Here is a 62,542-nt window from a genome sequence, read left to right on the forward strand (position 1 = left end):
ACCTAAGTATTACTCACAATAAATCGGATCGATCAGACTACCATAAATTTACTTAACTGCTGCAATTAATGGAATAGTCGAAATACATAGCCTAGATATTGTTCTGTAATCCAACTTCTCCACACGGTGTTTCACTAGACTAAATATTGTTCTGTACTCCAACTTCTCCACACTGTGTTTCACTAGACTAAATATTGTTCTGTACTCCAACTTCTCCACACTGTGTTTCACTAGACTAAATATTGTTCTGTACTCCAACTTCTCCACACTGTGTTTCACTAGACTAAATATTGTTCTGTACTCCAACTTCTCCACACGGTGTTTCACTAGACTAAATATTGTTCTGTACTCCAACTTCTCCACACTGTGTTTCACTAGACTAAATATTGTTCTGTACTCCAACTTCTCCACACGGTGTTTCACTAGACTAAATATTGTTCTGTACTCCAACTTCTCCACACTATGTTTCACTAGACTAAATATTGTTCTGTACTCCAACTTCTCCACACTGTGTTTCACTAGACTAAATATTGTTCTGTACTCCAACTTCTCCACACACACACTAAATATTGTTCTGTACTCCAACTTCTCCACACTGTGTTTCACTAGACTAAATATTGTTCTGTACTCCAACTTCTCCACACTGTGTTTCACTAGACTAAATATTGTTCTGTACTCCAACTTCTCCACACTGTGTTTCACTAGACTAAATATTGTTCTGTACTCCAACTTCTCCACACTGTGTTTCACTAGACTAAATATTGTTCTGTACTCCAACTTCTCCACACGGTGTTTCACTAGACTAAATATTGTTCTGTACTCCAACTTCTCCACACGGTGTTTCACTAGACTAAATATTGTTCTGTACTCCAACTTCTCCACACGGTGTTTCACTAGACTAAATATTGTTCTGTACTCCAACTTCTCCACACTGTGTTTCACTAGACTAAATATTGTTCTGTACTCCAACTTCTCCACACTGTGTTTCACTAGACTAAATATTGTTCTGTACTCCAACTTCTCCACACTGTGTTTCACTAGACTAAATATTGTTCTGTACTCCAACTTCTCCACACGGTGTTTCACACACTCCAACTTCTCCACACTATGTTTCACTAGACTAAATATTGTTCTGTACTCCAACTTCTCCACACTGTGTTTCACTAGACTAAATATTGTTCTGTACTCCAACTTCTCCACACGGTGTTTCACTAGACTAAATATTGTTCTGTACTCCAACTTCTCCACACTGTGTTTCACTAGACTAAATATTGTTCTGTACTCCAACTTCTCCACACTGTGTTTCACTAGACTAAATATTGTTCTGTACTCCAACTTCTCCACACTGTGTTTCACTAGACTAAATATTGTTCTGTACTCCAACTTCTCCACACTGTGTTTCACTAGACTAAATATTGTTCTGTACTCCAACTTCTCCACACGGTGTTTCACTAGACTAAATATTGTTCTGTACTCCAACTTCTCCACACGGTGTTTCACTAGACTAAATATTGTTCTGTACTCCAACTTCTCCACACGGTGTTTCACTAGACTAAATATTGTTCTGTACTCCAACTTCTCCACACGGTGTTTCACTAGACTAAATATTGTTCTGTACTCCAACTTCTCCACACGGTGTTTCACTAGACTAAATATTGTTCTGTACTCCAACTTCTCCACACTGTGTTTCACTAGACTAAATATTGTTCTGTACTCCAACTTCTCCACACTGTGTTTCACTAGACTAAATATTGTTCTGTACTCCAACTTCTCCACACGGTGTTTCACTAGACTAAATATTGTTCTGTACTCCAACTTCTCCACACTGTGTTTCACTAGACTAAATATTGTTCTGTACTCCAACTTCTCCACACGGTGTTTCACTAGACTAAATATTGTTCTGTACTCCAACTTCTCCACACTATGTTTCACTAGACTAAATATTGTTCTGTACTCCAACTTCTCCACACTATGTTTCACTAGACTAAATATTGTTTTGTAGTCAAACTTCTCCACACTGTGCTTCACTAGACTAAATATTGTTTTGTAGTCAAACTTCTCCACATTATGCTTTACTAGGCTAAATACTGTTTTGCGTTATCAAGATAACTTTTGAGAAAGGGTTTTATTTAGATCGAAACTTCCTTTGTATGTGTGTTTTTGCTTTTGTTTTTTGTTTTTGTTTTGTCATTTCGTTATTGTTTGTTTTTTTCATATTTTTGAAATTATTAATGCAGTGCAAAATACACGTTATGTATATTTCATTTACACAGACATGAAATTATTTTCATTCAAAGACAAAGTATTTTTTTTGATTAAAAGCAAATGGAATCAACAGAGATTCAAATCTGAACAAATAGACTCCTTTTTTGATTTCAGAATATTTTATTGTCTTGGTGGTATTGACAATAGGAACAAATAGACTCCTTCACAATCAATGCATGGGCTATGGTTTCACTTTTAGTTTCACATTGAAAACAAAAGGGGATTGAGATCGGAGTTAGTTGTTAAAACGTGTTAATTCTAAATTGAAGCCATTGTAATGTTGTACTGATATTTGCCTCCATTTGTCTTTTTCAGATCAAATATTTCATTCCTTTTTTTACTCTCTTTCAGTAGATATAGAATGGGTTTGAAAAAGTAAATTTAATATCGGAATTTTTTTTTCCTTTTTATGTTTAAGAAACATTTCGAAATTAATTGGGACCTATGGACATCTATATGTAAGTCACGCATTTTGGTATCAAAACCATACTATTCACTTAAAAACGAATTACATACCCGTAACGACATACCGCCTACACACCAGTAACGACACACCTCCTACATACCCGTAACGACACGCCGCCTACATACCCGTAACGACACGCCGCCTACATACCCGTAACGACACGTCGCCTACACACCCGTAACGACACACCGCCTTCAGACCCGTAACGACACACCACTTACACACCCGTAACGACACGCCGCCTACATACCCGAAACGACACGCCGCCTACACACCCGTAACGACATACCTCCTATATACCCGTAACGACACACCGCCTACATACCCGTAACGACATACCTCCTACATACCCGTAACGACACACCGCCTACATGGCCCTAACGACACACCGTCTACATACCCGTAACGACACTAAGGTGCCAGTAATAATGTTTTGAAGGATGGAGATTTGTATAATCTACTATAATTACCCCCACCCGGAGTCCTCACCACGCTGAACTCATACCCGAAAGTATGAATTCTCGAGACTAGTACTGTAAGAGACAGAGCCCGGACAAGAAAGCGGGCGGACGGGAGGATGGTCGAACACAAACTTTAGTCCACCTTCCCAGTTCCCGATGGACGACTGAACAAATACAACAACAAAACAAAAACAACACACATACATTCATCACGCCAGAGGCCTTTTTATTGACGTATGCAGTCGAGTCAATGTAAGCACCTGTTCAGCAATCGAGCAATAAAAAGTGGCATTGCATTATATAGGTGAATTAAATGCCACTAAAAGGAGAGGTACCGTGCGAAGTTTGTATATCGGGTGTTGTACAGTGAAAACAGTCCCATTATTTGCGGCAGGTATCAGGTATGATACTAAGTACATGGACCACATTTTTCATGAATCACGTGTATATAAGCGATACGGTTCACTCAGCTCTCTAGCATCCTAATGATGAAAATGATATTACTACGCGAACTGGCATCAATGACGAAATTTACGAGAATTGAGTTTTTCACATTATTTGGAACTATTATTTTACTGCTGATTTCGCTCACAAATATACATTTTTAATACAAGACGAAATTTTATTTTTATTGTTCTAATTATGATCGTAAATTGTTGCAAATAGTCCATTTTATCTCTCTCAGCCAATAGAATCTCGCGGAAGAGTAAACTCTAATATATACGAGAAAAATATCGAAAGTTTCAAAGGAAGGCATTGAGTGGAGACAGTCAGGGTGTGAATCTGGTGATCTAGCTAGTTTTCAATTTGACCAGTATGAGGGAAATTGTGCACGTGCAGGCCGGACAGTGTGGTAACCAAATCGGTGCCAAGGTAATCGATTAGGGCATACTGATATTTACGATTTAAAATCACTTTCAAATTAACTTATTTATATTTTCACTGAAATATGTGATAACTTAGTACGAATGCACAGCTGATATATACGATTGGTATTGTAAACACATTTTGTCTGTTTAAACCGATGTGATGCCTTAGATATTCAAACAAGAGGACACAACGGTGCCACGGTTGCACACGTGTGTCTCCAGTTTTCACCAAGTGTATGCGTGTCCAACATATCGGAACGAATTTGAATAGGTCAGAAATGTTATAGGATTTTTTTTACATGAAATCTCGATTCATTTAGTTCTAGATATAGGTTGTGTGTTGATCCAAGCAATAAACACGCATGGACATCTGCTGAACAACAGTAGAGAGTCTAACGTGTAAGGAAGGCGAACCCAAAATTTGAGTTCACCTAAGTATAAATCGTCACTAAGAAAAATTAAATGTCGAATGGTGTTGTTTTTTGTCGTTTTTATAAGTTATCAGGATTTGGAGATGGTTGCTAGGACACGTACACTGTATACATGACATATTCTCTGTGTTAGATACACGAATCTATAATTCATGATGTATTTTTGCCGAAAATCAATAATCTGACTCATACATGGAGTCTACATGACGTAATGCTGCGTGTACCGAGAGCAGATATCAATCAGCTTAGGATTATAGTTCACACATAAATGTTACATGCCAGTAGATCGTGTTAAAGCTAACGATATTTGGTAATTAAAGTGTTGTTTTTGTCTTTTAAAAAATCCGGGTAAGCCGGCGCGAAGTCGTCAGTGATTCGTATTTAACACGAGGTCAATGGACATGCGCAGATGTTGTCTTGGTGTGGCGAACTTCTTATGCAAATTAGTTGTGCGATCGATAAACATGGCAAGGCCACCTGTTGAGGGCCCAGGCTCCTGTAATTTAAAGTAGATTTGCCTGGAACTAGAGTTTGAAACATTTATACAAAACACATTCATTATAATTGTTAGTTGTAATATGTATTTAGTATCACTTTTACCTCAATATTCATAATGTAATGTACAGGACTTGAAAATGTGAATACATTTATACTTAATATTTTGAAAATGAAATGGAATACAAGTGGGGGAAACGCTTCAAGTAACTTGCAATCAACTGGAAAATACCTTTTCCTTTTTCTTTTGTGACGAAATACAAAACTGATTAAAGTACCAATTTTAAGATTAATTGATAATAACTTGCCAACCTTCTTATAGCCAGGTAATATATATACTGCAGAATGCATTTTAGTGATGTAGTCTTGTGCATTTTCGTTTTGAGCATTTTTTATGTAAATTTCAGTTCTGGGAGGTTATTTCTGATGAACACGGAATTGACCCCACCGGTACATACCACGGAGATTCTGACCTTCAGTTAGAGAGGATCAACGTGTACTACAATGAAGCCACAGGTAACATTTGTACCATTGCTGTATGTACACGGGAAAAATACTCCCATTTTAAAGTTATACAAATTTTTTATTAAAAGTATTTGAAAGTGAAATCAGCAAAAATAGGAAGTGTAATTTATGTTATTGATTTGATCAGAATAAACCATTGACAATTGTTTATTTTTACGGGTTGTATTTGTACATTATCATGGCAAAATATTTCTGAATGTGCTTTTCAAATTTTTAGTTGTGTTTATCAGAACAGGAGATGAGGAGAAAATTTGGAAAATAATAGGGAAAAAATAGTTTTCTTTGAAATTAAAGTTAAGGTTATATTAAAATGTACATAATTTTACTAATTCAGAATTCTGTATAAGACAATGAAAACACCCTTTCTACACTCTGCTATTATGCAATATAAAATTCCTTATTTAGCTGCTATCTGAGAATAATTGGCAACATGCTGACCTCCTGGTGACCTATTTTATTTCCACCAGATTTAACACATTCTTAGAACTGACCACTTGACCCAAACTAACGCTCGGAAATCTGCTTGTTAGATTCAGTAAAACTTTGTCGGCTAATTAAAATCTGTTTCACGGTGCTGAAAAAAATACAGTATTTTTTAGTCCAGTAAAAGCTGTGTCAATTCTGCATGTTTGGGTTTTCTTCAAAATCAGTAGTGGACAGTAAAGCACAACATATTTCTAACATATTCATTTCATTACAGGAGGCAAATATGTTCCCCGAGCTGTCTTGGTTGATCTGGAGCCAGGAACCATGGATTCTGTCAGATCTGGTCCTTTTGGACAAGTTTTTAGACCAGACAACTTTGTGTTCGGACAGAGTGGTGCTGGAAACAATTGGGCTAAGGGACATTACACAGAAGGTGCTGAGCTCGTAGACTCTGTTCTTGATGTTGTGCGAAAGGAATCAGAAAGTTGTGATTGTCTTCAGGGATTCCAGCTTACACATTCTCTTGGTGGTGGTACCGGCTCTGGAATGGGAACACTCCTTATCTCTAAAGTCCGTGAAGAATACCCCGACAGAATCATGAACACATTCTCCGTAGTACCATCACCTAAGGTACTAATTTGAAGTTTATGATATCACTTCCCCTAGTGGAAAACCCGGTCTATTTTTGGGTTGTAGAATTTGTCGTGGATGGGTTTGGGAATGGAGAGGGGAAACTGTTTTAGGCTGCTCTAAGTCTAATACGCTTTCATTTGAACACAAGTCTTGCTAAAGTTTACATTCCATTATTAACAATGAGATTTTTTTTTTGATCATGAAGTGAAGATGAACATATGGTTATTTGGTGGCATTGTATGAATATTTATCATCATTTTGGACTTGGAAATGTACGTTTTTACTTAGATATTGTAAATATACTCTTCTACAACATTGGAACCTAATTTTACGTCATTATTATCCGATGATCTACTGCTGACATTATAGCATCGCCTGGGTTTTTTTTTACCTAGTTTCCAATAGCAGTTGTAAGCATTTTTATCTATCGGTAGTTTGCATGTTTTCTGTTGGGTTTGTGACCACACATTTTCTGATATAATACATGTCTTTATATGATATATATATATAATATAGAACTAAATAGAAAGTCAATGCAGTGAATTTCCACCTTGATCACAAGATTTACTAAAAGATGTAAATGAGCCATTTTATACCAAGTTTAAAACCCTTAACCTTGTAGGTTTCAGTATCTATGTATAAATACATTGTTAAAGGTCCATTTTCTATACTTTGTAAATATTGCTAACTGGAACTCCTACAGATGTGGATGCCTTGATTACTGCCCGATACCTCTATGGAATTGGTATCAGTGTAGGCTTTATGTTGATAATTTGATACAGTCATTTTGCATTTCCAAAGATATTTATAAAAAAATTATTTTATTTTCCAGGTATCAGACACTGTGGTTGAACCATACAATGCCACTCTCTCAGTCCACCAACTTGTAGAGAACACAGATGAGACCTACTGTATCGACAACGAGGCTCTCTACGACATCTGCTTCCGTACTCTCAAACTAACCACACCCACGTACGGTGACTTGAACCACCTAGTGTCTGCCACCATGTCCGGAGTCACCACCTGTCTCCGATTCCCTGGTCAACTGAACGCCGATCTCCGTAAATTGGCTGTCAACATGGTTCCCTTCCCCCGTCTCCATTTCTTCATGCCTGGTTTCGCTCCTCTTACATCTCGTGGTAGCCAGCAGTACAGGGCTCTTACCGTCCCAGAACTGACCCAACAGATGTTCGATGCCAAGAACATGATGGCTGCCTGTGATCCTCGTCATGGACGTTATCTGACCGTCGCCGCCATGTTCCGTGGACGTATGTCCATGAAGGAAGTTGATGAACAGATGTTGAACGTCCAGAACAAGAACAGCAGCTACTTCGTTGAATGGATTCCCAACAACGTGAAGACCGCTGTCTGTGACATCCCACCACGTGGTCTCAAAATGTCTGGTACCTTCGTTGGTAACAGCACCGCTATCCAGGAGCTCTTCAAGCGTATCTCCGAGCAATTCACCGCTATGTTCCGTCGTAAGGCTTTCTTGCATTGGTACACTGGTGAGGGTATGGACGAGATGGAGTTCACAGAGGCTGAATCCAACATGAACGACTTGGTGTCCGAGTACCAACAGTACCAGGATGCCACCGCCGAGGAGGAGGGAGAGTTCGATGAAGATGAAGAAGAGGAAGATGTTGCATAAGAATAGAGATATTCTGAAAAAAGGCATATGGACCAAATTGTTACCTCAGTGATAATGACATCATCATCCTGTCATGTTTAATAAAGCAACACGCAATAAGATATGAATTCCTGTGGTCAATATATTTAACCAATGAAATAAGGTGATTTGCAGTTTAAATTGCCCTCTGTATATGTAGTCTACTTGTTTTCAGTCCTTTGAACAATTTTTATTAACAGTATTCTCGAGGTATTTAATGAATCTTAAGTTTCATATTTAGGGTTCTCATGATCCAAGATTGTGCCCTCTTTAAGTTTTTGAGCAGGAAAAAAATGACGTCAATCTTGGGTTTTTAGATTGCTTGGGTCTGAAGGGCAAAGTGATTATAAGCTAAGGGCATACCTTTTGTCCGTCTTTGAACTTAGCATACAAATCCCTACAAGTCATGAAAGACTGAATGGATTTTGAATAAATTTGGTCAGAAGCTTCCTTTAGGGAAGGGGACTGAATATTATATAAATAGGTGGTCTGAAACACCCTTAGGAGACGAAACCAGTTTTGAAAATATAATGCATCTCTGTTCCAAGGGATTGGAGGGACTGGACTCGATGGGGTAATAAAGCAAAGAATGCAAAATTCTGCTGTAGGAATGCCTGTATTTTGTCCAGATTTGGTCTTAAGCATCCTTGGGTGAAGGAGATTCAACTTTTATAAATTTCTCACCTTTCATGGGAGGGTGGGGTGAAGCCCAATAGGTGAAATCAGCAAACTGTGACCCCTGCCGCCCCACTCCTTCTCATGGGATGGCAAAACATAATTTAGGAATGGGTATAGACCTTTTAAATGTTGCTCACAACTTTAGATGAAGCAATTTCGGTGAACTAAACCAGCTTGTCGCAATGATCGATTGTTTCTCATCAAATTTTGTCGATTGTCTTCCACTCATTAACTTTATTTCAGAACCATTTTTACCAAATTTGTCTTGAGAAACATTTTCTGGGAAAGGCAACTATTTCTGAAATAACAAAGTTGGGTTTGAACCCAAGACTAAAGGTTGGGCCCAAAAAAGGAAGTTAAATGAAAGTTTGTTTTAAACCTCTTACTAAATGCTCGAGTGGATTTGAAACGCATTAGGTCTGATGCATCACTAGGGAAGGACAATAAATTCCTTGATGAACAATGATGTCTCCTGGGGACAGAGGATCACACCCCAAAAGAGAAAGAGCTAAAATATTGATTTAAAGTGTCCCAAATGGATTTTAACCAAATCTGGTCCGACACATTTTGGAGAGAATATTATTTTTAGGTCCTATCTGACCTAAAGCCTAAATGCCCATATGGATTTTACCAAATTTAGATTGAAACATTTCTTAATTACAGGGGCACAAGTCCTAAAGGGAACAAGACATTCCTCAACAGTTGAATAATTTTTATGTGAAACATCAAAGGGGAAGACATCATTACATAAACGAGGTTAACATCTTTGGTTGTAGAAACGTTCGGACCAAATGATTTTAGTTTTCGTTTCAAATGGATACTTCCATAGCAAGTTCAAACACGGGATGTTTGATGGAAGCCCAATAGTACTGTTGTTGAAAAAGGTAGAATATTGTCATTGTATTTTAGAAAGAGATTCAATTTTATGTCGATGTAATTAACCGGTCAATAAATAACATGATTAAAACTGATGATACAATTTTGGAAGGTGAAGACCTTTTTCTCGCTGAAACTTACCAAAGACTCGGAAAAAAGTTATATTGTCGGCTATTTTAACGGTATCAAATATTGCACCGACAAAGAAGTTCCGGCAAAATGTAAAACATTCCTACGCCACAATGAGATCGAAGTATATCAAGTGTAATTCATATTTGAAGGGATCTTAAAAAAAAAACGCAAAGAAAATACCAAAATGGCAACAACCATAATTCGAACTCAAATTCATAAAACTAGGGCAAAATATGAAGAAAAGAAAGATTTACACGGAAACTGCTGAAAAAGTACAATGAGAATAAGACTAGGTGTTCCGGAAGAGTAAGCGTCTTTTGCTTCATCGACGACACCCGCCATGTAAACCATGGTGAAGTAAGTAATGCCATGTCCTCAAATGAGAACAAGGTATACAACAGCTGAGCCAACAGGCAAACTAACCAGCATCCAAAATGTCCAGCTTCATGTCGCACGAAGAGATATAATAGATTTCAATGAGATCACTATGGCAACCATAAAACTTCCCCATAATTCAACCTGAATTTTGTGGCCCTTGTGTTACGAGTTTGTCAGTCAGTTGACTTCTTGTACGAAAATCATGATAATGGGAACAGGTCCTTGAATATCGAATCCACTGTGACATGTAAATACCATAGGTTGGATATGCAAGGATATTGATATGCAGAAATGGAAAATTTACAATAGGGAATTTGAAATCACGTTTATCATACAACGTGATGGAGAAAGCTGTCCATTTTGGTTTCGTTGTAGGAAAAGATCGAGATAAGCAGCTGATGTAGTAGAGTTTGTCAAATTTCCAGTTCTGGTGGATATATACGATGGACCTAGTCAATAAATTTCTTGATATTTCAAAATAAGACGTGATCAATGTATTTGAATGTGAAATTAAACGACTTTACAAGGTCTTTGTGACCTGTTATGATAAGCTCTTGAACTTATTCAGCCTCGTATGAAAACATTTAGTAATTCTTAATGTGTTTTTGTGTCAAAGAAATTTGACGTTGAACAACGCTTATAAACATCATGACACTAACTAACACATTTTCAACAGGGAAAATTGTGAAATGCGTGAACAGAATTTCAAAAAGCTTCTTCTCGTGATTCAGATATGGTAGATTCAGATAATTTCCATGAATGGAATGGTGAGAGGTGCTCTACAAAATAGTGAATGTCGTTTTATGGTCAAAGGGTAACACATATCCCCTTTAGGTGGAGCATCCTCGATACTCCTGGGGCTACGATCACTTCCGCTCTGTACCCGTTATGTTCGTCTTATACACCAGGTGTCGCACAAGATTTGATGGGCCGGACTAACATAGGTAAATTTGAAATTCAAAAGATTTACTTAATACCCAGCCAGGCTGAAATCAAGTACATATACTCATGGACAGAGAGGCTCCCGGGGGAAGAGATAAAGTTTGATGTTTTATGTAGGCAAGGTTTTCTGTCATATAATCCCTCCTTTTGACCCCACACCCCTTTCCAAATGTCAAACATGCCCTTGACAATAATTATGATATTTTACCTTGTGTGTGTTTATTCCGTATGTGTATTTAACTTTTTCTGACGTGCCTTTTCCAGACACGGATGTCTTCTTAATAAAAATTGGGTGGGTCGCAATTTGTTAACTACTGGTTCGGAGTTTGACCTTATTTGACTGGAGCTAACACAGGTCGTTGGGAATTCAAAATGTCCCAATGTTGGGCTGACATTTTGATTGATATAAATGACTTCTTCAGAACTATGAAATGAATGGCGTTCACATGTCATGTACTTGGTTGGAAGCTTTAAGAGGGCTGAGGAGTGAAAAAAAAAATCAACACGATAGTGATGGGAAATGTGAAACGAGAATCATTGATGGGTTTAAACACATATCGTCTGCAACGTAAGATAAAGGAAATTTCTTTGTTTTTTTTAAATATTTCTACGTTACCCTTTTCTCAGCAAAAAATTAGGTTTTTATTAGCATTTATTAGCATAAATAATGGACGCAAGCTTAAAGCCTCTATGTCCATATCAAATATTACATATTGCATAGCAAGTAAATCCTGTGTAATGGCTTATATTAGTTAATTAATGTACAATCATGTATAGAAACGGATATTTTTCCAATGTTCATCTAACCTTATTTCAAATTTTATTACAGAGTCCACATTGATTACTGTTTGTGGTAAACTATTCCACAAATCCACAACTCGGTAAATGAAAAAGTGCTTTCTAATATCAAGGCGACATCGTTTCTTAAATATTTTCTTGTTATGACCTCTAGTTCTGCTTATATTGTCCATTTCAAAAACGTTCCTTGTTACCCTACTATCACATATGTTGTTTACTATCTTAAAAACGTTAATCATATCTCCTCTGGTCCTTCGGTGTTGAAGTGTCGGAAGATTTAGTTTTTCCAGCCGTTCCGGGTATGAGAGATGTTCAAATCCAGGAAGCAGTTTTGTGGCCCTTCTCTGTATGTTTTCAATAAGTTCTATATCTTTTAATTTTGACGGGCACCATACACTGGTGGCGTCCTCCAGATGTAAACAGCATTTTAAACATTGACTCATCAAGGTAAGAAAAATATCTTCTTGTTAGTCCCACGATACTGTTTGCTTTGTTAACCATTGACTGTATGTGTGCTCGGAAGCTTACATCCTCATCTATGGTGATTGAAGCGATTTCATCAAACTTTATTTATTTTACAACAATTGCGAAACAAGTTATGTCAACTAATACTAATCACTCTTGTTGGCCCGGATGTAAGTGCGCGAGGGGTCTTATTGTGGGAGTATCCGCGGAAAACCCACGTGGTCGGACAGGTGACCCCTTACCTTTTCACGTCCGTTCCGGGAATCGAACCCCCTGTCGGCTAGGTGAATGGCGAGTGCGTTACCACTGCGCCACCCGACAGACAATAATAATTGTATAGTTTAGTTACTCTATAGTACTTTGATATCTCATAGTGTTCGATCTCACCAGCGAAAATAAATTACGTTCACTTTCGTGAATTTCCGAATTTTTTCAGATAGAGATTTTTTTTATAATGGAACTGTTTTAATATAAGTTATCTAGATTGCTGTCTAATAACAAGAACGTGCACTGTAAAGTAACGTATTTCAGGCATGGAAATGCTGAAAAATCCAATGTCGAGAACGAAGTTACGAAAGTCCGGGAAAAGTCCCGTGCTCTAAAGCGTTCCTTCCATTATCTAACCGTTATCAAAATTATTGCGCATTATCGCCGTATTTATTTGAAGAACATATATGGAGTTAAAGATGTAAGGAAAACTATAAAATGGTACACCATGATAAAAGTCTTTTAGAAATCATACATTCACTCAAATTTGCATTGATTTTAAATTTACGCGGCTGTGAAATAGTTCTTTTTCCGGCATTAGCCAATGAAAATACGCGGAGGCGTAAGCAAACCGAATCGTAGTATAAAAGCACGAGCGCGTTCAAATAACTCAAACGAAGACTCACAACTCGAACAGCAGAAGAAAACAGTCAAGATGAGGGAAATTGTACATATGCAGGCTGGTCAGTGCGGCAACCAAATAGGTGCCAAGGTAAGATACGTACATGCCTACTAAACCATATTCCAGCAATCTTGACCACAAGCAGGCTGGTCCAACAACGTTTTATTTGAAATATTCTACAAATTCCATATTGGGAAATGCGTTGTACCATCTAATTTAAGGAAGCAAACAAACGTTGGATGTATATTTTAGGAAACTCGCCAAAGAACACGATTTGTGTTGTTAATTTTCTTCAGTAGGCCTACAGTATTGGGACCGTGATTTTTTGACAGATTTTTCATGTGTATCTCATAAATTTTTAAAATTTTGCATGAATATTTCTGAAATCACCCACTTTATGTTGTATATTTGTGATTTAATGAAAACCAATCAATGCGCAATTAAGAGCCAAAAAATACCAACGGGGTATATCTGCTTATTGCTTACAGAGACCGGACCAGTGTCCGTGAATATCTTGTTTTTGGTTATTTCTGCATTTTTCTCAGAAATTATTTGCAATTTTCATTGGAACAGATAATTTATGATATATTTGGAGTATTTATTCACCTTGATTTAATAAAAGATCTCTTGAAAAATAGGTACGTTGCTGACTAAGATGACCATGTGTTTGTATTACGTTTGTGTTGTCAAAGTAATGGACCACAGAGTACTAATCACAGTACAGGAAAAAGTATAACGACTTTTAACGATTCTGAACGAGTTACCTCCATTAGTAAAATGCAACACGGGAACAAAATGTCAGTTCATACATAAAGAATTTAATAGGATCATATACAGTTGAAACTTGTTTTGAAAATGCTTGCGCCGTTTGAGTCAAAGTAATTTCTAGGTCCCAATGTTTTACCGTCTATATCTTTGTAATTTTAGTTCAGATGACTCAAATTTTGAGTCACAATTTCGTTCGAGTGACTTTTCAAAAATTTTTCAAATTTTCAAAATAAACAGGACTTGGGGAATACTACTTTTCTCTGGCAGTGAAATTTGTCTCGATCAATCCACATATTAACAACCATAGTCTGAATTTTAAAATATCAAAGAATAATGTTGATCTGTCAAAAACTGCATATCAGGAGTTGGGAATCTGCACAAGAAAGAAGCTCTCGAAATTCATGGACACTGGTTGGGTCCCAGTACAGTTACTAGAAGGGCTACTGAAGAGGGCACATTAAAAATCAAGGAAATACCAACATGTTGATATATTCATTATCCAAACTCAAATTCAACAAATCCAGGGCAAAACATGAAAGAAAGATTCCCACACAGACTCCTGAAAAAGTACAAGGAAATTAAGACCAGGCTGTACTGGAAGAGTATTTCTCCTGAAATAATTGGTTACTTACCTCAAACTCAAAAGCAGCAATGCCAACAAAAACATTTAAATTTTCATATTCACCAAAAAGAAAAATTGTAAAACTAGAAAATAGAATATACTAGCTATAGAGTTGCATTAATAATTTCATTACATTGTTTCTTCAATTTCAGTTCTGGGAAGTAATTTCAGATGAGCATGGAATAGACCCTACCGGTACATACCATGGAGATTCTGACCTTCAGTTGGAGAGGATCAACGTGTACTACAATGAAGCCACAGGTATACATGCATTCATTGTATTTATAAATAGTAGTTAAAGTATAAGGTATTCAGCTGTCCCTGGAAACCAATGTAATTACACAGGTTTCTGTGTACTTATTTACTATGATGTACATTAATACACCAGTATTATGAAGTAAGCTTTAAGATATTTAAGCAAAAACCAAGCATTGGCAGAAATGCAACTTCAAAATGTTCATTCCTGCAAAAAATAGTCATTCTGGTGACATGAGCGTACAATTTTGTTAGCCCCAGGAAATTTCGGTCTGCAGTTAATAATCATCAGTGGAGAATTACAAGTATTAATGCCATATTTTACTGTGAAGGAAGTTGTAACAATGAAAGTACAGATGTCATCAACCACCAAAAGTAAATTTTCTGTATTTCAAATCTACTAGATGAAAAACACTTGGATAATCTGTTATAACTGTGTGACTGTATCTTTTTAAATACGTAAGAATTGTTTTTGTTTATCTGTACAGAATAAGCTGGATCTATATTTTATTTGTAAAAAAAAAAAAATGTTTTTATAATCTTGAGTTTAGCAAATATTGTTGATCAAACACACCTATACCAGATGTAGGTAGGGCTAACAAAATTTCCCGTTATTGAAACTAATCACGAATTAAACTCCCAAAATGGCTAACACAAATTATGTGATAAATCATCCAATTCATTTTGGAAATAAACCACTTAGCAAGGGAGAACAGTATTTTCTGACTGAAATAAAGAAAAATATTTTTGGCAAGTGACAACGAATCAATTTTTTTTCAGGAGGAAAATATGTTCCTCGTGCAATTCTTGTTGATTTGGAGCCTGGTACAATGGACTCTGTCAGGTCTGGTCCTTTTGGACAAATCTTCAGACCTGACAACTTTGTGTTCGGCCAGAGCGGTGCTGGAAACAATTGGGCTAAGGGACATTACACAGAAGGTGCTGAGCTTGTAGACTCTGTTCTTGATGTAGTAAGAAAAGAAGCAGAGAGCTGTGATTGTCTCCAAGGATTCCAGCTTACACATTCTCTTGGCGGTGGCACCGGCTCTGGCATGGGAACACTCCTCATCTCCAAAATCCGTGAAGAATACCCTGACAGAATCATGAACACATTTTCTGTTGTACCATCACCAAAGGTAACACTTCAGTATAAGTAGTTTTATGTTCAATAACATTGAATACTCTCATAGGGGATTGATCAAGTTAACATTTGGCATTGGACAATTTATTGATTCTGTAATGAATTTAGGAAAAACTTGTTAAAGTATGAAAATATAGTTTAACAATATACAGTGTTAGAGCTGATATATTGTTTGATACAGAATACTCACCAATTTTTGCTTTAAATTATTGAGGAGGATCCTTGCAACAAAATAAGTATATAAGTATCTGGTTTAGAGGGCTTTTTTGAGAAGAATTTGATAATTTCATTGACACATAAAAAAAAACGAAAAAAAACCCACCAAAGTAAGATTGATGAAATGAGCAATCTTTCAAAAAGTTTAATTTTGAGACCATATTTAATAATTTGATTGCAGAGGTAAAATTACAACAACATACAACTTTGTCAATTCTTTCCATCTTGTATAATGAAAGACTTAGTTATGAATGATTCACGGGAGATAACTCATGACAAACATGCAGTGCAAAACAGACCACTATTATTATAATGGCAGGTCCAGGGTTTTCCATAATTTTGTTAGTAGTAGGCTGTGTAGTGAAAGTAGGAGGCTGGCCGGCCGTGTACGTGTAGTCGTGTACGGAACATTATTACGGAACTGGATTGGTGTAGGCGGCCAAATGATCAAAGTAGCCGGTCAAATTGGCCGGCAACTGGCTCTCATGGAAAACCCTGCAGGTCTGAACGCCTAAGTGGACCCTAAAAACTTAAAATTTTGGGAAACAACCTCCAAATAAACTAAATCTTGTTCCTGCAGTCTCAAGCAGGGTATATGGAGGTACAAATGTATATAAATGGAAGATATTTAAATATGATGTCATTAAAGATCCAGTCTTGGGGTGTACTTCAGGTACACCCACATGACTCTTCTTGACCAAGGTTCCTGGCTGCAGCAGTCCTATGTCTTCAGTATGCTAATGTGTACTCTGACATAATTTGGTAAAGCTCAAAGCATGGGGTGATACTTAGTGTCTACACTGGAAAATTGTGTGACGTCCAGTCCTGTTCTGAAATTTAACGCCTGGGTTCTGTGCCTTGAAAATATCTGCCTCTGCAGGTATACAAACAATGCACTGTCGTTGGGCATGAGACTTTTTTTGTTTGTTGGTGGAAGGTGACGAAGAAAATGCCTTGCACTGAAACGCTGTAGAATTTCTGGGGCTGATCTTCGTGGTCCTGAGGTATATGGGCCAGTCACTCTTGATTCATCCCTCAGCTGGGCCACAAGCTGCCTCCTGAAGATTCGCTGGGGAACAGGATGATCCTCTCTGCACTTGCTGGTATGCATTCAGTACTGCCAATCCAAGTGTATGGAAGAAAACCTTTCAAACAGAGATGAAAATAATGCTTTCATACCTGAATTAAATTGTATGAAGGGTGTTCAGGCCCCGTTATAATCTGTATGCGACTTGGCCTGAACTAATTGATAATAATTGATGCTTCAGTTAACACTTAAACAATACATGAATTAATGACAAAACATCAATGACTTGCCTGTTCGACATATTATTCTAGCGGAGAATTGAAGACCAAATTTTGCCCTTTTCGTTTTGTGGTGATAGCAAGAGCTATATTTGTAACATAGGCAAGTAATAAAGTGATCTTAAATGAAATGTGGAAATTCATAGAGAACTATGGAACAGCTATGAGGAAGTGAAATTAGGTGAAATAGATAAAGAAAATAAGACCATAAACAACACAGTGACTTTAGTGTTTAATGTCTTCAAATGCAACATGTACTTATCTTTGAATATACATTAATGCAGTGCATTTTCTTTTTGTGATTTTCATTATGATGTAAGAAAATTGGTAATCCTTGGTGGCATGTGGTGGGTCAATCCTCAAACAGTTTAGTACTGCCCGCAATACCAAGTGTTCTTGTTCTTAGAAGTATTTTACTTGTGAATGATAGACAGAGAAGGAGGAAGGGAGACAAAGATGTTTTCTGCATTCTTTGCAACCAAATTTTGTTTGGCTGGCATTATCCTGCTGTCCACTTTTGCATCTCATCTAGTAAGCATGTCACCATGACCGCCATGGTAGGGTACTAAATAGACGCCTCTGTTAAAGGCGATCTTCTAAGGTCAGCAGAGATGGTCTTCCTTTCCTGGAAGTAGAGGTGAACCCATCCACCAGTCCATTTATGATGCTGTAAATTGGAGGAAGGATAGTGTTGTTTACCCTGTCCTGGCATGTGGTATGGACTTTGAAGGAAAAGCTAATAGGCATTCAGCTTCCTGATTTCCATGATATGGAAGAACACTTTAGCACTCCATTTTCTGGTCTTGTGGATGAAAGAGTAGTACTGCATGTATTGGTCTGCCTTGTCCACCCCATCCATATAGGAGGCATGCTCAGCAATCATTTGGGTAAAAAAAAATTCTGCTTCGCAAATGTTCCATTTTGCTGTATAACAAGGCATTGGACCTCTAGTTTCATCATGTATGGTAGACAGCACGGTGACACATTTTTTGTCCTTCCACACAACTGCTACAAGTGAGCCGTTTTGCCTGAAGGCCACATCACCCCTCAGCCTGTTGGTTATACCATCTGGCCTTTTCTGCATGATATCCAATGGCAGACCACAGCGGATGGATCTTACAGTACCACAAGCATAAATTTTCTCCATGAAAAGAGATGCAAGTCTGCTGAGGTATAAAAGAAAAAAATCCATATATACATGATAACCTTGACCTTGAATATCAGCCACTTGTAAACATTTGTTTACAGCTCTACTGGCGAGGTCTCCTTCTGCATGATGATATCTTTCTACAATGAAATCGAAATGTTGTATATTGCTCTTAATTGAGCAGTTTAAGATTGTAGTCAATTACTTGTCAATTATACCCTGGACTTTGTTAAAGGGAGGGGATATATTAGTCACTTAGCGTGTCTGGCAATGATAATCATGTATACAAGATCGGAGTTCTTTTCTATTCTCTTGGGGAAAGGGCCTTTTTATCTCATTTTGATCTTGGAAAGAAAATTGATCAGTTGAGAAGGAAATCATCTGGAGTTACGCCCTATATATTTGGTGATTTCGGTCATATCATAAAATAAATATGAATGGGGCAGAGCTGACTTTAGCCTTGGGCAGTAACCATTTTTTGAGTCACACAATAAATACTTCTATATTTTGTTGGTTGATCTGTTCTGTATACCCTGAAATACTAATTCCCTTGCCAAGGTATCATGTCTTCATTGATTACCAACTCCTGGTGTGGTGTATAAACTCTCTAGGAGTTGCTTATGATGTCCAATAGGAAGTACTTCAGGATCTGTTGACCAGTTGTTTTGGATGTTGGCCTGTGTCACTAACCCCATGGCAAGAGTCATTGCAAGAAGCATGCTCATGTTGTCGTTGCAGACAAGAAACTTTTTTCAAATGTAAATGAGCAGGGAGATTTCTGTGATTGTCGAAAATGTCTCCTGCATAGCGGTTAGTTTCAACAATTGTTGAAATGATGGCTTCTGAGACAAACTCTTTGAAATAATCCAGGTGGTTCCTAGGGTTCAAAGTTGACTCCTGCCCGAGATGTGAAAGTAGATGGTGCCTTTGTATCCTGCCTTCAAGTTTTCTTCAACAAAAGCATCAATTTCATCAAGATCATATCTCTCAAACTCATCAATGTTGTTTTCATCTAAAATTTCTTCAAATACATCTTGAAATTCCGGCAAAATATTTGAAAAGTTGTCTGACAAATCCTGACTATCCGCCATGTTGTTTACAATCCGGATATAATTGCAGCAAACCCATGACACATGCAATGTCATTATAACATTTCACTGCTTTTGATGATGTTTTCTTAGCTAAAAATACTGCCCTTTTTGGAGAATGTCATGCAGTCTCACAACATAAACCGAATCTTGAAACAACAACTACGAGATAATTTCTCATTTACTGTGTGTTCCAAGATAAGATTATGCACTGGTTATTAATGCAGGGTTTTATTGCCAACTGTGTGGAATTTTTTACAATAAGTCGCATCAGACAGGAGTTTCAGCATGGGGGATATAACCTGTAATTTTACAGGAAGAGCAATTCATCAGCTCTAGGGTAAATGAAGTCTTATCTTGATATGTAGTTAACTGGATTTTACTTGCTGTTTCCAGGTATCAGACACGGTCGTAGAACCATACAACGCAACACTTTCTGTTCACCAACTTGTAGAAAACACTGATGAGACTTACTGCATTGATAATGAGGCTCTCTACGACATCTGCTTCCGTACTCTTAAACTGACAACACCCACATATGGCGACTTGAACCATCTTGTGTCTGCCACTATGTCCGGAGTCACCACCTGTCTCCGATTCCCTGGTCAACTTAACGCCGATCTCCGTAAATTGGCTGTCAACATGGTTCCCTTCCCCCGTCTCCACTTCTTCATGCCTGGTTTCGCTCCTCTTACATCTCGTGGTAGCCAGCAGTACAGGGCTCTTACCGTCCCAGAACTGACACAACAGATGTTCGATGCCAAGAACATGATGGCTGCCTGTGATCCTCGTCATGGACGTTATCTGACCGTCGCTGCCATGTTCCGTGGACGTATGTCCATGAAGGAAGTTGATGAACAGATGTTGAACGTCCAGAACAAGAACAGCAGTTACTTTGTTGAATGGATCCCCAACAATGTGAAGACCGCTGTCTGTGACATCCCACCACGTGGTCTCAAGATGTCTGCTACCTTCATTGGTAACAGCACTGCCATCCAGGAGCTCTTCAAGCGTATCTCTGAGCAGTTCACCGCTATGTTCCGTCGTAAGGCTTTCTTGCATTGGTACACTGGAGAGGGTATGGACGAGATGGAGTTCACAGAGGCCGAATCCAACATGAACGACTTGGTGTCCGAGTACCAACAGTACCAGGATGCCACCGCCGAGGAGGAGGGAGAGTTTGACGAGGAAGAGGGAGAGGAAGAGACATAAACTTGGAACACTTGACATTGCATTATAAAGGGAGAAAACATTCAGCTGATGGATGAAAAAGGAAACAAAAAAAAGCAAAAAATTAAAATTGTAATGTCATAATATTGGGATTTTTTCATCTTTTAGTTTTTGTTTTTTGTGTTTTTTTTGTTGGAATCTTAAATCTCTTGCTATGTACTTGGAATTTATTGGTGTGAATTAGATGAATGCAAAATCTTGCACACTGCACAGTCACTTAATAAATATGTCAAACAATGAATTTAGGGAAACCCAAGAACAGCAATCAATAACCTCCTAGCTTTCTGACAACTGTCAATCCCAGTGAAGTTGCAGTTTTACTTTTTTCAAACATTAAAAGCTATTTGCAAAAAGTTTTCAATTTGAAAACATGTGTTTAGATTTCAGAATAACATATCTGTAACATCACACAGGGTTTTCCATAAGAGCCGGTCGCCGGCCAATTTGACCGGCTACTTTGATAATTTGGCCGCCTACACCAATCCAGTTCCATAATAATGTTTCATACACGACTTCACGTACATGGCTGGCCAGCCTCCTACTTATACTACACAGCCCACTACTAGCAAAATTACGGAAAACCCTGATCACACATCACTTCTAAACTGGAGATAGTTAGTTTTTTGTTGTTTGTATGCAAAATGCAGCTTTCAGATATGTAATTTCTTTCCTTTTCTCAAAAAATTATCTAGTTCTGCCCACTTGATGTTTGGAGGAGTCAATAGCAACATGCCACATTGTGAAAAGTCTGTTGAAACTTGCATCGCTACAACATCATACCGAAATACCATGTAATGTAAATGTATACAATGAACAAAAAATAGGTTATTCTTTCATACCAGCATGAACTAAAAAATATATATATCACAGCTTGATGTAAAATAACTGGATTGTGTAACATGTACTTTGAATGGATTTATGACCTTTTCACTCCAGAACATAGTAAATTAGGAATCCAAATCATTTCATGAAAGACTCCTTCCTTCAGAAATATGTTGAGAAAAAAGTAAACAAATGTCCACAGGAGCTGCTTGTTTCAAAATGGAACAGTAATTTTCCTGCCTAGAACTAATGATTGTAGGCTGAGAAAACCAAAGATTTTTTTTTTGGTCCATCATTGATGGTTGTCTGGTCAAATTGCACTTTGTCCACAATTGGTTGGTTGTCAGTACTGTGAACTGTTATTGCTACTATTATTTCTGGAAAGTCTTGAATGGATCAATCATCAATTCCATTTATATTTTCCCAATAGTGCATTGTGCATTTTGAAACTGGTGGGGAAAAAAAAAAAAAAATTGCTGCTAGTGCTAGGTGGCCATCTTGGATTTTACTATTACTTGAGAAGTATGGAATGGATTTTACTTTAATGTGGAGGTTTTCCTTTTGTTCCATTGATATGCAAAGGCCATTCTGGGACCAATCTGGAAGCTCACCTGCTTTCTGTTTATCTGAATTTGGATGATCAAAAGGAGTTAAAGATGTATAGTCGAAGCTCATCTCGAAATTCAAGGGACCATGGAAAATATTTTGACTTATACGTATTTTGACTCTAACAAATTGTATAAATAAGTTTGCCTGTTGCAGTTTCCTAAACGAAGTAGGGCTAGGATAGCATGCATACAGTGTAGTTTAATCTTGATATTTGAAATGGTAGTAAATAAACAAACCAATTGATCCTACTTTCTCCTTTTATTGTTTATTCATTCAAATAGGAAAATGTATAATAACTCCATTCAAATGCAATTGTACTTGCATCATTCCGACCAAGCACATACATGATATATTTTACGGAATGGCATAAAATGAAATTAAAATTTGTTTTTGATTTGCTACAAATCATGCAGATATAGTCTATCAATGAAAAATGCTTTCAGCAGTTCATTGTCCAAACACTAAATCTGACAATGTCCCCAATCACAGTCATTTATAAGCATAAAATTTTAGTTTCTTTGTGAATAGTGGGGATCACATTTCTTCAAAAAGTTTGTACTGGTTTGGCGGTTTCATTTTTTTTGTTCCTGAAGATGCATGCAACCAAGCTAAATGTTTCCATGTTTTGCATAAATGTGCTACTTTTTTTAACGAACAGGTAAGTCACTTATACAGGATGGCGACACTTATTAAGATGCCAACCTTTAATTTGAAAATTAAACTGGTAATTAATCCAAAGTGACAAAGTGTTGTGTGTATGATTGACCAATACGTTGTAATTAGCCACGTGTTAAACACATGTGACTTTCTACTTTGTATGTATTGACTGATTTTGTCGGAAGACATGCCAATGTTTTGACAAAAATTAATTTCAAGACAATGAATGACTTCGCTTGCTTTACAATTGAAGGGATTGAAAAATCTCTTGGACAAATGAAATTTTGAGTCGATGAAATTCAAGTCGTCTGAACTAAAAATACAAAGATATAGAAAGGGGAAAAATCGTGACTTGAAAATTATTTCGACTCTAGTGATTTTGAGTCACAACCAATTTACACAAAATTTAGCCTACTTTATGATCTGATGCATCAATCCAAATTTGCAAAAAATCCTGTATTGGGTCATTCTACTTGGTCTTCTGAGGGGTTAGATCTGCCATTTACAGTCCTCTTCATAAACCCAAGGATGCTCGGCCAAATTTAGTTAAAATCGCCTTAGTCAATTATATATGTATGACGGGTCAATTGGTATAAAATTTTCCTTGGAGTTCTCCTTAATAACTACAATGCCCCGAGTACTGATATTAGGCCTGTAGTGTGTTAGGATGAAGGGCTACCAAGATTGTTGTAGTGAATGATCTTGAGCCACTAATTCTTTGTCCAAGATGTCAAAGTGTTAAATCAATTTTTCAGTAACCAAAAGGCACTGGGTACTAATGATGGGTTTGCAGTATTCTGGAATGAAAGGTTAACAAATTTGTCTAAATGAATGACCTTGAACCACTTTCAAGAACACAGAAGTCTTCAAATAACTTCTCAAAAAGAGGCCAAATGGGCCTGCAGTGCTCACCTGGTATATATATATATATATATATATACCAGCAAAATATGCCTCTAGACCTATTAGTTGACGAGTAGAAGTTGATTAAAGATTTTAACAAATTTGGTCCCTGTGACCTTAAATATAAGTGAAGGTCATTTCTTTTTGCAAACTTCGTCAGGTTTCGTCCCAGGAATATACCAGCTGAGTATCATGCCTCTAGACCTATAAGTTCAGGAGAAGTTGCTTAAGGTTTTTAACAAATTTGACCCTTGTGAGTCATCTCATTTCATAAACTTTGTCAGGCTTCATCCTGGGAACATACCAGCCAAATATCAAAACATTTATTCCATTGGTTACTGGGAAGAAGTTGTTTAAAGGAAAAACCTGACACGACAATGTATGCTGCTCCACAGCATAAGCTGTCTTGTCTCTTCAGGCCGTGTGAGCTAATAAGTGAAAGGCCCACGACACTGGGCCTGTGGCATGCTGGGAGGCAAGGAGGCAAGGATACCAGTTGATTCAAACTAATGATCTTGACCATCATTGGGTCAAGTATGTTAAGTAACTGAAACTTGTTTTCAATAACCAATGAGCACCGAGTCATAGTAATTGTGTAAGGTTGTTTCATATAGGTATAAACATAACCAATACAGTAATGGGAGTTTCAGTATTATTTACTCTAGTATATAAATCATTGAACAGTTGATATCACATGTACATAAATACATTTCATTATAATTTACATTTTGTCTATGATACAAATCTATATTTTAATCTTTTTTTTTTTTACAATTACTGTAATTTCCTGTGTATTGCCTGTTCCTCCAGATTGCCTCCACAAGCCATAATGTCTATAGTGGATTTCAGATACAAGCACATTATCAGGGGAATCCCCCACTGTATGTTTACTATGCTATTGTCAGGTGACAGAAAGCTCTCACAGTTAATGAGCTGGTTTAGGTATAGATTGCGACCTATATGTTCAAATGTACGATGTTTGATAACTAAATGATTAGATTTGTGTAATTTTGGTTTTTGTCTATAAATGAGATTGTACAAGCTTAGATTTTAAAAGTATTGTATAGCCCACAGATTTTTTTTTTTTTCAAACATTTTGTCAGATAGCTAGCAGAAGGTATTCCTATATGTTTTAAATTGTATATCCCCAAGGCAATACGCAGGAAGTTACGGTGCATCAGACAACCAACCATTCTTCTTGTAAAAGTAGCATAAAAATAATTTTGAACATAAAACTATTTGCAATATATACCAGTGGCCATTGTTTGTTGTAGTTACATCCGAATCGATACCAGTCCTAACAATACTTAGTTGGTGTCTAAGCTCCATAAGTAAATTGAAGGGCAAGTTTTTCTGAACCACTGAAAAAATGAGCTTCTTGAATTTAATTTTATCACTGAAATATGATGTGAACATATTCTTGATTGAATGGGTCAAAACTATGTTTTGAATTATATTCAAACTATATTGTCTCCATATCAATAGTTAAACAGTTAGTTCAGGGCACAAACAGGGAGTCTGAAAGAGTGGTTAAGATATGTCAAAAAAAAAAAAAAAAAAAATAAAAAATAAAAAAATTTCAAAATCATGCACATAAGGACAAAGTGTTGTAAGAAAGTGCTGTTGGAAGGTCTGTTCTGAAACCAAAGGTCGTGATGACCTTAGTTTGGTATATGTCGCAGCACCTCCTTGCACCAACATACCAATTCTTAAGTTCATGCATCAAACAGCGACTGCATTGTGCACTGGAATCTGTCAGATCGACAAGGCAAATGCCAGATTTGTTGAAGGAGAGGGAAAGGTAATGAATTCATCCTTTTTGGTGAGATAAGGTTATATCAACCCCTGAGAAAAGATTCTACAGTTACCAAACACTTGGTATGCCAGGGGCTTACTACAGTAAAAAGTACTTGGTAGTATAAAGGACTTCTATTTCAGTAATTGGTACAATTCCACTTTTAATATATCTGGAGTTAAAGCAAACTTAACACTCAATATCATCAACACATATCTATTACTAATGCTATGGTTTCCCATAATTCCAACACTGAGCCATCACTGTAGCACATATATTAAAATTATATCTTTAAAACGATTCCTTTCGCCTTTTTTTTTCTTCTCAATATGAAGGTTTTTCTGTCTCAATGACTGTTGAAATCTTCAATTAAAGTCTTAATATCTTCAAGTCCGTCTCGTTCCTCATAACAACATAAAACTTGATTAACTAGGAATAGTTTTCTTTTGTACATAGAGTCCTTCAAATAACGAGTCAAGATTCACATCGGAATAAGAATTCTGTTTCAACCATCGTGATGACACATCCTTCAGCTTGTTATAATTTGAAACAAATTCCTGAGACTTGATGTTCGCAAATTCTGAAACCAGAAAAAAGAAGAAACTTAGAAATCTCAAAATATCAGGAAAAAGCACATACGAATCACACTTTCAGGAAAACCACATTTTTATGCTTGAGCTGAATTTTGTTTGTAACACATTTTTCCATTGGTTTGTTTTTACAAAGGGACAACATTAAACTTATATTAAACAGTATCCCAGAGAGATCTTGGTGCCTACCATGGTTTGATCTCTTTATCTACCATGGTCTGATCTCTATATCTACCATGGTCTGATCTCTATATCTACCATGGTCTGATCTCTATATCTACCATGGTTTGATCTCTATCTACCATGGTTTGATCTCTATATCAGTTCTTTAAGAGTTGGGATATTTTCCCTTCTTTTCTCAGTTTTTGCTTAAAAAGTACAAGAAATTTGAAAATTACGAGAGGACAGCAGTCAAGTACACTAGAATGTCTGCAATTCTTTTTCAGTCCCAAAGTCAAAAGAATACAAAAACCTACACACGTGATTTGAGAAGATCCATCCAGTATTCCTGAAGACAGTGACAACAAACTTTCACAGTGAAAATCCATGACAGCCACCTATCGTCCATTTTGTTATTTTGATTAGTCCCAACATCAAAACAACACAACTAGGAACATATAATTTGAGAACAATCCATCCAATTCTCAAGTTATGATGATGAACAATGTTTCATTGTCCAAATTCACAAAGGCTGCTGATTGGCCCATCTAAACTAACTGAAAAGCATTTAGAAGATTTACCTCTATTTTCCCCTATTAGACCCACGAAGACAAGATGTATTGGTTATACAAAACAAGCCTGCTTCACAACCAACTGGGACAGAATCAAGGCATTCCCACAGACCAACGATTTTAAAGAATTTGCCCTACTTGGCCCCGCACCTCAACTCCCAGCCCAGGGGGTAGAGACCCAAAGTTTATACAAAACAGATTTCCCTTCACCCAAGGAGGAAAAGGACTGAAGAATTTGCTCTCTTTCCACTGTTGGGCCAGGCACCGAGATTTATTATACAAAACTGATTTCACTTTACCAAAGAATGCTCCAGATCAAATTTGGGTGAAATCCAGACTTTTTTACAGAAGTAGGATTTTAAAGAATTCGCTCTATTTTTGCTAATTGCCCCCCGACCAACCACTGATGCAAAATTTGTTTCCTTTCCCTCAATGATGCTTGAGACCAAATTGGTCAAAATCAGCCGAGACATTCATGACAAGCAGTGATTCAAAGGAACCAGTTGAAGGATGTCCGAACAGACACTGCAGTATCCCATAAGTTCACTTGGTCTTAAGGGCCAAGTCAGCTTACTATAAGAACGATTCATCCTATCCTTTTCTAGATATAAAGATGACAAAGTTTCATTGTCAAAATCCAAGATGGTCACCTGTCGACTATTCTGCTTTTCTGTTTTGTCCCAAAATCAAAATGGCACAAGTAGAGATCAAGAGGAACCTCCATATAAAGGATGATTTGAATATCCTGCCATCTTATCATGTTTGGCTAAAAATGTTAATTCTATATGATCTGTTAGGACCCAGCTTTGGATGAGAGTGTGCCCCAGAAACTGAATTCAGACACTACATTGCCCGACCATTGGTAATACAGCAGCTAACTATATCTGAATATGTTAAAGCCCCAGTATACGTAACATTCACCAAAAATTTAGTGTAGAATCACACATAATTATTGAGATATTCTCTAAGATGTAGTTAAAATTAAGTTATTCAAACAATAGTTACCATGACTTTCTGCATAAAGTATTGATATATGAGCAGTTGAAACTCGCTATTTGTAAACACACCTCCATTTTAAACACAGCGCCATTGAAATTACGATTGTTGCCGAACCACGTCGGAAAGTTCGTGACCTGATCTCGCGAGAGTTGAGGTTTCTACTTATAGTGAAAGCACATGCAGATATGTCTACGGTAAGTTTTTGTTTACAAACATTGTTTGCGAAGTCTTGTCGTAGACTTGAGATATTCTTGTGATAAACATTCAGTTTTTGGGAAATTATTAGAAGGAATATTTAGTTTAGAAATGATACGACGCACAATTATAACGTAAGAATTCAGAACTGGCCTGATGTATGATTGGAAAAAAAGTAAGCGACTGGTGAACGTCTGTACTGTGTTTGCCATGTTTACACACACAATGTATGAATTATTGTGGGTCCCACATTGTTTATTTTCCGATTTTTTCAATTTTTATTTAAATTGAAAACAGTCAGTTTTATTTTCTTTAATTAAAGGAAAGTATTTGTTTTGGTACATATATTACGGGGAAAATAAGATAAAGTTTGGTTTTTTTTATAGTGATTTTACGTATATTGGGGCTTTAAGCTGTTCCATTGAAACATCTAGGATTTACCTATTTAGAAAACTTACCTCTCTCTCTATCAGATAGTTGGTTCCTTGCCTTGTCGATGTCAAACACATGCTGGTAGAAACATAACTGGTTGTATAACATGGAGTCTGTATACTGAACATAAAAAAAACACCACGATTTCATATACATCCCAGTAAACAGCAACATACAGTGTTTAGATTTGAATAAAAACTACAATGTCATTCAACAAATAGCTTTACTTAAACAAAAAACTTGAGAGATATTCCTATCACACATGCTTCAACCAGCCCCTCGGGATATTTTGTACACTTACAGTAAATCTTGATATGTAGAACTCCTGTATGATAACAAATTAAATATACTGTATTATGAAGTCAACACAATATGTTTATTTGTATGTTGTAGTAGGTATTGTAACCATCTCATCAACATATATACAAACAACATGATATACATACACATGTATTCAAATGTCCTTTTTGACAAGCAGGACAGACTGGATGGCTTCTCTGGAAGATCAGTGGAAGTCTCCGCGTCACATGACCACATGTTGTGTCATCGCATTTCAACCAACCCTGAAGTCGTGAAACAGCTATTAACATGCATCATGTTGTAGTGATCAACTGATTAAAATATGGTCAACTTTGAAATCAGGGACTAATCATATAAAACAAAGTCTGAAATATATTCTTAATGTAATCTGCACTACCTCAGAAAATTATCTTATTTTGCATGCAACAAAGTCTGCATAAAATGTGTACTCAGAGTACCTAAATAGTTTTTGAAAGCTTTGTTTAATTCTGTTTTTAATTTAGAAAAAATATCACATATTGTCATTTTAATTAGAAATTAATTTCTTAATTTCTAAAGATGGCCTCATAAAACTGATAAAATCTATGATAGTCTGCATTGTATGTAGATCATAAAAAAATGTGAGCTTGGCCTGAGACACAATGTTGTATGTATGAAATGTTACTAAAATGTTTACACTTGAACTGCAAGCCTTTTATAAAGGGAGATAATACATTCAAACAATCATCAATGAAAATGTAAATGAAAATTTAATAGCCATCATGTATCTCTTTACCTCGTAATATTTACGGATGTGTTTGCGTATGGTGTTAACCAGCTGGTTGGCTATCTGTGGCACACTCTCATTTGGCGAGTTTTTACACTGAGGGTTCGGACACTTGGCGAGAGAACAATCAATTTCCTGTTCCTAACAAAACAAAACACCAATATGATTTTATCAGAAGTGATACAAATGACTACTGGAACTAAAATAACTGGCAAATTACTATCTCTCTTTGAAATTTCATCCTACTGGCAAAAGTATTCATGTATACCATATATTCACACTGTGAGTTATGTCCAAACGAATCTGAAAATCCTGTGAAAATTAGATATTGCCTCCATCATAATCAGAGATACAGACACTTAATAATGATGTCGCTGTTGTGATTTAAAATGACCGAGCAACATTTCACAACACCATGACAACAATGTCACTGTTGTGATACAAAATGACCCAGCAACATTTCCCAACACCATGACAACAACAATGATATCACTGTTGTGATTTAAAATGACCCAGCAACATTTCACAACACCATGACAACAATGTCACTGTTGTGATACAAAATGACCCAGCAACATTTCACAACACCATGACAACAACAATAATGTCACTGTTGTGATACAAAATGACCCAGCAACATTTCACAACACCATGACAACAACAATGATATCACTGTTGTGATTTAAAATGACCGAGCAACATTTCCCAACACCATGACAACAACAATGTAATTGTAACGGTTAACGACTCAATATGCATCCTTTTAATCAAGCCATTATGCTGCAGTCATACCTCCCAAATGTTTGGGGTTTCCGAAATAGAACAAGCAATCGCAAACTCTGTTTCTGAATATGCACAATGAATATCTGAGATCAGGAAAATCTACTGACGAAACCAGATAGAATACATGTATATTTTACTGACTTAGTGATGCAGTGCTACAATCTGACTGTAGATGTTTTTGTAAATATCTGCATTGTTCCATTTACACATTATACATGGAAAGATTTTACCTTTAAGTCTTAATGCTTTGAGAGCATCAGACACAAAATTGTCTTTCATATGTGAAAGCATTGGCATATAAGGCCAAAATCTGAGCATGAGCTTTTGTTCTTGTGTATAATGCAAACCACGTTTTTGAAAAAACAAAACTTTCCTTTAAAAAAAGTGTGCATTATACACTTATATTTACAGTAATACTGTATTGAGGACCATGTGTGTGGTGGACAGACAGCACACAAACGTAACACATCCAACTTTACTATGTTGGTGTCATGTCTAAATATTAATGCATTGTAAAACATGTAATGAATTCACTCAAATATGACTTTTTTACCTCCAAAAATATCACTCCTAATGAGGGAGGAGGAAGAAATATTTTACAGCACTTCTGTCCATATGACCCTAAACTAAATCCAACGAGAATACAACAAGTAATGAAGATTCTGTAGTCATTTCTCAACATCTCTTTGTCTATTATAAAACACATCAGAAATAAATTCATGTAATCTATTTGTGTGTTCAGATGCCCATACAATGTTACTATATTTCAGGTGTGATTGAAATCACACTTCTAAATTCCAAGAATTCCAAGTCCAGCTTCTCAACATCAATAATTTTAAGAGTTGCTGGACCATAAAATCAAGCAGATATTTTGTAAATGATGGATGTGTTGAGGTGCTCACTATGTGGTCTAACTATACACAAAGATTAATTAGAGGTGGACATAGACTCTGAAGTGAAATGTTGATGACACTGATGCTAGAAAAGTAATGAAATTTTCTTGCTTCTCCATCTTTTCATCACTGGAGAGACAAAATATCCTAAAGTATCATGGTTATACAAAATCTTTTATCTGAAGTTTAAAACCACAATTTGAGGAAATATGATCCTGGTTCTCAAGCAGAAATCCTAATATCTTACCGCTCCAGTAAACACACTATCAAAGATGATTTCTCGCCCACAGTTTATATTCAGACATTTAAACTTGAAGCGGTCACAATCCTTGAACTTTTCCTCATCGGACACATCTGTACCCCCCAGTAAGGCATCTTCTTCCTCCTCGTCCTGAGTACGACTTGTGTGCTTATATCCTGATGGGTCTAGTCCTACAGTCAGAACAGGATACACAGAATAACGAAGATTTTACAGAAAGAAAACAGGTTTAAACCAACAAAACATCAGCCTTCTCTCCAGCAGCACTCTACACTGAAAGCTATGTACAATTTCTCCTGAAATGTGCCAAGGTTAACATACCTAAACTTTACAGGCACCATGCCTACATGATTGGAGAAAAATGTAATGTTATTCTTCAAGTGAGGAGATATGTAAGGGTTTCCTGTCATTTTGAGAAAATTCACATTTTTGAGGTAAGAAAAACACTCCAGCAATGGAATAGGGCTGAAAAATCACTGTGGGGAGATACACGACTTTTGAACTCGATATTTCATCCTCTAAAAAGTTGCTCACAGAGAAAAGTTTGAGACGACTTACCTAGACATTCAGCCAGATGGGCAGCATCTGTACCCTCTATAGGGTCACAGAGGCGGGATACTACAGGATGAACTTGGTGGGCCAGATAATACTTGGCATCTGAATAGAGACATATAAATAGAATTTTAGCATTTCTTTATACAAATATATACATCAAGTAGACAAGGACTCAAAAAGTTCAAACATGGCTGAGAGAAAACTCAGTATAGACACAACAGAACATCTCAATGTGGTCCTTTATTACAAACGATTAAAGTATGGTATCTTTAAATCAATTGTCTCACTATAATAGAAGTAAGATTTGACTTATATTAATCAACTAACATTCAATTAGAGAAGAAGATATTATAAAATACTTACCAACTGTAAGTGTGTCACTTTTTGCCAGTTCCTCGGGATGATAGGCTCGCTGTGAAGCTGCCAAAGTGGAACCATCCTGTAAATATGAAAGGTGAATAATGGGAAATAACTCTGACCACCAGCACAATGTATAATGTAGAGTGGCAGAGAAAATCTAGGAAGTGAGGGTAGGTACACATTATCCCCTCCTCCACATCAGGTATTATTTTGTTATATAACTTTATAATGGGGGTATAAATTCAGGCTTTACTTTGACAAGTAATATGTTACCTGACAGATGATATATGGTACGGTGTCTCCAGCCCTCATCTTCTTGCCTCCCTTGCTATTGAATCTCATGGCCACCTGCACATGAGGTAGACTTTTCTTGTCTGGATAGTCTTCTGGGTTTTTTGTTAATGCCTGATATCAATAAGGCAAATCATGAGATAAGTTAGCAATGTTTATTTTATTCTTTCCCCTCAACCCCTCAAGATTCCAAAACTAGTTCCCTTGTCCACAAAACACTACCAGGAAGTGTTACATTTTACTTATGACAAATAGTAACTTTAACTCCATTTAAGTAAATCTCTATTTCTTGTAGAAATACAGTAACTCTGAAAAGGCTGTAAGATTTCATCCTAATTCTGTTCTAGAGAACAAGAGAGTATCCCGGATGTGGACTATTAGTAATTATTTCTGAATCATTAACTTGTACCTTTTTTATGTAGAAAAGTATCCCGGAGGTGGACCATTATTTCTGAATCATTAACTAGTACCTTTGTTATGTAGAAAATTATCCTGGAGGTGGACCATTATTTCTGAATCATTAACTTGTACTTTTGTTATGTAGAAAAGTATCCTGGAGGTGGACCATTATTTCTGAATCATTAACTAGTACCTTTGTTATGTAGAAAAGTATCCTGGAGGTGGACCATTATTTCTGAATCATTAACTTGTACTTTTGTTATGTAGAAAAGTATCCTGGAGGTGGACCATTATTTCTGAATCATTAACTTGTACTTTTGTCATGTAGAAAAGTATCCTGGAGGTGGACCATTATTTCTGAATCATTAACTTGTACCTTTGTTATGCAGAAAAGTATCCTGGAGGTGGACCATTATTTCTGAATCATTAACTTGTACTTTTGTTATGTAGAAAAGTATCCTGGAGGTGGACCATTATTTCTGAATCATTAACTAGTACTTTTGTTATGTAGAAAAGTATCCTGGAGTTGGACCATTTTTTCTGAATCATTAACTTGTACCTTTGTTATGTAGAAAAGTCCGACTGGTAACTGGTTGTCCTTCACCTTCTCTCCAACTTCCATCAATTTGTTGTGAATATTCTCCACAACTGTTTCTTTGGACTCGCCAGAAAGGATCTGATCAACAACAAAGCTGAAACACAATATGTATACATATTAAACAATGTATTTATTGTTGAGCATCTGAAAATGAATAATGAAAGCACTAATGCACTCACCTGGTATATATATATATATATCAATCAAATATCATGCCTCTTTTCCCTTTAATTCATAAAATGCCATTTAAATGTTTTTAAAAATTTGACCCCTGTGGCCTTGAACATAGGTCAAGGTCATTGCTCTTAACAAACTTTGTTGGGCTTCATCCTAGGAATATACCAGCCAAATATCTTTCCTTTAAGCCTTTTAGTTCATAAGAAATCATTTAAAGGTTTAACCAAAGGTATTTTCTTTTCGCAAACTTTATCAGACTTCATCCTCGGAACATACCAGCTAATTATCAAAACATTTGTTCCCTTGGTACCTTCGGGCCAGGTAAGCTACAAATGATTATCAACAAAAGTTGGATTTCTTTAAGATACTTCAGACAAACATTAATGCACTAACATATTCACTTTCATGAGAGAATCTTTATCTTTCATTTTTGAAGAGATACTGAAAAATTCTTACAACAAAATTCCTGATATTTCACTCTCAATGCTTTTAGACTCATTCTTCTAAAGACATAAGCTCTACTCACTTTCCCGCTTCCTTCGCCAAGTCTGACCAGTCCCGTCTCACGATATCCAGACCTTTCAGTTCTCGATGTGTTGTATATTTACCGTCTCCACCCTTGGTCACATTTAATGCTGCATATTTTTTCTTTTTGAGGAGAAGCATGGACTGGAAAACGCCATCTATGTCGATTTCTAGAAGCCGGTAAAGTTTGTTTACCTCACCTTTCACCTGTACAAAAGGTCATTAGATAGGTCATTTGATAATTTCCCAACCTCAACTGCATCTAGTTATCAATAAAGACTGGTTTGTCGAGTCTTTTTCCATCATATGTACAAATATTATCACAGTTAGAAAGTCAGTTAAAAAGTAATAAAGCTAGCCCCTGTCAAATAGAAATACCAGCCATAGTCAAGGTCAAACAGAAATATCAGCCATAGTCAAGGTCAAACAGAAATATTGGTCATAGTCAAGGTCAAACAGAAATATTGGTCATAGTCAAGGTCAAACAGAAATATTGGCCATAGTCAAGGTCAAACAAATATTGGCCATAGTCAAGGTCAAACAAATATTGGCCCTAGTCAAGGTAAAACAGAAATACCAGCCATAGTAAAGGCCAAACAGAAATACTGGTCATAGTCAAGGTCAAACAGAAATATTGGCCAGTCAAGGTCAAACCGAAATATTGGCCATAGTCAAGGTCAAACAGAAATATCAGCCATAGTCAAGGTCAAACAGAAATATTGGTCATAGTCAAGGTCAAACAGAAATACTGGCCATAGTCAAGGTCAAACAGAAATATTGGTCATAGTAAAGGTCAAACAAATATTGGCCATAGTCAAGGTCAAACTGAAATACCAGCCATAGTAAAGGTCAAACAGAAATATCAGCCATAGTAAAGGTCAAACAGAAATATCAGTCATAGTAAAGGTCAAACAGAAATATCAGCCATAGTAAAGGTCAAACAGAAATATCAGCCATAGTAAAGGTCAAAAAGAAATATCAGCCATAGTAAAGGTCAAAAAGAAATATCGGCTAAAGTCAAGGTCTAAATATATCAATCAGTTTCAAATATCTTAAAATCAAAACTGACCACCTGGAAGAGAAACATCTTTTCCATCTGTATAATTGATTTAAAATGTTCAACAAGAGTGCCGTGGACACAATATACGCCACCACAAAATCAGCAACAGAGAAAAAGTTGAAAATGTCATTAATCTTACAGAAATCCATGAACCGTAAAATCGCCATTTCCAGCACATCCACCCATTGTAGTAGTGACATTGAGCAATTTTTTGTGAAAATCTGATCATCAGTTTAGGAGGATTTACATCCACAAGGCTCCACTATGAGCAAGCTACAGACACAAAGTTGAAAATGGCATAAATCTTACAAAATTCAATGAACCATAAAATCGCCATTTTCAGCACATCCACACATTGTAGTAGTGACACTGAGCAAGTTTCGTGAAAATCTGATGATTATTTTAGGAGGAGTTGGGTTTACAAGAAGTGGAGGTATGGACGGACAGACGGAGAAGATGACGCCAATATACGACCGCCTCTGGCGGTGTATAAAAACATTAATGTGTCCCTTCACTTGTACAAGATGAGAATGATCTTTCATAAAAGTAATTCTAGAATCATAAATATAGAACTTCTGTAATAGCTGTATACAGCTGGGCTTGAAGGCAGGTGGATATCATGATAGGAAAGTATGACAATAGTTATAGACAAAACACCATTTCAACAGTCAGGTGGAAATCATGACATAGACTTGCAGGAAAGTATGATAATAGTTATAGACAAACTGTGTGGGTGGTCAGGATAAAACCTTCTGCCTTCTGACATCCCCCTTACCCCTACATCTAATTCTGGAACAGCCCTTATCATTGATCCAGTACCTTGTTGCCAAGTTTAAACACCACATCCAGATCTGTACAGTTGGTGTTAACCATAATGGAATCTGTGTCACCATAGATCACGTCTAGGTTCATCTGTCAACCAGAACATTTTAGCATTAGTTATCTTCATAATAATGTCTGGTGGAGCATCAGATTTTAATAACCCTGTTACATGGACAGGAATTTTATTTCTGTCAATAGTGAGTAAAATGTGTTCTTTGGAAGACATAAAGTAGTAATATGATATACAATTTTCTTCGAAATCCAATACTGAACATAAAACAGAATTATTGACTAGTATATTAACATACAATTTTTTGTATATTATTGTATTAATTTATCACTGAATTTAAATTTCATAGCTAAAAAATATTATCTCACTCCTTGAACTAAATCCTTGGTTTTCATCAGAATCTGTAAAAAAGCAAGATTATCATTGTAAGCATCAGACAGTATCAAGAATGTGGTTACTTTGTAAGGTGAACTAAATACAGGCAGACAATGGCAATGATTTACAGTACTTATAGATGTGAACGGATGACCTTCTTACAGATGTATGGGAAGGACTCACAGGACCTAAAGATGTAAGGGGATGACTTGCAGTAATAAGAGACATGAGGAGATGATGTATATATATTTAATTTATAATATAATTTTTTCACAAGAGTAACATTTGTATTTGTATATTGAAGTAAGGGAGGTAATTGTAAATCTTATTGTTCTTATTTGTCTCCCTTGTTAACAAGAAACACGAATTAGAAGACAAAAAAAAAAAAAAAAGAAGAAGATGCTTGGAGTTTGCCTCCGGTCTTAATTAATTCCCTGTGAACTCACAGCAACAATAGAGACTCAAAGTACTCAAAGAGATGTAAGGCGACAATTAGAAACACAAATTGATGACTCAAAGTACTCAGAGATGTAAGGCGACAATTAGAAACACAAATTGATGACTCAAAGTACTCAGAGATGTAAGGCGACAATTAGAAACACAAATTGATGACTCCCAGCAATGGCTGATGAACTGATGTGTTGTTAATTCTACTTACTTCTCGTCCTTTTCCTGTAATGAGAGCTGCCAGAGGTTTTGCGTAGAACCTTGAGAATGTGAAGCCTAGACAGCCATACATACTGTTGGCTGTTAATTTCAGGGCCTTCTGACGGATATCATACTGGAAAAGATCACATCTTACTCAATGTCAATTTTCAGGACATAGAATCTTATCTGATAATTTACACTCAGAGGTAGTCTTACCTAGAATCATAAGGACTTAGGAGTGCATTTCTGATTTTAATCATCATCATCTTTATCTAAATCAGATGTCGAAAATACTTGATTTGACCAATCACAGAAAAAGCATTGTGAATATTTAGTCTGAACTGAAATTTCTAAATGGCATAAAATTTAGATGCTTAACGAAACAAAATCTCTCTGTGAAAATTTAACTACTTTCTAAATAGTGTATATCATGGTTCAAAATCTCTCTGTGACAAGTGAACTGCTTTCTAACTTCTGTGTATCATGGCTGATAGGCAATCATCCTTTACCTGTGTATACTGATCGTGAGAAATGTCGCCTTTCATTAACTGTTTCACTTGTCGTCTGCTCTCGACCAATTTTCTAATCTCTGTTGGAAGGATACCTGGTTCCAGGTCTGGTTCTGGTAACTCAGCAAACATATCATCTTCTCCTTCCTGTAAGTTAGGTGATGTTCAAAAGATCAATCGCCGTTATGATCTCTGTATATGGCTAACATCAAAAGTCATTACGGCACAACTCATACTGGTCGAGATGATAAGTAAGAATAATTTGTGAAATTTGGGGAATTCAAGTAACAGCAAGGGTCACCTTAAGACAAAATTGATTCACACAAGTGAAATTGAAACTGGAAATAAATCACCTAAGGTACTGTTACGTCTGATAAGTGTCATCGAAATATGCTGTACATGGAAAATTGTAACTTACAGACATTGAAATTGACTTGTATCACACTTACTGTATTTATCACTCTAATACAGGTGATATATAGATGTACAGTTAAGCAACCATTACATGCAACATGGCACAGAGAATAATAAACATCATGGTCTAGTCTCTGTTTACAGCTAATGAATAATCAGCCACAGAGAATAATAAACATCATGGTCTAGTCTCTGTTTACATCTAATGAATAATCAGCCACAGAGAATAATAAACATCATAGTCTAGTCTCTGTTTACATCTAATGAATAATCAGCCACAGAGAATAATAAACATCATGGTCTAGTCTCTGTTTACATCTAATGAATAATCAGCCACAGAGAATAATAAACATCATGGTCTAGTCTCTGTTTACAGCTAATGAATAATCAGCCACAGAGAATAATAAACATCATGGTCTAGTCTCTGTTTACATCTAATGAATAATCAGCCACAGAGAATAATAAACATCATGGTCTAGTCTCTGTTTACAGCTAATGAATAATCAGCCACAGAGAATAATAAACATCATGGTCTAGTCTCTGTTTACAGCTAATGAATAATCAGCCACAGAGAATAATAAACATCATGGTCTAGTCTCTGTTTACAGCTAATGAATAATCAGCCACAGAGAATAATAAACATCATTATGATATTTGTCCTAGTCTCTGATCTACAAAGAATTATGAACTGATTGACAAGTCTGTTAGGAGTCATACATTCACACTGAATAGTTGAATATACAAGAGACACAAATTTCAAGAATGTACTTACATTTTTCTGTCTTTCCTTGTCCAAGCGTTTCACAGTCGTGAAACAGATGTTATACTCCTGGATGATAGAGGGGTACAAACTGTTGAAATCCAGAAGTAGGATGAACTTGTCGTAAAAACCTATAAAACCAAGTGTGCCAGCTTAAGTAAGACCAGGACTTACATCACTACAACCTGTGTGATATATACTACCTAAGGACATGATAGACCATCACTACAACCTGTGTGATACGTACTACCTGAGGACATGATAGACCATCACTACAACCTGTGTGATACGTACTACCTGAGGACATCACTACAACCTGTGTGATACGTACTACCTGAGGACATCACTACAACCTGTGTGATACGTACTACCTGAGGACATCACTACAACCTGTGTGATACATACTACCTGAGGACATCTCTACAACCTGTGTGATACATATTACTTGAGGACATCACTACAACCTGTGTGATACTAGGTAAGGATATCATAGATTCTGGGATCCAGATTACAAACTACATTTGAATGTTTACTCCATACGTCCCTTGGATTCCAGAACTATACCTGTAAATCTAGATAACATACCTCGTTTAGGTTCCAACACCAGGCCACCTGCGTATGCTGGCTTTCGGCGTCCCTTTGTTGGAGCCTTCTCTTCGCCATCTTCCTCCTCCACTGTTGCCTAGTAGAATTGATATGTTTATGTCTTCAGTTGTACAATCCTAGACATATATACCTCAGGAACTTCAGGATCTAATCTACTGTAAATCTGTTATACTCCAGGATATTTTATTCTACAAATTTACATCTTCAGACATATTCGTAAATACGTGATTTTGTGAATGCTGATCTAGAAATGACTTTAAATTCACAAATGACGAGTTATTAGAGGTACAGACTCTTCAAGACTTTGGTACCGGTAACCAAACTATTATGGATGCCATCCAGAATTATTTGTGTACAGATAATCGAGACAGATTTAAATTTGCAACCGACTCTCCTTGTATATAAACGTGAAAATAAATCCCACATGAAATATAAGTGATTTTTAGTAGAAAGATACTTCACCTACTTGATAATAAAATGAAATGTACCCCAGTTGCAAGATTCTATTTATAACATATTTCATCTTTATTAGAAAATTAGTGAAAACAGCATATACAAAAACTGATTAATGAGCTGAACAGGACACTTCCTCGTGAATCATCTTTTATAAACATCACTATAACGTCATTATCTGTGTTATCACTGTGTTACACTATTTAAGACATGGTGTATTACAAGGCAGGTTAAAATGTAATCGACTGAACACTTACTGTAGCAACTTTTTTCTTGTACTCTTTATCCGGGACAATGAAGTTTTTCTCTGTGAAGGCATGAAGTAGTAGATATTCATTCCTCTCTGATCTTCCTCCCATCAGTGTTCTTGTCTAAACAGTCAAACTTCCCTAAGTCATACTTCATTAATAACATGACTATATAATGTGTAACTTGATTTGTAACTTGACTATATAATGTGTAACTTGATTTGTAACTTGACTATATAATATTAACTTGATTTGTAACTTGACTATATAATGTGTAACTTGATTTGTAACTTGACTATATAATGTGTAACTTGATTTGTAACTTGACTATATAATATTAACTTGATTTGTATCTTGACTATATAATGTGTAACTTGATTTGTAACTTGACTATATGTGTAACTTGATTTGTAACTTGACTATATGTGTAACTTGATTTGTAACTTGACTATATAATATTAACTTGATTTGTAACTTGACTATATAATGTGTAACTTGATTTGTAACTTGACTATATAATGTGTAACTTGATTTGTAACTTGACTATATAATGTGTAACTTGATTTGTAACTTGACTATATAATATTAACTTGATTTGTAACTTGACTATATAATATGTAACTTGATTTGTAACTTGACTATATGTGTAACTTGATTTGTAACTTGACTATATAATATTAACTTGATTTGTAACTTGACTATATAATGTGTAACTTGACTATATAATGTGTAACTTGATTTGTAACTTGACTATATAATATTAACTTGATTTGTAACTTGACTATATAATATTAACTTGATTTGTAACTTGACTATATAATATGAAACTTGATTTATTACTTGACTATATGTGTAACTTGATTTATGATATTATATTATCTGTGGCTTTACCATTAAAAACAGATCAGTTACATTATACAGTTGTGATTGAGATTAACTGATCTAAGACAGGTTTGATATTATATAATTGACCAGGACATACAATGGATAGGTGAAATATTTAATCAATAATGACTATATAACCTCAATACTTTACTGACAATATTGTACAGAGTAACACAACTTTCTTACTGTTAGAATGACAAAGATTCTAAACCTGATCAAAATGTCAGCAGTATCTCTATTGGAGATATTCTACAGAAACTTCACCATTATTACCTTCAACTCTTCAGTTTGAATATTTGTATTGAAAAGCCATCTACACATTTTGAGCAGCATAAAAAACTACAACACCACTACATCACAGAAGTATTTACTTCTATTCACAGCTTGAAAATCTGCCAGGAATTTAAAGACACATACCATTACATTTCCACAGATGTTTGTGATTTGCAGAGCCAAAGGCAGGACATTCAGTTCGTACATTATCCCCAGAATTAACGTAGAGTCAACTAGGGTCAGTTCCACCAACTGTAGCAAGTGTTTTGTTGTCCTGGAATACAAAGAAAACATGTATATAGTTGCTGTAAATAAAAAATTCTTCAAAGCATGGAAAGTGTGTGCAGGGTTCTGTTCCCAATGTACCTAAACTGTATTGATTGTACAACATTTGTAGAACAAGCTTTAATTTTATACTTAATCACTCTAGTTGGCCCAAATGGAAGTGGGCGTTAGGTCTTTCTGTGGGAGACAACTAGAGTATCTACAAGGTCAGGCAGGTGACCTTCGTACCTTTTCACGTCCTTTCCAGGAATCGCTTATCTTGATCATCATCATTTCAAAGCTGTTACTTACTGGTACATATTTTTCACTTGTTCGTAGTCAAGCTCCATACGTTTTTGTTTAAGTATCACATTTGCAAGCTCAGTGAGATCGTAGCTTCGACTGCGAATGAGCTCTCTAGAAGAGATCTTAACATCGCACAAGAGACGGCCACAGGTGATATATTTGTCGGTGATTCCACGCCCTCCAGGATGAGTCTACAAGTGTAGAGAAGGCATTAGAATTACTGGTAATTAATAACCCATTTCATGTCAAAACCCATTTTATACTTTTGCAATATGCTCTCTTTCCACTCAAATAATATCATGATTTTCAAACTAGAACTTTTGATTGACTGTGAATAGTACAGACCACTGCAGATAAAGAGGACATCATATCTGGTGATCTTGTTGGTTTTTTTTGTAACAAGCAACGAAAAAGTTGCATATATGATTTTGTTGTTGCAAGCTTTCTATCTACTTGGTTAAATCCACAGAAACAGGTGATTTTACAGAAAATAATTTGTCTATTTTGATCACATACTTTTTGCTGTGGAAATTTTGGTTTTTTGTTTCCGTACCCAATTCAAATTTCACTTGTCGCTACAGATAGTGATTTTCAGGTCATTCTTTTACGTATATCAGAGCGCATGGCCGTAGTTCTTCATCATTAGATTGTTCATTTGTTGTCTTCTTTTTGTTGTGTGCACAATATAAATGTATTCCTGTTTGACAATAAACTGTGCTCAGCTGTTTATATTTCTTAGTTTTTAACAGTTTGTTTTACTTGCCACCAATGCCTCAGAAGAATCCCGAGTTCACCATTTTGTTGTCAGCGCAAACAACCTGAGAGTTTAACTGATTTCTGAGAATTTTGTTATAACAAATGAATACACTTGAAAGACACGAGAATTATCACCATAATTGTATGTTTAACACCGATATATTAGATAAACATTTCGTCTACCAATTCCTTCATACGACTACCAATTCCTTCATACGACTACGCCTAACTAGGGAGTAACACAAATGTGTTTCATGACATCTCAAGATGTCATAAAGGAATCAGGTGCACAGTTTTGTGACATCTTAGGAAACGGGCACATTTTTGTGACATCTCAAGATGTCATAAAGTAAACAGAGGCACACTTTCGTGACATCTGAAGACGTCATGAAGGAAACGGGCACAGTTTCGTGACATCTCAAGATGTCATAAAGGAAATGGGCACAGTTTCGTGACATCTCAAGATGTCATGAAGGAAACGGGCACATTTTTGTGACATCTCAAGATGTCATAAAGTAAACAGAGGCACACTTTCGTGACATCTGAAGACGTCATGAAGGAAACGGGCACAGTTTCGTGACATCTCAAGATGTCATAAAGGAAATGGGCACAGTTTCGTGACATCTCAAGATGTCATGAAGGAAACAGGGGCACAGTTTCGTGACATCTCAAGATGTCATAAAGGAAATGGGCACATTTTCGTGACATCTCAAGACATCATAATACAGAAAGAGGTAACAGTTAACAGACCTCTTTGAGCCAATCTGTAGAAACACCCTATGACACTACTGAGCACAATATGAAAGAGGATTGGAAAATACAAAATCACAGATAAATTTGTTGCCAGTGATATAGGTTGTGTTGGTATACTTAATTAGTGATTTCCATAAGAATAGACATCAATCAGGTACCTACCGAAAGTTTGGGCATTTTTGTCCTCTTAAGACGGCCAAGCTTAGACCAGTGAGGAATCTTGTTGGCGTTGATTCTGTGGAGCAACACGTCCAGATCAAACCCATAGATGTCGTGGCCCTGTAAAATCATTACTCCAGTCCTAAACAACATCTAAATCTCGATCGCGTAGTGACGTTCTCCTAACAGATTACAATACAGGTATATGTGCTGTCTTTTTTATAAATGATTTGTTATAATCAATTAAGAATTGATTTACAATTAAATTCCGGTTAGCAAGCTAGAGGAAATTGTAAGATTTATGCACACTTGGTTTGTCCATCTTATACTTATATATATTTCTTATTTGACAAACAAAAATTTCAGTTTAGTGTAAATTGGCATTCTATGCATACCCAATTGGTATTTCAAGGGGATGAGAAAACAGAAATTTAAAATCACATAGTTATCTCAACAAATTTATCAATTTTAAAATTTCCAAGGGGATGAGAAAAGAGAAATTTAAAATCACATACAGTTATTTCAACAAATTTATCAATTTTAATATTTCCAAGGGGATGAGAAAAGAGAAATTTAAAATCACATAGTTATCTCAACAAATTTATCAATTTTAAAATTTCCAAGGGGATGAGAAAAGAGAAATTTAAAATCACATAGTTAATTCAACAAATTTATCAATTTTAATATTTCCAAGGGGATGAGAAAAGAGAAATTTAAAATCACATAGTTATTTCAACAAATTTATCAATTTTAAATTTCCAAATTGATTTTTTTCAATTATATTTGATCTGATGGTCAAGTTACCACTGCAGAGTGTAAACATGGGATCTTAAACACTGTATATGTAATATTCCTTACCACTACAACATCAGGGTCAATCTTATGAATTTTGGCAAGCATGTATCCTAGAAGAGCCCGTTCGTTGGGGAACATTTCCATTTTCATATTGCAACTCTGTAAAGTAAAAAACTTCTTTACACATGTCGAGACATTTCATAATTTTGCAAGTGCCATTTTACTCCTTTTTAGTTTAAACCATATTTTATTTCATTCATTTTTATGTATACATAATATGCATAATTAATATAAGGATTCAGAAAAAAGTATTACATACTTATATGAATCTGTCTCCTTAAATAATGACAAGCAGGTGACAACACTAAAAACTTTACAACATACTTAGTAAGAAATATGTTTGAAATAGACAAGTGATAAACTTTGTAAATATATGAAGGAAAGAAAGACGGAGAGTGAAAGAAAGAGAGAGAGGAGGGGGCAGGGGAGAAAGGGGGATAATGAAGTGTTTTAATACCATTATGATACTAAACTGTAGTTGCTACATTGTACATAATTACATATTGTACATCAATTAAACATACGCAAATGTGTTAGTTCACACAACTCTCTGGGATCAATGAGGTAGCACTATTAATTTGCGAAACGTTTGGTTTTAGAAATAAAATATTGTATACAACGGAAAACGTTTTCATTTTCATTGATAGTTAGATTTGGATCTCCGTACAAAAGCATGTCGAGTGTGTAATTTTCGGGCAAATTTAAAAAACATCCATTTCTTATGTCTGTATAATTAGAACAAAATAGAAGAAAATGTTCAGTAGTTTCGTGTGACTGTCTACAGGAGCAATAAGGACTATCGACAAGATTACGACTAAACAGGTGGGCATTTAAAGAACTGCAGGACATCCTTATCCTAGCGTGATGAACCTGGTCAAGACGATTCCCAAAATTATAATAAGGAGGGACAGTACGGGAGTGTCTGTGTAGGTAGTTTTTCAGATTACTTATAGAGGGGTTATTTTTTACTAGTGGTGGTAGCGAGTTCCAAAGGTCGATAGAAGAAGGAAGAAAAGATTTCTTAAATAAATTAGTTTTACAAAATACATTACTCAGATTATCAGCATCACGTGTATTATATTGATGAGCGTCGGTTCTGCGCTGAGGAAGTAGTTGTGAGAGATATGGGGGAGAGAGACCAAAAATCATTTTGTGTATTTGAACTGTTTTCTTAACATTGCGTCTATATTGTAGACTATCCCACCCAGTTTCCTCATAAAGCTTAGCATGACTAGTTAGTTTAGTCCCACCCGTCATAATTCTAGCAGCTTCAAGCTGAATATTCTCCAAAGACTGACATTGTTGAATAGTTAAGTTATCCCAGACCATATCGCCATATTCTAGAATAGGTCTGATAAATGAAAAATACAAAGTTTGTAGAGAGTTTCTGTCTATTTTGAACTTAAATTTCCGTAAAACAGCGAGTTTATTAGAGGCTTTCTTTATCATAAAGTTAATATGTTCAGACCAAGTACCATCATGAGAGAAGAAGAGTCCTATATGTTTGTGATGTTTGACCTCATTAACAGGAACGTCATTCATAAGTAAAGGTGGGTGATGGGGCTTATTGAGTTTTCTACTAATCAGAAGAGATTCAGTTTTATCAGGGTTAAAAGTAACCAACCATTTTTCAGACCAGGCATATATTTTCCTTAAACTGTCATTCAGTAAGTCTGCACATTGAAGCGGAGTATCTACTATAGCATAAAGTGAAGTGTCGTCGGCAAATAGTTTTATTATTGCGTTAATGTCGTCAACTATGTCATTTATAAAAATTAGAAACAGTAGAGGGCCTAGTATTGACCCCTGGGGAACACCAGCCCTTATTACTTTCCACTCAGAGGTTTTACAATTTATAACTACTCTTTGCTTTCTGTTATCTAAATAACTTCTAAACCACAAATGCAAACTCCCCCCAATGCCTATTTTATGTAATTTAAAAAGTAGCCCTGCATGCCATACTCTGTCGAAGGCTTTGCTGATATCACAAGAGACCATTCTAATTTCTTTACCTTTATCTAAAGCCGAATATATATCATTAGTAATGGCGAGTAATTGATTAATTGTAGAGTCACCAGCCCTGAATCCGGATTGGGAAGATGATAATAGAGAGTTCTCAATAATAAACTTATACAGATATTTATATACACATCTTTCCATTACCTTTCCGACAATAGATATTAATGATATAGGACGATAATTGTTGAGAAGAGAAGGGTTATCTTTTTTAAACACTGGCGTAACATTAGCTAATTTCCAATTATTAGGAAAATATGAAGTAGTTAAAGAGTTATTGAAGATTACTTGGAGGGGGTAACTCAAGATTATTGCTGCCTCCTTAAGGAGTCTAGGATTAATTAGGTCAGGTCCGACTGCCTTAGAGCAATCTAGATTTAATAGAACAGAAATAATGTCATTCCTATCTATATATATATGACTAAGAAGAGGTTCGTTGTTAGTAGTAGGTGGAAGTTCAGCATTAGTATCATCGACGGTAGAGTTGAGACAGAAGAATTCATTAAATGCATTTGCTTTATCAATGTCATCAGAAAAAATAGAAGTTTGTGTATGAATGGGTGGTATATTACAGGTTTTGTTGGTGTTAAGCATAAGTTTACCTACCGTTTTCCACCAAGACTTCCCACGTGTATTGTTACCCAGCATTCCACATAGTTTACGGACATATTTAGTTTTTGCATTACGTATTGTATTTACACATTTGTTCCTAATTTTTTTATACTTACACCAATCCTCTATGGTTCCTGATCTCTTAGCTAATCTAAATAATCTTTTACGTTTCCGAGCTAACTTACGAATTTCACTGGTCATCCACGGAGGTTCTCTGCTACGTATAGTAACTACTTTGTTTGGAACACATTCCTTAGCGGTGTTAATGAGTATATCAGCAAAGCCATCGACAGAGGCATCTAAATCATCATATGTTAAAACAGTATCCCAATCAACAATAGAAAGTTTCTCTCTAAAAATGTCATAATTGCCTTGGTCATATAACCAAATATTACGTTTCATTGACGACTTCTTAGGTACAGTTATATTTAGGCTACAGAAAATAGGACAGTGATACCTCAGGGGCTGGTCTAGAAAACTTTCCCCAACAGAACATTTCTCAATCAAATATGGATTACTCACACAAATAACATCAAGCAATGATGAAGAATTTTCAGTATAAAAGGTAGGAGACGATATCATTTGGGTTAAATTGAAAGTGTGTAATAATTCGTGTAAATATGGAACGGATTGGTTATTAGTTAAATAATCAGCATTCAAGTCACCGGTTAAAACAATATTATCACACCCAGTATTAAAAGCAAGTTCTAACGATTGTGAAATATGATCCCATGTAGAGACTGGAGAATTAGGTGGTCTGTAGAAAGTGCCATAAAGTACAGTAGTACCTGCTAAATTCAATTCTACCCAAACACATTCAACAGTAGGAAGCTCTAAGTCGGGGCGACGCTTAGCAGGTATGTCATTTTTTACGTACACAGACACTCCCCCTCCTACACGATCAGATCTAATATAACAAAACGGTTCACAATAACCAGGAAAAGTAAAATCTGTTAAGTTATCATTAGTGGAGAGCCAAGTTTCAGTAAATGAAAGTACGCAGACGTTGTGCAGTTCGGTAAATAATACATCCATCTTATTCCGGAGACTTTGGACGTTCAAGTGAACAAAAGAATACTTAGTACTGTCGTAATAGTCGCTTGCATTACTAGAGAGGTAGGAAGATTCGGAGGAGATTTCAGAGGCAGAGTCGGAGTTGTCCGAAGGACCTGGATTTATCTCAATATTGCCTGATATAATAAGTAACAACTGAATTACACACAGGAGAAAAAAATGCAAAAGACAATGAGCTACATCACAAAATCCCAGAGAGTCTTGAGATTTAGCATTAATTATAACCTTAACTAATTTCGTAGAAATCTGAAAAACTTTTCTATTAAATAGTCCTATCCGAGCACGGTGTAATTGTAACGAGATCAGCATTATGTCACATCAGTACTGGTGTACAAAAGCATGAAACAATGGTGTGCTCGGACAGAATACAACAGATATAGTTTGAACAACGACAGTATCATATAAATAGTAAGGTGGGGGACGGGTCGGGGGATAGGATAATGAAGGAACAGAAGAAGTAGAGAGAGAAATATAAACGTCGTGTGCATTTGGATAACAGCAAGGTACACAATGAGGTCAAAGTTGAGGTTCTAACATTGGCGCACGGGCCGGGTTAATACGAAGAATTGTCTATGCGGCAACAGGGGAGAAAGCCTTTGATTTTATAATTACATATTTACATGTGCAAACACAACGCGTGGTTATATAGTAATTGAATGAAGGTAATAACTTATTATTTATACGGCATTAGGAGAATTATATTGATGAAAACAGTGGAATTATAACATGTAAATAAGATCCAGCTCACATGATACAGGTAACTGGTAAACCTACATATGGGATAACCCAATATGTCTGCTTCACGGTAGCATGCACTTGACCACGTGACTGCACACACACACTCAGTGAAGTGCACATACATATGTTTGTAAACAGAGAAATCTGATACTATGGGTCATAGATAAAGAAAAAGAGGGCAGACTTTTCAATACATTGTAATTGTCCATAGCAGTTAAACTGTGACGGTGTGGACACAATGCTGACCGGGACAAAAATAATACTGACACATGAGATGGGAAAAAGTACAGGTATGTACAGGTCATGTAAGTTATATAACCGTGTATTACAAACCGATCTTATTTGATTTCGAAATTAGATTAAGCTGACAAGATATCTAGTACACAGACAATTAATACATGATTACGATAATTCATGCATAATCGATCAATATTTTTGAAATACAATGACACGGAATGACAAACTAATTCATTGATAATGAAATGTGCTTGGATTTATCAAATGACAGGTTATCAAAGTCAAAAGTAGTAAGCTAGAATTAAGGTCATCTATAGTGAACTTTATTGTATGTTTGGTTACTGGATCACGTGTCCAAACTGAACCAGATCGTCTACCGATCTAATGCCGAAGACCTTGGCATTTAGATCTTTAACCATCACCTTGCCATTCGTCGTCCACGTTTGAAGGATAGCTTTAGATTTTACAAGTTGGCGCGAATGATAAGCGAGTTCACTCCGCATCTTGGTGAGATCTTCATTCACTGAGATGTGCGAAAAGGAATCATTATCGCGGAATGCTTTCCTTGCCTTCAGAAGCTTGAACTTCGTATCGACTGACTTCAGACGGACGATTATTTGCCGAGGTTTAGGAGGGGATCGTACACTAGCACTATGCTGCTGACGAGGTTTACCCACACGATGAGATCTCTCAACATCGGTGGGTTGTAAGTCAATACCTGCAGCAGTAGCAGCATTCAAGACAACGGCTGTAGTATCCTCTTCGGGTGATTCCTTGAATCCAGAGAATCGAACCAGGGCTCGACGTCCATATTGCTCGACGTCGTCTATATGAAGACGTAAATCACGGTTCTCCTGTTCGAGCATATCAATACGTTGGATGAGAGGGGATACACGGGCGTTGACCTCCTGTGTAACTAAGTTAGCTATGTCCGCCTTAAGAGAAGACTTTAGAGCCACTACAATCCTGTCAATATCATTATCCGACAGCGACGATGGACTAGCACTGCCCATTGGATACGACCCAGGAAATGAACTGGGTGGGATGTAGCCCGGGGGGTAGGGATGACTAGGTGGAGTGGTATACTGAGGCTGGGGCTGAAACCCAGGTTGGCCAGGAGTAAGACTCATTGTATCTCGTAGAGTGAACACCTCAGAAAGTTCAGTTAGTTTGTGTCTCTTAGGATCCCGGGGGGTGAGTGAGCCGGTCGAGGAGGAGGAGGATGAACTAACTCGATTACGTTTTTCTCCTTGAAAAGACGATACAGACATGTGTGCTAAAAGTACATATGAATTGGCAGTTTCAATATTACTAAAACAGTTCAGCGTAGATAACTGTAGGTAAATATGGACACCTACATGTTATCATCGGGATACATATACAATGGCTGCCACAGAATGCACGGGCCAGGCATGAGTACTCACTGTTCAATATGAAGGCCAAAATATAGCTACAAATTGTCAATAATGTGGCATTTTATCGCACTGTGGTATAAGGAGGCGTCTAAAAACCCGCCATTTGAATTATGGACCTCAGGACCTCGCTGAATTACCTTTTACATTTTTGTTTACCGGAGCTGTTTAGGTTGACGTCATTTCGAGGCCAGAGCCAGATCTCGTTACCATTTGATATATGTGATATATGAAACAAATTATTAGTAAAATGAAAAAAAAGAGTGACCACTATTTTTAATTCATATATCAAATGGAAACGATTTCAAGCTTTTTAACACTTTATTAATTACTTATACCTTTATTTCGGAAAATAGACATTTCCACGTCAAAGTCAATGTCATACTGGCTCTCTCTACATAGTTCGTATTATCACAATGTAAATAAAGTATCTTAGCCTGACGTCACAATAGGCTATATCACACGTGTAATACGCGAAAATATTACATGCGTATATACAAAACAAGGCGATCATATAATTATGGTATTTTGTATCCCGTTGTATATATATTTGCAAAGATGAAATTGATTGAAAATGAAACAGAGACACGATACATGATGATAATATATTTTCAAGGGAGATTACCACTAAACGTATTATAGAGTGGCTACTAGAAATGAGAGTGAGAAAATAGTCTGAAAGGGATATACACTTTTAATGTTAAAGCCTGATTCCGAACTAATGGACATGGTTGATAATCTAAACACAGTATCAATATCGAAAATGATGTTTTCTATTTAATTTTGGGTTAGTTCACCTCTCCATCTGGTGTTAGATAATTATTCGTCCGATTTTAATTTTTCTTAGTCGCCTCCTTGGCTTGAATAATCAATGACGAGTTTCCGAAGGACGAAATATTAGTATGAAGTATTCAGTATATAGATCATTCAATTCAGATCTGTCGGCTATAATGATGGAGCTTTACCACAACCTGCCAAGATTTCCTTTAAAATGCGTCGTTCTCGATCATTGGAACTGAGGAGTTTTAAAAGACAACTGGGAGCGACTTTTTCGTTTGTGTCATAAAGACCTCTGAAGATTGGTGTGAGATTGATGAAGAAACCAGTATTATCCTATGGGATTGACTAGTCTTTGTTTAAACATATTTATTGGACACCATTTTGTCTTAGGAGGGTACTAATTACGTACCCTAATAGTCACGTCATCCATCAACATTTCACTGTGTTACATACCTGCATTAATGTATAATAACTCAATAGAAAAAATAGTTTGGATGAAAAAAATGTAATTTTATGAAATAATTAAAAAATACATGTAAAATAAAGTGACTTAAATTTACTCAGGATTTTAGTGATAATTTAGAAAAATCGGTGTGTTCTATTTTTCTGTTTTGCGTGTCGAGGTGATATTACTGTTGATAGTTGTAAGACACCTCATAAAACAAACTAAGCAACCAAGCGAACAGATTGTCTTTATCGATCTAACATAATGCTGATAAATCGAAAGGTTCTCACACTCTTCGATCGTAATACACATATCACTTCTTTTATCCCACCACATTTATTATAAGTTAATGGCAATATATGACCACCTAAACGCTCCGCTCGTAATCCTTGTCCGTGATTATTGACCTTTGAGGATGTCGAGCGAGTCTTGACCCTATTCTGTTCCCGCGCTAGATAACCGTCATTATTGTATATAATCCTGATGAAGTGATTTCCTCTCTTGTCGCTTTATCACGTGATCTATGCCTGACGTCATGTGCGGTCGCGACCTGAACGCCCTCTGACCTGGGACACTCACGGCTCAAAGGCCTTTAGTGACTAGCATTTTCTTTGAAAAAAAAAACTCGACATGAAAACATAAATATACATATGAGTTTAATGCGCTAACTACGGAAGCCCATTGGTGTCAAATAAAATCTTGAGTAAAAAATATATTGCGAATACACGCAGTGCTATTGACTAGATGTCGCGTATGTTTCGTTGTTCCGCGCACTTACAGGCACTCTACATTCAAGTTTTACAGTGGCACCTTAACGGCTGGGAAGTCACATTTCCTTTATATAAATAAACTTAATGTTCATCCAGATAAAGTTACGTTTCAACATACCGTGGATGGTATGAACGACGCTGTCGGTTTAGCTGGCTATGTATCATTAGAAATGAAGTACACCAACAAAGCAAGCCTATCAAAACCGTATAACACTCCTTATCTCTGGTAGAATTCACCAAGGAATGCTGATTATCTATTAACGTGGTTTATCACATATAGACTATTGTTGCTTAAGATTTCTATTTCGGATGAACGTCCACATTATCATTGTTATGTAATCTGCCACTGTAGAACTTGAATGTAGAGTATAAGACACATGTAATTAATAGTAATACCTATATTCACAATGATTATTGCGTATAATTCCTTATATTTGCAATATTTATTTTTATCTGAAGATTTCATTTAGCCTATGGGCTTTCATACCTAACCCCAGCAAGCCTCTTTTAATGACGGGAAGATCTTCCTGTATTTATGCTACAAGTAATTCTTTCTTGTTACGTTTAAAACAGAACTATTTTCTGTAAGTGTACGTCACAGAGATTTGAAACTTGTACGTTCTCCGCAGTCGTTATCGCTTTATAAATCACGTGCATTAACGGCGCTAAGTACGCCCGACCAGACATAACCATGCTATTTACCAACAGTAAAAAAATGTTAAAAATTAAGAAATTCGTCTGTATATAAAGCTTTATTGTACTGATAAATACGAACTGAAACCCCGAAAGTAATTTGTTTTCAGATAATTGAAAAGTTCGATTTGCAAATAACAGTAAACGAATAAAAAAATATTTAACAAAATAGAAAATAAAACGGCACATTAATCTGAGTGCCTTCAAATGAGATATCACGCTAGAGACCAGAGGCAAACGGGGAGTGACTAATGAAACCCCGGGTAGGGGACAACTCACAATGTGACGTAAATCAGTCAAGCTTAAAAGTGCTTGGCTGTTAAAGTACAAACATATCCGCAGGCACGTGCACAAGGCCTGTCGTTTGTCTTGAACCGTTAACCTTTCATTAGACGAAACACGGGCGCAAAGCGTGGATAGTATAACAAACATGTTTTTGGTGTTGAAAGTTAAGGCGTCAATGTTTATTACTTTTGGGGCTGATATTTAAAACGTTAAAGCGTATTACGTACATGAGTATAGTGCATATATTAAAAGTTCAATGTACATATTTGGTGATAATATTGAAACCGTCAAAATGTATTACGTACATGATTATAGTGATATTTGAAGCGTCAATATGTATTACGTACATGAGAATAGTGATATTTGAAGCGTCAATATGTATAACGTACATGGGTATAGTGATATTTGAAGCGTCAATATGGATAACGTACATGGGTATAGTGATATTTGAAGCGTCAATATGTATAACGTACATGGGTATAGTGATATTTGAAGCGTCAATATGTATTACGTACATGAGTATAGTGATATTTAATGCGTCAATATGTATAACGTACATGGGTATAGTGATATTTGAAGCGTCAATATGTATAACGTACATGGGTATAGTGATATTTGAAGCGTCAATATGTATTACGTACATGAGTATAGTGATATTTGAAGCGTCAATAAGTATTACGTACATGAGTATAGTGATATTTAAAGCGTCAATAAGTATTACGTACATGAGTATAGTGATATTTGAAGCGTCAATATGTATTACGTACAAGAGTATAGTGATATTTGAAGCGTCAATAAGTATTACGTACATGAGTATAGTGATATTTGAAGCGTCAATATGTATTACGTACATGAGTATAATGATATTTGAAGCGTCAATGTGTATTACGTACATGACTTTGGTGTGTATATTTAAAAGTCTCAGTTTGTATCGCGTACACAGTTTTAGTGGTCATGCTTGTAACGTTGTTATTCAAAGCGCCTGTGTGTATTTGGGAAGTGAAATATGTACACGTGTTATTCAAAGAGGAAATGTATTTGGTGTGCATGATTTAGGTGCTGATATTTATAGTGCTATTGTGTTACGCAAATGATTTGAATATGGATGTAAATAGTGTAAATGTGTTCTGATAGTTACATAGGTAGTGTGTGTGTGTTATCAGTGTGTACAAACAAATGCGTCGTCATGTTTCTATGATATTTGAATATCATTGAAGTGACCCGTCAATGTGACCAAGAAAGAATATGTCTACTGTAATGTGAATTTCACTTCCTGTTATTTTCAAAAAAATGACAAAGTAAATAATGCCATGTGTTCCGAAAAGGTAAGCGTCTTCTGCTTCATCGACGACACTCGCCATATAAATCTTGGTCAATCTGAGTAAGAAATGTCACGTTCTCAAATGAGAACAAGGTAAACCACAATGGAACCACTAGATTGAACATCAAACACATATTTGTGACATGACAATAAAGTAATATTTCACCACACCTTGGACCTTCAATTGGTCCCAGCTTGTGACTGAAATGTGTGTGTAGGTCCTGAAACAGTCAACGACCGCACAACTACTATACATGTGTTGTAGCCGTAGAGGAATAATATGATAAAAGAAAACGTATTCAATCAAAACCACACGGATATTATACAATACAAGTGAAAGTTTCCACCACAGCTTGATCACAACAATGGTTTCATTATGTCGCCTGACTAGGAACATTGGTCGCACTGATAGACCCTTCTCTCGGAAATGTCAGATGTTGTGATGACGAGTCTTGAGGAATGCTACATTGTATTGTTCTTATATCGGTCACTGTGAATTAATCGACAAATTTATCGATCTGATGAAACTGAGCAGCTTGTTATCTAACAGAATAATCTGTGTTATTGACCACTGTAATATACCTCGTTTTAGTCCTGAGGCAACATCTTCATTCTCAAACAGCCCACCAATTATCATCCTAAATACGCCTGCTATATTTCCCTAACTGGTACAGTTTTCTATACAGGAACAAACAAGGGCCGTCAGTGACGGGCTCTTCTCTCCGAATGGGGACAAAATTTAAGTATTAAAAGTAACAAATGGCAATAACTACTTAACTATGCAAAAGAGAGTGGTGCTTCTGCTGCACTTCACTTCTCCTTGTTGAGATTTTTCTACCATGAAGTTTCATGTTGATACTTCTTACAGTTTGAGTGTAATGCTCCGGACAACCTTTAAGTATGAAAACTAACAAAGGGCAATAACTCCTAAATTATGCAGAAGAGAGTGATGGTTCTGGTGCACTGCTCTTCTGCTTGTTAAGGTATCTCTACCTATGAAATTCAATGTTGATACCTCGTAAAGTTTAGGTGTTATGATCTGGACAAAATTATGACGGACGGACGGACGGCGAGACGGACAAAGTGGCGAGTGTATGCTCTGTCTTCGGGAAGCATAAATATACCCGAACAGCCATAATCATTTTGTCTAATCCGTCGTAGCCCCTCTACCCGACAGCTCTATCGACTAATCTATCGTGGTTCCTCTACCCGACAACTCTATTAACTAATCTGCCGTGGCCCCTATACCCGACAGCTCTACCAATAATCTGTCGTGGCCCCTCTACCCAACAGCTCTACCGAATAACCTGTCATGGCTCCTCTACCCGACAAATCTACCGACTAATCTATCGTTGCCCCTCTACCCGACTAATCTACCGACTAATCTATCGTTGCCCCTCTACCCGACAGCTCTATTGACTAATCTGTCGTGGCCCCTCTACCCAACAGCTCTATTGACTAATCTGTCGTGGTCCGTCTACCCTACAGCTCTACCAATAATCTATCGTGGCCCCTCTACCCGACAGCTCTACCGAATAACCTGTCATGGCTCCTCTACCCGACAAATCTACCGACTAATCTATCGTGGTTCCTCTACCCGACAGCTCTATTGACTAATCTGTCGTGGCCCCTCTACCCAACAGCTCTATTGACTAATCTGTCGTGGTCCGTCTACCCTACAGCTCTACCAATAATCTATCGTGGCCCCTCTACCCGACAGCTCTACCGAATAACCTGTCATGGCTCCTCTACCCGACACATCTACCGACTAATCTATCGTTGCCCCTCTACCCGACAGCTCTACCAATAATCTGCCGTGGCCCCTCTACCCGACAGCTCTACCGAATAACCTGTCATGGCTCCTCTACCCGACAAATCTACCGATTAATCTATCGTTGCCCCTCTACCCGACAGCTCTACCGACTAATCTATCGTGGCCCCTATACCCGACAGCTCTATCAATAATCTGTCGTGGCCCCTCTACCCGACAGCTCTACCGAATAACCTGTCATGGCTCCTCTACCCGACAAATCTACCTATTAATCTATCGTTGCCCCTCTACCCGACAGCTCTACCGACTAATCTATCGTGGCCCCTATACCCGACAGCTCTATCAATAATCTGTCATGGCTCCTCTACCCGACAGCTCTACCGATTAATCTATCGATGCCCCTCCACCCGACAGCTCTACCGACTAATATATCGTGGTCCCTCTACCCGACAGCTCTACAAACGAATACTGATTGGATGGCAAGTTTTCCGTCTCCGTGACTCTAACAATACAATGTACACACCTTAAGAATTACTGAAAAAGAGTAGAATACTCTGCCACTTCTACATACAGAAAACTGATAAGACATTTCCACAGACAAATATGAAAAAGAGCTAATATACAATACAGGCTAACACAAGTACTTTACAACTAAGAAATGTACATCAATGCAGAGAGAATATAATACAAATAATACAAAGCTTAAAGAATAATTTACAAACAAATATAGACTTTCAGTGAAAAAAATCGTATGCTTCGTATGTGGAGAAATGTGTCACAGTGTTGGGTTTATGTCGATAGAATCGTCGGGCGGTCTTACCTGATTCTGCTGTTTATATACTATCTGGCTGAAGGTCTCGAGTCCCCTCAAGGCGCCCCACACATCGATAGCTCTCAAGAAGATCCCAAACGGCTTAACCAATAGCGAATCTAAGAAATAAAAAGTTATATTCTATAAGTTCATATCTGGATTGAAAGCCAGTTTCATTTTATAACATTCATGTATATGAAAGTTCAGCGGATACATCCATATGGCATGAAGACTTATGAAAGTCACTTTCTTGTATTCTTCACATAGTGGATTGCACCGCAAATGTGAATCTAAACGTATGTTACATACATATTCTATTTTGTCATCTACCAGCAGTTCAATCTTGACATCTTCGTGTATTTCGATTTCCCATTTTTTAATTTTTATTTTTTTTAGTTTTAAAACATTTTCAGAGACAAAGGGATTCTTTACGATTCACCGATACAATGTAGTTAAACAAAAATTAAAACCAGATTAAAAAAAAAACAACAAAAGCTTAAGTATTTTTCTCCAAATATTCGTCAAACACTTCGTGTTATCGGTGACTATGGCTAGAATTCACTTCAGAAAGAAAGTTAGGAAAATTTAAGTTTAAATCTATTTGAAAACAAAATGATCCTGGCGATCATGACGTAGTGTTGGGCATAGCTCTATGCTTTTATTCACTGGCTGATTTTGGTATTTCTTTACAGCATAGTAACATCAATGGAGTCTTCAGCGGTATATATATAAATGTTTAGTGACATACGTGGTGTCCAAGTTTCTAGGACGTCGAGCCGAACGTTTTGTCCGTCCGTTCTGACGTCAATACAGGTACATGCACGTGGTATTTTGTTTCATGCTATCTTTTATCAAATAAAAACACAAACAAGAAACAAATCGGTCTGCATGCGCCTTTGTCTTTGAAACAGGAAAAATATAGAGCCATTGCATACATAGGAAGATTTCTGAAAAAAGCGATTTCCCGTATAATAGTGTACATATTTCACGAGTAGGATAGAATATAAATATTTTCCACAGGTCGATCCGAACATTACTGCAGTTCTCAAAATTAGTTTTTAATTGAAATTGATATATACAGATCGCTGTTTCGTTTAATGGGAAAATGTTACAAAAAATGGTGTTTTATTTTCCCAATAAAACATTTGTATACATAAATTCTGCTGACATAAGCACATAATTGCTACCGCATACCATTGAATATGGAGAATGTACACACATATATTCAGGAGTTAGGCGAGGAATGTGTTTATTATATGCCAGCATTTAATTGCTGATCATAAAAATACTCCTACTCACAAGTTTCGTTGGAAGACTCGTGCATTTGACTTGAGCAGGTTTCTTTAAGCACCACTGACATCCACGTAATGGCCGTGGCATCTTCGTGAATTTTTCTCAAATTTAGAATGTCTTTATCAAATCCACCATTTTTCAAATATTTCAAATTGTCATAATTTTCTTCGGAAGCGAATTTAAATACGGAATCTTTGTAACGTTGGATAGCTTTCTCTAAAATAACACAAGAATAATTCTCCACCTTGATATTGAATGAGTGCGGATCAATTCGGTACACTTGTTCTTTGTTTGTCCGGTAGGTCTGTGGTAAAGGCCATGGCTCCCCGTGTGTGGCACGAGGAGCTCTCCTGAGTTTGAAGGCTGGACCACCAATATTTTTAAACTGAAGACTGAAATCTGTATAGTCCCATTCAATTGAAACGTTCCGTTCGATGTCTCTCTGTGTCGGTGTATGAAAACGTTGTTGTCTAATTTTTCCTGGACAAAAATGAAAAGCACATATCACATTATACAGGTGTGATAGTACACAGTATATATGTATCTTGTAACAAGTAAACAGCCAATCTAAGACATTTGCAATAATATTCTAAAGAATGCCTTCAAGTAAAACGTTTCTATAATATTGCAGGCTTAGCATTATCAAACACTGAAAAATATACGACAAATATAGCATGTTCTTAGCGTTTAGACGTTCATGTGTAGGTATATGTTTGTTCACAAAAATATGAAATTACCGATACGTCAACACAAAGCAAACTCGATGACATGAGGGCAAATTATGAACAAAGACTGATACGATAACACAACATACACGTACATGAAAGTACGACCAGGTGTTTCAGAACAATAAGGTACTCTGCTTCACTAATGTTCCCCGATTGTTACCAAAAGTAAAGTTTAGTGCTAAGTAACCGCAATGTAAGACAAAGACCTACTTGAATTGAATATTACACCATCTCAGTACCCATCACAACAAACCCTTTCCTACTTAACGTCTTGATACAGTGAGAACATCTGAGAGGTGCATAGCGGAATATATATGGGCGACATGTATTTATTTAATACTCCTGTGTGGAATACGGAGTGTTGATGCACACATTTCCAAAATCTATCAGGTTACTTTGAATATAGCAAGGACGGTATTCACTTACGTATATCTATTTTGGTTCTGTTATATTTCAATGAAGAATAATTGCCCCTCCTGGGCCCCGCTACGTACACTGGCGCCTCTTTGTAGACGTTGTAAGGATAAACGCCGACAAGAAGGATAACAAGCCATGCTGGAGTAACGGCGGAGCTGGCCATCCTCAACTTTCACATTCTGGACCTGATTTTGTACAGAAAAACAAAAGACCAATGAGACAAAATATTAATGGTAAAAATAAGGTTATGTAAAGTCTTGGTAGTGACTGTCGTCGGCTGAAACGGTTAAATGTCACACAAAGGTACCGACCATTAAAATCACAGAGCTAGTTACGCCGAGATCAGATGGAATACCCGGCCCAGTGTACATCTCTTACCAGTAAGTACCAGTAACAAGTGGTAGACTGGCACTAACATTCCAACAGACACAGATATAGACGTTGTTCTATATCATCAATACCAATGTTCATACTTATTATCATTATCAAATTATTCCGAAGAACTTTTGATGAATGGACACCTAATTACGTTAATGAGAGAATGCGCTATATATGTACTCTGTTGTGATGAAGGTGTCTGACAGTTTGACCTGTATCGATCGTTTTACAACAGATGGGTGATCATTTATAATGTAGCATAATCGTTCATATACAAACACACTTATTATAAGCGTACGTAAATCGAGGTAAAGACACATTATGTACTTACAGAAAGCAGGGACGATATGCGGACTAAATAGCTACATACACTAAAATAACTGTTTAGCTCATACGATAATCTTACAGCTAATATCAAGCGATGATACAACAATCATGATTTACCAACTACATTTTTAAGATCATGCGATGATATAACAGCTTAGATCGTACGATGATATAACAGTTAAGATCGTACGATGATATAACAGCTAAGATCGTACGATGATATAACAGTTAAGATCGTACGATGATATAACAGTTAAGATCATACGATGATATACCAGTTAAGATCGTACGATGATATAACAGTTAAGATCATGCGATGATATAGCAGCTAAGATTATATGATGATATAACAGTTAAGATCGTACGATGATATAACAGTTAAGATCGTACGATGATATAACAGTTAAGATCGTACGATGATATAGCAGCTAAGATTATATGATGATATAACAGCTAAGATCGTTCGATGTGTAACAGCTAAGATCATATGATGATATAACAGTTAAGATCATACGATGATATAGCAGCTAAGATCGTACGATGATATAACAGCTAAGATCGTACGATGATATAGCAGCTAAGATTATATGATGATATAACAGTTAAGATCGTACGATGATATAACAGTAAAGATCGTACGATGATATAGCAGCTACGATTATATGATGATATAACAGTTAAGATCGTACGATGATATAACAGCTAAGGTCGTACGATGATATAACAGTTAAGACCGTACGATGTGTAACAGCTAAGATCATACGATGATATAACAGCTAAGATCGTACGATGATATAACAGTTAAGATCGTACAATGATATAACAGTTAAGATCGTACAATGATATAACAGTTAAGATCGTACGATGATATAACAGCTAAGATCATGCGATGATATAACAGCTTAGATCGTACGATGATATAACAGCTAAGATTATATGATGATATAACAGTTAAGACCGTACGATGTGTAACAGATAAGATCGTACGATGATATAACAGTTAAGATCGTACGATGATATAACAGCTTAGATCGTACGATGATATAACAGCTAAGATCATGCGATGATATAACAGCTAAGAACGATGATATAACAGTTAAGATCGTACGATGATATAACAGCTAAGATCGTACGATGATATAACAGTTAAGATCATGCGATGATATAACAGCTAAGATCGTACGATGATATAACAGATAAGATCGTACGATGATATAACAGTTAAGATCATGCGATGATATAACAGCTAAGATCGTACGATGATATAACAGTTAAGATCATGCGATGATATAACAGCTAAGATCGTACAATGATATAACAGCTAAGATTATATGATGATATAACAGTTAAGATCATGCGATGATATAACAGTTAAGATCGTACGATGATATAACAGTTAAGATCGTACGATGATATAACAGCTTAGATCGTACAATGATATAACAGCTAAGATTATATGATGATATAAC

General features: G+C 36.4%; 4 protein-coding genes across 4 annotated transcripts; 2 read left to right on the forward strand and 2 right to left on the reverse strand.

Annotated features, from left to right (window-relative positions):
• The first annotated feature begins 3,945 nt into the window (after positions 1-3,945).
• Positions 3,946-8,321, forward strand: LOC132552060 (tubulin beta-4B chain-like). The gene is made up of 4 exons (XM_060216200.1): positions 3,946-4,065; positions 5,395-5,503; positions 6,213-6,568; positions 7,404-8,321. Exons 1-4 carry the CDS (start codon positions 4,009-4,011, stop codon positions 8,220-8,222), a joined length of 1,341 nt encoding a protein of 446 aa, XP_060072183.1. The 5' UTR covers positions 3,946-4,008; the 3' UTR covers positions 8,223-8,321.
• Positions 8,322-13,428: 5,107 nt separating this feature from the next.
• LOC132552068 (tubulin beta chain-like) lies at positions 13,429-21,254 on the forward strand. The gene is made up of 4 exons (XM_060216210.1): positions 13,429-13,488; positions 14,941-15,049; positions 15,824-16,179; positions 20,337-21,254. The coding sequence occupies exons 1-4, from the start codon at positions 13,432-13,434 to the stop codon at positions 21,150-21,152; spliced, it is 1,338 nt and encodes a 445-aa protein (XP_060072193.1). The 5' UTR covers positions 13,429-13,431; the 3' UTR covers positions 21,153-21,254.
• Positions 21,255-26,354: 5,100 nt separating this feature from the next.
• LOC132552070 (DNA polymerase alpha catalytic subunit-like) lies at positions 26,355-45,055 on the reverse strand. The gene is made up of 21 exons (XM_060216212.1): positions 44,969-45,055; positions 44,114-44,230; positions 42,449-42,633; positions 42,017-42,146; positions 40,724-40,837; positions 39,993-40,089; positions 39,420-39,538; positions 38,234-38,380; positions 37,735-37,857; positions 37,070-37,102; positions 36,689-36,781; positions 34,811-35,016; positions 34,069-34,201; positions 33,093-33,224; positions 32,823-32,898; positions 32,463-32,561; positions 31,893-32,077; positions 29,979-30,110; positions 29,350-29,466; positions 28,930-29,023; positions 26,355-26,536 (listed from the first exon to the last, which is right to left on the reverse strand). The coding sequence occupies exons 1-21, from the start codon at positions 45,053-45,055 to the stop codon at positions 26,382-26,384; spliced, it is 2,574 nt and encodes an 857-aa protein (XP_060072195.1). The 3' UTR covers positions 26,355-26,381.
• A 12,506-nt stretch (positions 45,056-57,561) lies between these two features.
• On the reverse strand, positions 57,562-60,531 carry LOC132552079 (uncharacterized). Its single transcript, XM_060216222.1, has 4 exons — positions 60,378-60,531; positions 59,230-59,703; positions 57,940-58,049; positions 57,562-57,621 (listed from the first exon to the last, which is right to left on the reverse strand). Exons 1-4 carry the CDS (start codon positions 60,529-60,531, stop codon positions 57,562-57,564), a joined length of 798 nt encoding a protein of 265 aa, XP_060072205.1.
• Between the last annotated feature and the right edge of the window lie 2,011 nt (positions 60,532-62,542).

This window comes from Ylistrum balloti, unplaced genomic scaffold, assembly GCF_031769215.1.
Source record: "Ylistrum balloti isolate Yb309-2 unplaced genomic scaffold, AGI_CSIRO_Ybal_v1 Utg370234, whole genome shotgun sequence".
Taxonomy (NCBI): Eukaryota; Metazoa; Mollusca; class Bivalvia; order Pectinida; family Pectinidae; genus Ylistrum; species Ylistrum balloti.

What these genes read in the sequence shown, in the direction of transcription:
- LOC132552060 (XM_060216200.1), top strand. Translation starts at nt 4,009, where the DNA reads ATGAGGGAAATTGTGCACGTGCAGGCCGGACAGTGTGGTAACCAAATC. An exon ending in GTACTACAATGAAGCCACAG is followed by an intron (nt 5,504 to 6,212) that starts GTAACATTTGTA and finishes ATTTCATTACAG; the next exon opens with GAGGCAAATATGTTCCCCGA. An exon ending in CCGTAGTACCATCACCTAAG is followed by an intron (nt 6,569 to 7,403) that starts GTACTAATTTGA and finishes TTTATTTTCCAG; the next exon opens with GTATCAGACACTGTGGTTGA.
- LOC132552068 (XM_060216210.1), top strand. Translation starts at nt 13,432, where the DNA reads ATGAGGGAAATTGTACATATGCAGGCTGGTCAGTGCGGCAACCAAATA. An exon ending in GCAACCAAATAGGTGCCAAG is followed by an intron (nt 13,489 to 14,940) that starts GTAAGATACGTA and finishes CTTCAATTTCAG; the next exon opens with TTCTGGGAAGTAATTTCAGA. An exon ending in GTACTACAATGAAGCCACAG is followed by an intron (nt 15,050 to 15,823) that starts GTATACATGCAT and finishes ATTTTTTTTCAG; the next exon opens with GAGGAAAATATGTTCCTCGT.
- LOC132552070 (XM_060216212.1), bottom strand. Translation starts at nt 45,055, where the DNA reads ATGAAAATGGAAATGTTCCCCAACGAACGGGCTCTTCTAGGATACATG. An exon ending in ACATCTGTGGAAATGTAATG is followed by an intron (nt 40,838 to 42,016) that starts GTATGTGTCTTT and finishes TTGACTGTTTAG; the next exon opens with ACAAGAACACTGATGGGAGG. An exon ending in TGTTTAAACTTGGCAACAAG is followed by an intron (nt 35,017 to 36,688) that starts GTACTGGATCAA and finishes CCTTTTGTACAG; the next exon opens with GTGAAAGGTGAGGTAAACAA.
- LOC132552079 (XM_060216222.1), bottom strand. Translation starts at nt 60,531, where the DNA reads ATGGCCAGCTCCGCCGTTACTCCAGCATGGCTTGTTATCCTTCTTGTC. An exon ending in CGAGTCTTCCAACGAAACTT is followed by an intron (nt 58,050 to 59,229) that starts GTGAGTAGGAGT and finishes TTTATTTCTTAG; the next exon opens with ATTCGCTATTGGTTAAGCCG. An exon ending in TATATAAACAGCAGAATCAG is followed by an intron (nt 57,622 to 57,939) that starts GTAAGACCGCCC and finishes TTGTATTGTTAG; the next exon opens with AGTCACGGAGACGGAAAACT.